The sequence below is a fragment of the Serinus canaria genome, chromosome 10 (genome assembly GCF_022539315.1).
Source record: "Serinus canaria isolate serCan28SL12 chromosome 10, serCan2020, whole genome shotgun sequence".
Lineage (NCBI taxonomy): Eukaryota > Metazoa > Chordata > Aves > Passeriformes > Fringillidae > Serinus > Serinus canaria.
Window position 1 is genome coordinate 1,960,472 of NC_066324.1, and position 70,891 is coordinate 2,031,362.

General features: G+C 51.7%; 1 protein-coding gene across 1 annotated transcript; it reads right to left on the reverse strand.

Moving 5' to 3' along the window:
- Positions 1-3,165: 3,165 nt before the first annotated feature.
- On the reverse strand, positions 3,166-40,930 carry SMAD6 (SMAD family member 6). Its single transcript, XM_018914094.3, has 4 exons — positions 40,049-40,930; positions 37,377-37,433; positions 35,594-35,671; positions 3,166-4,121 (listed from the first exon to the last, which is right to left on the reverse strand). Exons 1-4 carry the CDS (start codon positions 40,803-40,805, stop codon positions 3,580-3,582), a joined length of 1,434 nt encoding a protein of 477 aa, XP_018769639.3. The 5' UTR covers positions 40,806-40,930; the 3' UTR covers positions 3,166-3,579.
- Between the last annotated feature and the right edge of the window lie 29,961 nt (positions 40,931-70,891).

Consider the following 70,891-nt stretch of genomic DNA (forward strand, 5'->3'; position numbering starts at 1 on the left):
AACACCGGGAGAACCCAGCTGTGCCTCCAGCCAAGCTTTGACACCCACAGAAAAACTGCCCAGTGAGTTTCACTGCTCAAACACCAGCTCAGAACATCTCCCTGTCCCATCACCCCTCAGGTGACCCACGAAGAGCCAGGTGAGCCACACCACCGACCCCAGGCCCTGCTGCAGCATCCAGAGCTGCCTGCTCCCTGCCAAGGCCAGGCCCTGGGGCAGCTCCACCCGAGGAGTCACTGCCTTGGAGGGGTGACAGTCACCAGCTGAGGCACCAAACCCACCCAAGAGCCCTGTCCTGCAATAAAACCATCCCCTCTTATCCATAAAGCTCTGGGTCAGTGCCCAGCTGGGCCCTCAGCACCAGGACAAAGCTGCGTTTGCTGAGGGAGCCCTGCCCGGGCCTGAGGGCTCTGAGGGATCCCTGCCCGGGCCCGAGGGCTGCTCTGGGCTCCCAGCCTTGGCACAACAGCAGGGGTGTGAGCTCAGTGTGACCCCTGTGTGTTCCAGCACTGCTACAGGGAAAAAAAAAAAAACCCTAATTTCCCCACTGCACTGCCCAGAATAGGCCCCTGGTGATTTGTAACCACAGGGGTGACCAGCAGCCTCCTCAGGACAAAGCTGAGCCAGCTCCAGCCCAGAAGGAGCCACAGAGACCCCACAGATCAGGCCAAGCACAGGCCAGCACCTCCTGTGAGGTGCTCTTCAATTTCTACCCTTAAAATGCTCTAACACCACACAGACCCAACAACAGAGAATGTTCCACTTACCTCGGGTACTGGGAGAGCACAATTCCTGCAGGAAGGAGGAAAATCCCACTCGGAGAAGCTCAGGAGATGGCTCAGAAAGGAACCAGGCTGTGGCCATCCTGCTTTTATAGGGCTGGGGCAATTGGCAGCAGCTGTGGGTGCTGCACAGCAGGATCCCATCAGCTCCTTAATCAGCCCCAACCGTGCTCAGCTGCTCCCACAAACCTGGCAGGCAGTGCCCTCCACCCACAGCCACCCCAGGTGACAATTCCCAGCCCCAGGTCCAACCCCACTGCGGGGAAGGCTCCCACTGAGTTCTGAGAGGGTCCAGTGTGGACCTCAATGGCTTTGAAGTCTTAAAGCTCCTGTAAAGAGCTTGAAGTTTCAATGATTATAAGGTATTAAAGGGGCAAAATGAGACAGAAAGGGATACTTGATGTCTTATTTTGTTGTCTCACCATAAAATCCTTTTTTATTCCCTTTAAAGCCCCGCTGTCAACTGAAATAAAACTCCAGATTTATTCCCGGGGAAGTGCATGGGTAATGAAAAAAAGAGAGAATTAAGCACCATCAGTGGATTGCACAAGGGAAAGCCCAGAGTTAACCCTCAAATCCATCCTTGGTGCTGTTTTGTCCAAAATTATGGATGAAGTGGGTAGAAAGGGGAAAATGGTGGCACTGCTCCACAAGGAGGAGAAGAGGGAGCAAAGGTGTGAATGTGGTGTGGGAAATGCTGGGAAAAAGAAAAGGAAACAGAGAAAGCAATTTTTGCTGGTGCTTCCCAGGTAAAATGAGGATAGTACGGAAAAAAATCTCTTTTAAAAGCCTCCAAAACATAAAAATGGCCTCTTGATAGACTGTGAAAGTGATACAGCAAGGGAGGTGGGTGGTATGGCAGGACCCACCAAACCTAAGCCAAAGGGACAAAAAAAGCCCTGCAAAGCTCTTGAAAGCTGCTTTAAATGAGAGTGACATGTTTTGACACCGTTCCTTAAGAATGGCTGTAACACAAACAAAAATTAATGATGTCAAGTATTAATACTGATGCTGCAGGAATTCAACCAATGTGGTCCCAATTAAACATCAAATATGGTTACAATTTGAAAAATGACTGCGGGAATGTCATTGCAACATTCACTGCTCAGATCTCTCCAGCACCCACCCAGGTTCCTGTGTTTCCCTGTGGGATGCAGCCCCCACCTTCCTCCATCCCTGGAAGTGTCCAGGGCCAGGCTGGATGGGGCTTGGAGCACCCTGGGATAGAGGGAGGTGTGCATCGAGGTGACATTTCAGGTCTCCTCCAACCCCAACCATTCCAAGATTCCATAATTCTGTGATTCCCCATCCTCACTCGTGGCTGTGGCAGGAACATCAGGGCAAGGTGCTAAAATGCAGGACCCTGACGTGCTCCAGGAGGCTTTGGAGTGGTAAATTCAGGCCCTATTTAACTCTTTAAGGTCTCATTGCATCTTTTTCTCTGCAAATATGAAGGTGACAGAAAGATCTTCTGCAACCTTGAAAGCGTCCCGGTCACTGGGCACCAGAGGCTGGGATTTTATGGAAATCAAAGGCACAGGTTGGAATTGTAGCAGAACTCCAGGACCTGGCAGAGCTACTCCCTGGCAATAAATAACTTCCCTGACCAAGCAAAGCCCGTGTCCAACCTGCCCCTGTCAGGCCCAGCACAAGTCAGAGCAAAGGAGCTGATTTTATCCAAGATTTCCAGGCAGAGTGAATCAGCTGAGACAGGCCCATCTGACCAGGACATTTTTTTGGCTGCAGCAGCTCCTCAGAGTAAATATATTCTTCCCAAACACTCCTGGATCATTTATTGCCTGGATGACAGACTGGGAGATCTACGGGACAAAGCTGCTCATGGCTCCTCCGAGGCACTGGAGGTATTCCCAAAATCCAGGCCATGCTCCAGTAGAGGATCCACCCAACCATGAGTTGTCCAAACCCTCCATTTGTTTCTCAACCATCAAACATGTCTGGGACGTGCAGAGCTCACAGACAACCCCTGGGTAAGGCCAGAAATCCAAACTGGTCCTGCTGGGCAGCTTTGTGGCCGTGCAATATTCTGCTTTTCTGCAAGACCTACTGATTAGCACTGATGAAGATTAATCTGCACAAACATGGATGTGCACCCTTGTCCTCACCATGTTCTGTGTTATCAGAGAGGTCAGACAGCCCTGGGTGAGAAGAGCTACAGATCTTCCTCTCACCTACTCCCGAGTGCTCCCTGGCTCTCCAACTGGCCTCACTCACCCTCCTCCTGGAGCCAGCTGCAGCCTTCCAACTCATTTATTGCTTTTCCAGGGTCCTGGCTGAGATGGGAGACAGCAGCTGCCCCCTGGAACCCCCTGACTGCTGCCAACTTCAGCTGGGGGGGGGAAGAAAAAAGACAAATCCCCCCCCATAATGCGAATACTTTATTATCAATGAGTGACTGGTATTAGCTTTTTGTCTGGGTATTAATAATATTTCAAAAAAACCATACATCAAAATTAGGGCTTTCTCCTATTTTTGCTGTATAATTTTTGTTGTTTTTTTTTCTTTTTTTAAAAATCTGTATTGAAAGAATTATATAAGCCAAAGTGCATTTTCTGTTTTTTGTCCATATACACATTGCACCATACATAAATAATTACATTGTAAAAATGACTCCATAATTACAAGTATAATATATATTTTCATATAATATATAAAACTTTATATTAAATCTAGGTAGATGATATTTGGGATAGTCTGTGTCTTTTTTTTTTTTTGTCTTTTTTTTTCTTTTTGTGTGTGTGTGTTTTGTTGCTGTTGATGTTTTCCTTTCCTCGGAGGGTTACCGGTTGTTGCTGAGTAAGATCTCCAGCCAACACGGACACGACGTGATGAACTGTCTGGAATAACAGGGCCCCCAGCCCTTGGCGAAGCTGATCCGGACGCTGTTGGGGTCGTAGGGCCCGTCTGCATAATCCAGCTCGGCCGTGTGCTGCAGCAGGCAGGACTTCTCGTAGTCAAACACCTTGATGGAGTAGCCCGGCATCACCTTGCGCACGATCAGAGTCCTGCAGTTGGGGATGTCCAGTGTCGGGGAGTTGACGAAGATGGGATGCTCGCTGCGGTTGTAGGCCCACACCCCGTCCGGTTCCTTGCTCAGTAAAATCCCGTAGCCGATTTTACTTCGAGTCCTTCTCACAGTCTCGCTCCTGTTGTCCAGGTTTAGCTGTCCGAGGCAGAAGCCGTTTCCTTGAGGTAGGTCGTAGAAGATACTGACAGACTGTTCGTACACTGTGTAGAGGCGGCCCACGCGCGTCCGGTGCTCCCAGTAGGCCACGTTGCACCAATGGCTCCTCTTCACGGCATCGGGCGACGTGCTGGCGTCTGTGGGGACAGAGAGGGAGTCAGGAGTGCTGGGATCACCTGGGGAACCACAGGGATAGAGCCTGGGAAACAGCTCCTCACACCCATCAGCTCTGCTCAGTGAGAACTTGAACTTGCGCTCAACCCAGCCCCGGCGTTCAACACAAATTTCATGTTCAACCCAAAGATGGTGCTCAACCCAAAACTTGTGTTCAACACAAATTTCACACTCAACTCAAAACTTGTGTTCAAGCCAAAGCTGGAATTTAAGTTCATGCTCAACCTAAAACTTGTGTTCAACACAAATGCCATATTCAACCCAAACTTGTATTTAACCCGAAGCTCATGCTCAGCCCAAAACCTGTGCTTGACTCAAAACTTGTGTTCAACACAAACTTCGTGTTCAACCCCATATTTGTGTTCAACCCAAACTTGTATTTAACCCAAAATTTGGGTTCACCCCAGAAGTTCTGTTTAACTCAAAGTTTGTGCTCAACCCAAAAATGTGTGCTCAACCCAAAGTCCATCTTCAACCCAAAGCTTGTGCTTGACCCAAATCCTGTCTTCAATTACGTCAAATGCCACCAAGACTGGTGGCTCAAGCCCAGGCTGGAGACCCCACAGGACGCCCACCATCTTCCATGAGCTCAGCACATCTCTCTCTCCATTCAATGTCCAAATGTCCAGCCCTGCATCCACAGCTGGGCCTGCATGTTCTCAGGATATTTGCATTCCTCCCACTGGATCTGGTACGGACACTGTCCCGGTATCCTGAGCCTGGTGGCTCCCCAGCACCCCTGCAACCCCACCTTCCAAGCCCAACTTGTGCCGAGCTGACCCCTGGGGATGTCCAGGATGTGCCTGGATGAGTGACCTGCCGGGTGTAATAGTCTCTGACAGCGACGCTGATGTTCCCACGGGGAACATGAAATCTGAGGAAGTGCTTCATGCCAAGGGGGAGTAGCTGCTATGAACTATACATGTCCTTCTAAAACCCACTGGAACTCTCTCCAGACAATGAGAGACGTCTCTTCTTTCTAGGAATTACACTCAGGGAAGACGGGAGAGACGCAGGCTGCCAGAAATCTGTTTAATCTATGATGCCTCCAGAATTTATGATGTCTCCAAAAGGAAGACAGGAAAAGAAGGAGCCCCAAAGAGGGCGAATTAACCACTTGCTGAACATCATTCCTGCTCCTACCGCACCGGTTAAGGGCAAACCGCCGTGGAATTTCCAGCGAGGAGCTCTGCTCCGGGCTGGCTGCTCCGTGGCCGGCATTAAGCTCCCTGACAATCCCTCAGGTGCCCGCGGCCTGCTGACCCCGGTGCCTCTGTGCCATCATGTCCCATTAACTCGCCCGCGGGGTGATGCCATTATTTTGCTCCAGAGCCCCCATTGACACACCGGATTTCAGGCCCAGCCCTCCAGCCCCGCTTCTTTTCAGGCTCAAATTACCCCGGAGGAGAGCGGGCTCCCCTCCCCATTAACCAGCTTTGAATTAAGCGGCTTTGTTGGAGTTTAACTGGAGTTGTAACTATACAAATTTAAGGGGAGGGCCGTGGGGGAGGGGGTGACGGGGCAGGCGGGCAGGCAGCAGGATGCCCTTTGCTGTGGGCAATGCTCATCAGCCTGAAGCAGCCCCTTCACCCACCACAGGTCACATTTTGGGGGAACCACCTCAGTCTCTTCCCCTTCACCCACCACAGGTCACATTTCTGGGGACGCCATCTCAGTCCATCCCTCTGCCATCGACTGGAAGAATTTCCACTAAACCAGGCTGCTAAGAGACCCATCCATCTTCCATAGAATCCAGTTTCCACAGTCATTTTTTCCCCTGGGACATCCTACAGATGCTCCCAATGCCTTCCCAAAGCTCTCCCCAAACACTGAACTTTGCTGTTGTCCCACTCAAGTGTTCTGGGGGCTACCCACCAGCTCAGGGCCTTTCATGTGCCGGGGCTGGAGGCTGGTAGCAATTACTGAGCTCTGCATCTGTTTAACCTCCCAACCTCCTCAAAGCCCTCCATGCCCATTAGCTATGTTGGTTTTGTTATTACATTTTTGAGAAACTACTGCTCAGCCCCTGCATTTCCCTTACAGATTAAGGATGGGACAACTTCAAACCTCCAGTGTCCCCAGCAGCTCCATTAATCAGGGGAACAGTCAGCAATAAACATTTAAATAGGAGTTTCTCATGGTTTAGTGCAAATTAATATACAAGGGGGGGAAAGTAAAGCTGGAGGAAAACAGTGCCTATCCTACAAAAATATTTTGCTGGAGGTGTCAACAGCCCTGGTGCCATCTCTGCTTTCCAGGAACTGGGAACTATCTAAGCAAAATCATCCATGAAAACATGGATGATTTTCACATGCATTTGAAATAGTTTTATTAAAAGCATTTCCATGCAACTTAAGGCAGGAACTTCCCTCCATCCATCCATGAATGCACCTCCCTGCCAGTGAGCTCCTCATCTCTGTCATCCCACAGCCCCTGCCTGGCAGTGCCAGCTCTGCCAGCTCACAGCACTCCTGGAGAAGTCCTGTGCTCCTTCAAGCAGGTGACAACCTGAGTTTCAGGTAACTGCACCTCAAGAAAGGAGAAGTTTCCTTTCAACCCACTTCTTCTGGCCAAGGGAGAGGAAAGTCTTTTAAAATCCAAAAAAAGCAACCCACAGGGAAGTAACCCCTGGAAGGGGACAGCTCAAGGCTCATCTGAGCAGCCCCTGCCCACGGGAAGCTGTTGCAGGGTCCCTCTCCCAGCGCTCCCCGTGCTGCGCTGGGTTCCTCTCCTTCCTTTTATCTCCCAGTGCACTCAACCAATTCCTGCAAAGATGAACTCATCCCGCAGCCCTGACATAAAACAAGCACTTCAGCGAGCCCCCAAATCAGGGGGGCCTGTGCTGTGTCTCATCCCCTGCCAAGTATTAGTTTCGCCTCCAGCTATTAGCCACTACCACTCTGCAGAGAGCAGGGGCGGCCGGCACACCACCACCTCCTCCTCTGCCTTTTAAATAAATATTCCACTTTTCCCTCCTCTTTTTTTCCATGCTGCCCTTTATGCACAGACAAGAAAATCCACTTTTTGTTCTGTTTTCCCCCCCCCCCCACTTCTGCTGGAACAGAGGCGGGCTTGTTAGCGTTCTTTTTGAAGAAAGGAAAATATTTGAGTCCCGCAGTGGTACAGGAGGGGTTTTTAACAACTATCATTGTAGGCAGCTACAACTTGTAGCAGCTCCAGAGGGGCTGGCGTCAGGGCTATCTCCTCCATCAAAGCCACCTTCATCCATCAGATGGAGGGGCTGAAACTCTGCCTCGTGTTTACTCCTTCCTCCACCACTGCTCCTCCACTGAGGCAGCGATGCCTCTCAGCACATCCTGAAGTGAATTCAAACAATTACAGATAAAGGAACAAGATAGGAGAATCCAACCCAGAATTTAAAGGGAAAAGGTTCCTGCGTGGCTCAGGCAAAAGGAATCTGGCTCTGGGAATAAATGCAGAGAGCAAACACTGTAAATCCTCCCGGCATTAGCAGCACTGCTGCTGTCGCTCCCTGCAGTGTGGAGGTAAAGAAAATAACTTGAGGTTTGAGACTAATTGTGATTTGACAGCATTTTATGCCAGTAAAGTTCAAAGGAGTGCTTTAAAAGAGAAAAGAAAGATGCTTTTTTCCAAAACAAAACGCTGCACAGTCCCACTGCTTGATGTTGCACTTGAAAGCAGGATGGAAAACATGGGCAGATCACGAAGCACATGAAACAAACGGCTCTGATTCACTCTTTGGCCTTTCCAAAGCCACCAAGCCTCCTCCCAGCTGGTCAAATGGCCCCTCAATACATGGCTGCAAGGAAGAGCTTCTCTAAACACACTGAAGAGGTGCCCATAGGAGAGACCACGCACATGCAAAATAAATCACTGCACTCTCCAGATGTGATGGGGACTTAATGCACATCTGGGCAACCTGGAAATGAAGCAGGATATTCCAAAGTCCTCCCACCACAGAGCCCACTCCCCATTTCCATGTCCCTCCCTCCTGTACTCCTGTGTCACAGGGCAACCTCACGCTCCACTGGCCATGGAGCTCAGTTACACCCTGCCTCAACACTTTTCCATGCAGTTTTACTCCACTTTTGGACTATCAGACCCATGCTCAGTCTTTTCCTCCCCTCTGCCATAGCACAGATCTATATTTACACTGCCCAACACGCAGGAGCAGGGAAGCAGGAAGGTTACAGCCATACACAGGTCACTGTGAACACAGTCCAGATAAAAAGCCCAGCACAAAGAACACACACATTTCTCCAAAATCTATTAACAGTTCACTGGGGAGCCATCAGTTAAAATAATCCCCCATTGATACCCCTGGAAACAAGCACCAGGGTAAGGAAGGGGTTAAAACTTTCCACAGCAGAAATGGAATTTTTATGGCCCTCAAAAAAAAAAAAAAAAAAAAAAAAAAAAAAAAAAAAAAAAAAAAAAAAAAAAATTAATTGTCAATCTGCCCCAGCAAAGCTCACAACCATTTTCTTTAAGCCCATACACTTAAAATATCTCTGCCTTACAAGTTTCAGCTGGAATGCATCACTGTGCCCCCCCTGCCACCAGCACCAACCCCAGCACGGCCCCTTGGGCTGGGGAGAGGCTGGAGCTGTCCCCAGCACGGGGGGCCCCTCAGGGGACACAAACCAGCCCCTTCTGGCTGCCCATCCTCAGGGGAGCCGTGGGTGGCACCCTGAGGACACCTCGGAGGGGCTGGGGACCCTGTCTCGGTGACACCATGGGAGCACCCCAATGTTGGCCCCACTGTGTGTATTTAGGGAAACATCCTAATCCCAGCAGGGAACAGACACAGGAGGCTGGGCAGGAGCTTCTGCAGGTGAAAATCCTGGTGAGGACAGGACAGTTCAGTCCCCTTCCCTAAGTGCTCCTTGGTTTCTCCAGGGAAGCTGCTGTTAAACCAGGACAACGGGCTCCTGAGGGGAAAAGGCAGGTGGGTAATTTTTGCCCATTACTGCAGCATTTAGAGAATCCCCCTGCAAAACCCCTGAAGAATAACTGGGTGTAAAACCAGAGTTGGATACTTTTCCAGAAACACATTCACAAAGCTCACACAAAGTCCCACTTTGGGTAATTTTTGCCCATTATTGCAGCATTTCAAACTGTTTCTGATGGGGCTGGGGATGATGTGAAAGATTCATCGTCCAACCCCACTCCTACACGGTACAAACAGATATTGGTGTTATAAACTCTGCCAAGCAGCAGGATGGGCAGCCCTGGTTTTTCTCCTGGACGTTTTCCTTAAAGCCCAGCATCAACAGAGGATCCTCTATTGTCCCAGCTTTCACCAAGAGAAGCTTCTCCCTCGTTCACAGAGGCCCTGAGAAGCAGTCAGCAGCTGCCCAGCCGATGGCCAAGGCCATCCCAGGGACAGCCAGCTGCACCTTCCCGTGCTGCACAGCACCAAACTCCCCCCCCAGGGTTTCTGGTTTACTGCACTGAATGTAAGGATTCAGCCCAGCTCCCACCTCAACTGCAAAACAAGAATGTGATTTTATGTTGTCATTAATCTGGTGCCACCACTGTCACTGTGGGGTCCCAACCCCTCCACCCCCACAAGGCACATCCCTCGTGCTGGATGTGGCTGCTGGGCAGCCATGGACTCCAGTTCAGCTCATTTATCCCAAAAAACCATGGGAGGGCAGCTGAGAAGAGCCCTCCCCACCACCATGTCCACCATCCTCTTCCTCCAGGCCTTCCCTTGGAGCAGAGCTCTGCTGCTCCCCAGCCTCCTCCTCCAGCAGATTTAATTTGTTAATCCAGGAGATGATTAACTCCGAGGAACACTTGCGCTGGGTTAATTAATTAAATTAGTTCAAAAAAAAGGGTCTGACGAGCACCAGAGCTGGTGCAAGAGGTGTGTGGAGAGGCCTGGGGGGAAAGGGGGACATTTCCATGGCAGCCCAAGAAACAAAAGCAACACAGGACAAGGAGCCAATGCCAAGAATGAGGATGAAAACAATTTTCTCTGCATAAAAGAAACCACTCTGCAAAATCATCAGCTCATGCTAATTTTTTTTTATATCCTTCAAAGCAGAACACATGCCATGTTTAGTTCTGCCCGGAAATTTGGAAGTCATCATCAGTTAGCTTATTTTTAAGCTAAACTCAAGGAGTTTGCTTCTAATGGACCTTCTCTGGCCATTAAATCCACAGTCCAGAACATGATTTTAAGGTATTTTAGCGCTGTTTTTCTCCCCAGCTCCCCTGTTTTAGAAAGGGCTTTTCAGCCAAGGGTGAAAACTGGAAAAACCCAACTCGGGTATTTTTCCCTGACATTTTTATGTGTTCCTTCTGAACGCCAAAGTTTTCAGAGATTTAGGTGATGTTTTTAAAACGTTTTTGAGTCCAACAGTCTCCATTAACCTCAGCCTGTCTTGCTCAGAGTTTTCAGGCCCATCCATGGCTTTTCCAGCTCCAGGTACCTGCGTTACACCTGGCACGTCCAAGGGAACACAACAATGTAAATACAGCTTCAAAAGGAGCCCCGAACGTCACCGCCCACGCTGGCTGCAACTTCTGAAACATCAGAGCTGTCATCAACCACAGCCTGCCTGGGACTTCTGCCCTCTTGGAAACCAGCCCTGGATAAACCCAAACCCAGCAAAATCCTGGGGTCGTGCTTGGCATCTCCGTGAGCATCCACCCCTGTGCCCCAACCAGCTGGAAAATGGGGAGAAAAATGAGCTGGTGAAAACCACAGGGGAAAGGTTGGGCAAGGGAAGGTCCCCACTGTTTGATTTTCTGTAAAATCCAGAGGTTTGATGAAAATCTTCTGAGTGTCGTCTGGTTGGGATTGGATTTTCCTTCAGCATGCTCCTGGCAAGTCACCAGCTCCACTCACAGGGGAGAAGGGTCATTCCCAAAAGTGCCCTCTGCAGCAGCGTGAGGGAAGCCAGGACAAAAATGGGGGAAAACACCTCTTTTTTTCCACTTTTACATCGAGAACTCGCACATCTTCAGGTCCTCCACCCAACCATGTGTGCAGTCCCTTTTTTATTCCCCCAGAGCCTGAAAAACGCTGAGAATCTGTGAGAAATCACCCCATAAACCATGGGATGGCAGAACTCCCTTCCAGCCACAGCTGTGATGTCCAAGGCTCCTTTCCCCACGCCGCTCCCGCTGCTCATCAATCCGGGGGCTGCAATCCCAGCCACATCCCAGTGGGATGGGCACGGACTGGGATGGCCCAATGGGATCTCCTGGCTCTCAGCTGCCTTTGGAAGCTGTTCTGGCTTGGCAGAGCAGCTGTGGGTGCTGTCAGCCTCCCCTGGGGCAGCAGGATAATCCGCCCAGCGGCCGGAGTCGCGGCGTGTCCCGTGGCGGGACTGGGGCGCTGGGAAATGGGATAAATATAAATAATCGTAGTTTTCGCTCCCAGAGAAGTTTCGGCTGAGTGCTTCAAAGCCTTTTAAAAGCAGCAACTAATTAGTAGGTCCCTCAGAAGAGAAACAGGAATAACACCCCTTCCCGCCTCCATCGCACCGCTCGCGAAGAGCACGTTGGGCGCTGGAGCCCAGCCTGGGAACCTCCTCAGCGGAGGGGGACGGGCCAGAGGCTTTGGCTGCACCAAACCAAACCCTGCTGGTTCACACCAGCACTAATCCTCAATCCTCAACGATGGAAAAGACCTCCAAGGAAGGGGTTTCTCCCATGGTGGAGGGGGCACTGAGTGCTGGAGCTGTGTGTGAAGCCACAGGCCGAGTTGGTGAGGGTGTCATGAGGAGGCTGCAGAGATGCTGCTTGAGCCTCCTGATTTCCCACACTTCCCAGGAACATCAGGGTGTCCCCAGCAGCAGCAGGACCACCAACCCAGCACTGGCTGCTTTTTATATCCAGCTGTTGGATAATCCAAGGGCACTGAGCTCCTCCAAACCAGGAAGGCTGTCCTGCAAAGGCCAGGCAGCCCATCACCACCGCCTTGCACAGCCCACCCCCAAATTACAGCTCAGCTCCCTCCAGGAACAACCCAAATTTGCCATTTCCAGAGGGGAATGCTCAGCTTCCCCTTCATGAGGCCTCCTTCAGATGTCCCAGCTGATCATAGAAAATCCACTTCCCAAAACACCAGGGAAATGGGAACTTTGGGCTTTGCAGCTCACACAGGACACAGGACCCTGAGCAGGCTGTGGCTGCAGCAGATTTTTAGTTTCCTAACCAGAAATGAGTGGAGCTGCTTCCCTGGGAGGAAAGCCAAAGCAATACCAAACAAAACACTGCCACCAGACGTATTTTCAGACCCTGCACCACGCTCCAGTCTCAGCCATTCCCTTTGGAGCAAAAGCCTCTCCCTGCTCTCACACCTCTGTGGGATTTACTCCTGAGAATGAGCTGATGTCTTCCAAAGGTGACGTGAGGAGCAGCAAATGGGCTGAAAACACCCAAGGCCACCCTGATTACTCGGCAGCCACAGCGACACCTTCGAGGGCAGACCAAGCGTCGGCTCCATGTGAGTATCAAGGACTGAGAAACCATCAAGGACTCTGGAAACCATCCCCGACCTGGAAAACAACCTGTGACAGAGGAGGCTCCTTGAAGGGGGCCACAAGCAGCAGCCCTACAATTACTTTTCTCCATACAACCTGGGAATGAGCTGCTTTGCTCTTCCTTGGCTGGCTGGGTGTAGAGTCTGGGCTGGGCAGACATGAGACCTCAGCTTGGGAACTCTGCCTTTCAAGCCAGCCCAGTGCCAGAAGGTTCATCCCAGACCCCAGACCAGCTGTGGGTTCTCTATTCCAACCCAGCCCTCTCTCCAAAAGGGCTCCAGCTGAAGCCTCCCCATATCTGATAATTCTTCCCCGGCAGCCCCAAACCAGGCGCTTTTTCCCAGGATGGTATCAGTGCCCTCACATATATGGGAAGCAGACAGGGGCTGCGAGAGGAATGGGAACTCAGGCTTTGCTCTCCCTGGCCAGAAGCCAAGATCCTGCTCCTGATAAAGCTCTCCCGAGCCTCTCTGTCTGCGCAGGCACCTCGAGAGGGAGCCAGGGCTGCGGGGCTGCCACCGCGTGTCACAACGCCCACGGCTCCTGCAAGTCCCCGCTCGTGGAGGATTTGCTGGGGTTTTACAGGGAATTAAAGGATTTTGGGTGCCAGCCTGGCCTTTGCAAGGAAACAAATCCCTCTGGTGTGCTGGCCAACCTGGTCATGCTGAAAGGCTAAACCCGTACGGGGAGGTCTCGGGCTCCTGCCTGATGGAGGGATTGAAAGGGCTGGGATGGGATTGGGGCGAGCAGGGATGAGAAGGGCCTGGTGCAGGAATTCCACCAGGAGAGGTGGAAGGGAGCACAGGGATGGTTCCTGCCCTCCTACAACATGCTCAGGGCTGCGTGGGCACCCCCACACGCCAGATTTTCTGATAGCTGCTCCATGTATTGTGTGTAAACATCTGCTGGGGCCACCCAGCCCTTGCTCCAAGCAGGCAGCTGGTCCACTCACAACTGCTCGTGGCCAGCATCCACGGGCTCTGACTCCCACTTCAAGCAAAGACTAAACAATGACTTCAGCAACCCTGGGATTTAAGCCCCAGGGTTGGTCCCTCACATGCACAGTGGAGCAGGGAGGATGCTGTGCTGGCATCTCCAGGAGGACCTGCAGCATCGTGAGTGTCACAAACACAGCCCCTGTGCCATCTGTGAGCCATGGAGGGGCCTTCTTCTGCCAAATCCACAAACCAGCAGCCCAGAGTGCATGCACAGAGCACCCATTTCTGCTAACCTGGGACAAGACCATCCCTGAAGATCAAACAAATCTTTTCTAAGAATTGTTACAGCTGTAACTCTAAAATCATTAAGTCCCACTGTCACTTTTATACTCCCTGGAAAGGTGCTGCAAAACCCGTTAAAAGTGCAGATAAACAGCAAAAAAATTGGTGGGGGATGAAAATCAATGTATTTGCATGAAACCCACAACACTGAAGAGCATCACTGCAGCCCAGACCCCTGCAAGTCCCCATCTCCCAGTGTCATCTCCCAAATTCCTCACCCTGTACTTGCCCACAGAGACTGGAGGTGACTCACACCAATTACCCTCCCTGGCCAAGAAGGTCTTGTTTTCATTTCTACAAACCACAGATTCTTAAAAAAAAAAAGGGGGGGGGGGCAGGAATAGGAAAATGCCAAAATACACAGAGAACTCCATGGAATACATCCTGTCCTGCTGCACTAATACGAATCCCAGACAACTCCAGCTTTCCTTGGGATATTCTAGGAGAAAAGGATTAATGAGTTACCACAGAATCCCAGACTGGTTTGGGTTGGAAGGGACCTTTTAGCTCATCCCATTCCACCCTCTGCCATGGCAGGGACACCTTCCACCATTCCCAGGGTGCTCCAAGCCCCAGTGTCCAACCTGGCCTTGGACACTTGCAGGGATCCAGGGGCAACCACAGCTTCTCTGGGCACCCTGTGCCATGGCCTGCCCACCCTCCCAGTGAAGAATTTCTCCCCAGTATCCCATCTAACCCTGCCCTCTGGCAGTGGGAAGCCATCCCCTGTGTCCTGTCCCTCCATGCTGTGAGTTACAGCAAGGACACAGCCAGTGGAACTGCATTTTCAAGTTAAAAAAATAATCTTTTCAGGATTGGTCTATGCAGGGCTTGTGGCTGCAACTCCTCCACGAGCTGTTTTGGGGCTGAAAGCAAAGGCTGAACTCAGAAACTGCAGAAGAGGCACCAAAGAAATGACCTTCCCATGGAGAGGAAAAGGGAAGGAGAGGAAGGGGAGCAGGTCGGGCTCTTTGTACATCAAGGCCAGGGAGATTAGGGGAGCACGTGAAGGCATCCTTAGGGATAATGAGTTCAACACTGCACTCCCTCAGCTCAGCACTGCAGGAGAAAGATCAGACTCCTCCCCTCCCTCCGGGGAAATCCATTCTAAAAAATAAAGTGAGGGATACTGGGGGAAACACCAGGCATTACACATTCAAAAGGCAGCTTGTCACCAGCCTAAACCAGACCCATTTTTTTTCCTCATTCCATATATATCACACATATAAAGAATCCACATGGATTTAGAGAAACCCCCTGCAAAAACCCTGAAGAATAACTGGGTGTAAAACCAGGGCTGGATACTTTTCCAGAAACACATTCACAAAGCTCATACAAATTCCCACTTTGGGTAATTTTTGCCCATTATTGCAGCATTTCACACTGTTTCTAATGGGGCTGGGGATGATGTGGAAGCCTCATCGTCCAACCCCACTCCTACATGGTACAAACAGATATTGGTGTTATAAACTCTGTCAAGTCCTGCACTCGAATCTCTAAATTGTTAAAAATAGGAAAGAAACTGCACAGTTCACATATTTTATAAAGCTGGGTTAAATCAACATCTGCAAAAAATATCCCCGTTAAACGAAATAGCAGGATTTCATTAAGTAAATTGCAAGTTGGCAAAAATTCTGAAAGAAAGGGAAAAAGCCACAGCCAGGCCTGTAATTTAAACCTTATTTTAACTGTGACAGCATGGCTGTGAGAGGCTGCATTTCCAAAGGAAAAAATAAAATGAAGTTTAAAAAAAGTACCTGTTCCCCCTGTACCTCATCCCAGTGTCTGCAGTCGTCACTCAAACGAGTTTTTCCACAGGGGGATGAAGAGGGAGCAGGACGTTCTGCCACCTCTGCATCCTCTGGGTCAGACCTACCAACCCTGAAAAACTCAGCATTTTCCACCACAGCAGCACCTGGATGCTGGTGGGTGATGGTGTCTGTAAATCCCTCAGAGCCAAGAGGGCTCGGGGACACCCCAGGGAGGCTGCAGCCCCCCTTCCACCCCTTTCCCTGGAAGCTGAGCAGCTGAAACCCAGGATGAGATGGCTGCAGAGCTGTGAAACAGCTCAGTCTGGGTGACACTTCATCACTTGGTGTGTTTTAACCACATCCTGCTCCCCTGCACGAGCCTCTGGGGGTGCCACAGGAGTGCCAGGAATTGGGCTCCTGGCTTGGGTACCCCAAAGAAACCCCTGAGGGCACAGTGCTGGCCCTGGGGAGCTCTCCTGGGCTCTCCTCTGGGATGGCTGCTTTAGGGTGGTCGTGGCCCCGTTTGCCCACCTGGAGGCTGCAGCTCTGGGGCAAAGCTGAGCCCTGGGGCAGGCAGGGAGTTTCCAGCTGGTTTTCCCAACCTGCTGAGCCTTTCCCTGCCCGGGGTGACTCAGGCAGGCTGGGCTGGGCTGCGTGGGGAAGCCGAGCTCTTCCCACAGCCCCGGCCAAGGGCCCTGCAGGAGCCATCCCTGCAGGAGCAGGGACAGGGACAGGACACCCTGAGGGCACCGTTCAGGGCCACCTCCTCCAGGCCAACACCCAGCACCCGAGGTCCAGATTTCAGCTCCAGAGGTCCAGATTTCAGCTCCAGAGCTCCAGTAACTCCAATTTCCCACCCAAAAGCTCTGCGTGTCCCAGGGGAATCACCTGGAAGCAGCACTCTGGGATCAGTAAAAGCCATCTGGCACATACTGGATCTGTTTGCTTTGAGAAGAATTGCAAAACCTCAAAACAAAACGTGAAAAGAGCAGCTCTGATCTGCAAACTTGGAGCTGAAGAGGAGCCCTCTCACAAAAAGGCCAATTATTTGCTTACAAGGTTTTGGCTTCGCTGTTTTTCCTGGCACTTACGCCACTGGAGTTATTTTGAAGGGCTGTTTGCTCCAGGAGGAGCCGAGCAAACAGCAATCCCATTTCCTTTCAGATCTAAACATCCGTTTGCCGTGCGAGCGGGAGGAAAAACCCAGCCCCGAGTGCCTCAGGAAGCACAAGGAAGGGGAGGTGGGTGCTGCTGGGGAGGGGAGCACAGCACCCACCCAGCCAAGGGGTCCCCGTCCCCTGCTGGCCTGAAACGAGAGGGAGAGGTCACCCAGGGGGTCTGGGATGCTCTCCTTGGAGCAGAACAAGCAAAGCTCCAGTGGCTGGACCCTCCCACCTTCCTCAACACATCCACAAGGGTTGGACTTGATGATCCTCACAGGTCCCTTCCCACCCAAACCAGTCCAGGATTCCACCCTCACAGTGGGATGGGGCAGCTCCTGAGGGGGGAATTCCAGGCCATTTCACAGCCTGCTGCTGGATGAAGCAAGAAATGAAAGGGGGCTGCACGGGCCCCTGGGAGCTCCCTGGAGATGCAGCATCGCTGGAGCCTTGCAAGAGGAAATTTGGGAGCAGAAGCAAGGTGGTTGTGCAGGGGGAAGTGCAAGGCAAAGGACAGGGAGCTGCTGGGGCAAGTCCAGAGGAAGCCATGGAGATGCTCTGAAGGCTGGAGCCCCTCTGGAGCCAGGCTGGGAGAGCTGGGAATGTTCACCTGGAGAAGAGAAGGCTCCAGGAGACCTCAGAGCCCCTTGCAGGCCCTAAAGGGGTTCCAGGAGAGCTGGAGAGGGACTGGGGACAAGAGATGGAGGGACAGGACACAGGGAATGGCTCCCACTGCCAGAGGGCAGGGACAGGTGGAACACTGGGGAAGAATCCTCCAGCTATGCTTTCCACCCTTCAGCGAGCAAAGGGCTAGCTAGCCGGCATGTTCCTAAATTTCCTGGCTTTTGAGGATACAAGCCAGGTCATTAACATTATTTATAGGTTCCTGTGTATGAGTTTCCATTTGTTTGCCTGCTTAAAACCAGTTAGGTGGAAAAAAAAAGCAATTCCTAGAGGTCAGACAGTTAAAAACCCCTCATGTCCATGGTCTGATGGACCCAAAGGATCAGCAGCTCCTTTAGAGGTATGACTGTTTCCTTAAATGCTTATTGTGTAAATATTTAAGCTACTTTATAAAACTTTTACAATGTACTTAGGAAGCATAAATCTCCCCAGCGGAGCACGGCAGGCCCTGGCCGTGCACGCTCAGGAACACAAACAGGGACATTTCCAACGCTAATGCTGCACCCAAGGGGCCCTGAGGTCACAATCCCAGGAAAATCATTACTAAGCTGATCCCCTGGGCTCACCCCAAAAGGGAGCGTGGTTACGTGCACTGAGTCATTGCTACGGGGTGACTCCAGCGTGGCTGCCCTTGAAAACAATCAGGGATTGATGGCTGCTGGGTGGTGGTGTGCATGGAGCCCTGAGGTTTTTCCTCTTCAAAGCACAGCTCTTACACTCCAGAATTATGTAATTCAAAAACAATCCACTAATGCTCATCCGTTTTAAGAATGAAATGATTTTTTTTTTTTTTTTCAGTGCCTGTGGAAGGTTTGATTCAAGCCCAACTGGTCAGAGCCCACTGCTGCATCCCTCACCAGTCCAAACCAGTGCCACCCACCCACGGCAGCCTCTCTCATGGTGCTTTCTGGGGAGATGAACTTCCCAGGGCTGAATATTCCCTTGCACTGGGAAAAAAGCCCCATGTGCTGACGGCCACATCTGTATGCAGGCTGGTTTCCACAGGGAAACTGCAGCTTTATGGGATTTGCTTGGACACAGCACTCACCAGCTCCAACTCTTCAAAGAAATGAGACCTTATTTAACAGAGGAAATAACATGTTTAGGATTTTTTCCCCAGAACAGCTTCTCTACTGTAATCTAGGTGCGTTTGAGGCAACAACAACAAACGGAATCAGGGGACTGGAAGTTTATTCTCTCTGCAAAGCACAGCTTGCTGTTGTATATGATGAAGTACATAGAAAGTCTGGAAAAAACTTGGATGGGAGTTCAAACACTGATGTTTTAAAGATGAAAGCGTGTTCTGCGATTAAATGTTTAAATAAAGTTTTCTGGTACTAAATCATTTAAACATTTTCACATTCCTCACATTTCTAGAAGCGCCATTGGCTTTTATTTATTGTCATAACCCAGTGCCCTCAGCAAGCCACCAGGGCCACTTGAGGCAACCTGCCTTCCAAAGGGAAAGTTCTTTCCGGATGGTAAAAAGTCAGGAAGAACAAGGGAGCCTGAGCCTGATTCTCCAACCCCCATTTATTCTCCAACCCCTGTCATATTTTCCTCTTTTTTTTTTTTACAAATAAATCCTCTCATGCTGCACATGGGCACAGCCAGGTTCTGCTCCAAATATTGACCAGAAATTCAGAGTAACTCCACTGACTTCACCATGGTTGTATTTAGACAGCTGGAAATCAACAGAAATTGGCCTGGGTGTTCAAATTGTCTTTTTTAGCAGCCCTCAGGCTGCTCCAGGGTGCTGTCAGTGATGAAGTCAGAATTGCCCATGGGAACACAGAGCAAGGCTCCACCACCAGTGCCTCAAACAGCCCCAGGAAGAGGAAAACCTGAAGTCCCTGAGCTTTTTAGGAAGGTACAACTCATGAAACCACCAAGCCCAACGCTCCGGCCCAGCAATGCAAGGAAGCTCTGACCTGGCCTCTCCCAGCCCTGCCACAAAGCTTCGAGCAACTGCAGAGAGATCCAGGAAAAATGGGGATAAACCTGCCCTGAGCCAATTAAAAATGGAAATGCTGGTGAGGCTTTTCCTGCAGGACGACGCAGCAGTAGCAGAGGAAAGAAAATCTGAATTTCTCCTAGGACAGAGCTTGATACACAAAATGTGGTTCCAAAGCCAGAAGATAACTGGGCTCAGTCACCCAGCACGCTGCTGCCGACCCTGATGTCCCTATTTCCTTGTAAATCCATCATTAAGGAATAAAAACAACAGCCCAGGCTCAAGGGGACATTCACGAGTGGCGAGTCCTGCCCGGCACTCCGGGGTCCCTGGCGGTTCCATCCCTGCTGCTCTGCACTGAACCTCTCCCCAGGAGCTCCCAGGGCTGTTTGGCTAACACGGCCCAGGATAAAACTCCCTATTTATTTTGGCTCCCTTCACTCTGAAGGCCCTAAAACCCAAATAAAGTCCGTTCCCCTCTGTGTGTATCTCCAGCTATTGACACTGCTCGGGACCAATTTGCAAATCCAAACAAACGCGCTGTTGTGTAATGGGGCTGGAAAAACAATCAGGAAGGGGCTGGGGGTGTGCTCACAGGTTCCTGCTGAGGGAGGGCTGGAAGGGCCAGCAGCCCAGGCAGAGATTACAAGAAATTCAACTTTTACTCTGATAACAACGGGGCTATTTTCTGCCCATGACATCACGCTCCCAAGCAGCGGAGATGGTGCTGGGGGAAGTCACGGAGGACTTTGCTGGTTGTTCCAGTGGCCAACATCCTGCAGTTCCCTCTTTTAAAAATAGTGGTTCTTTTCTTTCTTTTCCAGTGCCTCACAACCACCCAAATCCTCTCTGCTGGCTCAGCTGATCTGAGGATAAATCACAGCACCCCAAACCCATGTGAACAAGCCCAGACCCTCCAACCTGCACTCTTCAGCAGGGAATGATGGGGGCACAAGTTATCTGACCTGTTTTAGCCCTGCTCTGTAGAGAGAATATGAATTGTGCCCTTCAACTGGCTCTTCCTCCCTGTTGGCTGCAGTTAAGTATCTAAAAAAACCACCTCAGACACGGACTTCTGTATTATTCTGAGATTAAGTGCAAGAATTGCTACCCAAACACCATCAAAATGGTCTAAAACATTATTAGCTCTTTAATCACATGGAAAAGCAACATCTCACTAAGGAAATTCAAATCTAAAGGGCAATGTGTCATTGCCTGGATGACTCTGGATAGGAAATGGAGCTGGAAATGGATTGTGAGAATAAATAGATTGGTGTGTTCTACCTGCAGACACAGAATTGATGGATAAGTGGTGGCATTAAGCTACACCTACATAACTGAAGGATGTCAGGGGCTGGAAAAGCACAATGCTGTGCTGTGAAGGGAAGGGTGAAGTTAAAACTCTTAATTATGAGCCCATTATTTCAGAATCATTGGTTGAAACCAAGAGCAGCCACAAACTTCTCCTGCAGTTTCAAGGACCAACCCAGAACCCCATCCCAGCCACCACAGGGGCTCTGCTCAGCAGAAAAAGGGTCTCCTTTCAATGCAATGGAGAAGGCAGAGCAACAACTCTATTTTAGCCCTGTTGCTATGAAATGTCTACAAAAATAAGTCCTGGTTGTGCCCTCCCTGAGGCACATCCCTGTCCTGCTCCTCCTCGCAGCCCTGTCCCAGCCAGAGCCTGGCCTTGGCCAAACTCACCTGGTTTCAGGTTTCCTGACAAACCCCGAAACATAAATACATCCCTAATTCTGCTGGGGAAGCTGAGCCAAGTTTCTGGCAGGGCTGTGCTTGGGATTGAAACAAGGGGGGGAAAAACCACAGCGGTTTTGACCCAAAACCAAGATTCCCCCCCAAACTTGGCACTTCCCACTGGTTTTTATTTTGACTCAAAACTCAGAGCTCCAACACTCCGCTTGGGGAGGGGGATTTTCAGAGCCCTGCAGGACATCCAGCTCCCTGCCTGACACTGGATATCTTGGTGGAAGTGTGCTGCAGCTCTCCAGTGCCACGATGAGGAAATCCCAGCTTCCACTGCAGCAGGACCCCCGAAACACGGGGGGCTGTTCCTAAGCCCTCCCTGCAAATCCCATCCATGCCCAGAGCCCAGCACTTGGAGGCTGCACACAAACAGAGCTGCAGGCATCTTTCTGAGTTTAAAAGCAGGATGTTTGGCTGAGCTGCTCTTCCCTCAAATAAACACCCAGGACCTCACTCAAACAGAGAGGCACCGCTCTGGGAGCGCTGGAGTGGCTGCATTTCCAAAGAGCCAGCCTTGATTTCCCCCCCTGCTCTGGGAGTGCCACCAGCCTGGGTGGCACCTGGGGAAGGCAGCCGTGGCCACAGCTCTCCAAGGGCCACGCTGGAATTCTGGCATATGTAGGGAAGTGTTGTCTCATCCCCCCTTTCTCACGGACCTGCTGGGTTGAGTTAGTCAGAAAAACTCTGTTCTGGAAGCTGTGAAATGCTGAACTGGTGAGAATTTCTTTCTGCATCACAGTCTGCTGCATCACAGCTCAGGGAATGAATCCAAGGTATCCAAGCTGATGCTCCCAGGCTGGGAGTGGATCTGCATTCAACACTCACTGCTGACTTTGTAGTTTGGAGACCACCAAACCTCCAGTGTGTGCAACTGCACCACTCACAGCAGGAGCCAGAGTCTCACTCCTGTGCCACCACTAATCCAGGATAAAGACACAGCACTTTGGAAAAACATTTCTGCTGCCTGCTCTTCATACACCCTACACACTGCTTCAGCTCATTCATGTGACACAAGCATTAAGCACAACTTCAAAGGAGAAATAAGGAGTAGAAGCTCCAAGACAAGCCTGTGCTGTTTCCCTCAGGTGGCTGCACTCACCCAGGCACTGCAGAAATGCTCCTTCCCTCTGTTAAACCAGCCTGTGCCCACCCTCACCACTGCCCTGTGCCACTGAAGGCTGGATGTGAGGAGTTTGGTACCTACTGCAGCTGGCACATGTGAGTTATTAATGCCTGAACCAATTTCAGTCACTTGCCTGCCTTGGAAGCACCCCCTGAATCCCTAGAACCTTCCTGGATGTTTGAACAGGGTGGAAATCATTACTCCAAATCCCAGGAGATGCTTCCTGTGCTCAACACACACCAAACACTCAGCCCAGGGACGTGCACCGAGGCAGCCTGACCCACAGAAACAAGAGAGAAACAAATAAAGCCAAATTTTAACAACCTCTAATCCCAGCAGGGCTGTGCTGTGATGGCTGGGGGTGGCAGGGCCACGGCACATCCCAAACCTGGGGGCTCCCTGTGCCCCACCCCAGGATGCTCCAAGGTGGGATGGCTCCCAAGGCAGCCCCAGGGGTACCAACCCCACTGAGAGAGGACAGAGGCAGCAGGAACAGCTCTGGGGGCTGGGGGAGAGCCAGGCAGCCACCACCCACCCAGTGCCAGCCCGGCCCCGCTGCGAGGGGAAAGGGCTCTGGGAGGCAGCTGGTTCTCATTGAGAGCCTCTGAGACTGCATGGGGGGAGAGAGCCTGCAGGGAAGGGCACAGCGAGGAGGAGGAGGGGCGACAGGATGGGGATTAAAATAATATTGTGTCGAAATCTCAATGAGAGGGAGCAAAGGGGGAAGAGCAGAGAAAGCAGCGCCAGCGATCCGGCCCGAGGCTGAGCTGGGATCATCTGCTGGCTCCCAGCAATGTCCTGGTGCTGCTTGGTTTGTCCTCATTTAAACCTGCATTGGTCCTATTGCATGCACCCAGCCAGGGCAGCTCCTTCCCTCCAGCCCAAGGCTCCCACAGTGGACAATGCACTCACCAAAACCTTCCACAGCCTGGGCTGGGCAGACAGCCCCTCTCTGGGACAGCCCTTCAGCCCTTCCATTAGCACCTTCCATTTTCTGGGGTTTTTTTCACTGTTCCTGTGTTTTATAGTGATCAGCTCCACAGTGCTGTCCGCTGGGATGTGCATGGATACACCAGGCTGGAGGGGAAAGGGCTCCAGCCCCACTCCAACTAAACCTGTTTGGTGACAGACCTGATCTTCATCTAAACATGCACAAGTCCAGGATGTAAGACAGGTTCTCCCATTTTCCCTTCTGAGATTCAATTTCTTTGGAAAAAAAAAAACACAACCCAGATTTCAAGCCAAGAATCAGGAAATTTCACAATATTATTTTTACTGTTTACCTTTGTTTGAATACTAGCTCTAGTCCAACTCAACCTCTTGTGTTTGGTTCTCACTGCCAAGACCTCAGCTGAATTTTCTGGGCCCAACTATCCCCAGTTCTCCCAACACACACAGGTTTTCCCTCACTCACAGGGAAGGGCCATGGAGAGAACCATTCTTGGGGCTGTAGCAATGACACACACCAGCACATGCAGCTCCAGCACCCATTTCCTACAGGAATAAGCCCAGGGCATCCAGTTTCCTTGAAAGCTTTGAAAAGCCACGCTCAGCTTTTCCTTCCTGCAGGTTTAACATGAGCTGACACTTCCCAGCGAGGCAGCAGAGCTCGGGGGACTGCAGAGCTCAGCACATAAAACACCCAGAGCTGCAGCCTTTGAAGCAGAGCCCTTCAAAGACAGGCACATACCAAATCTACTGAGGTTTTCTACACAAACAAATTCAGCATGGCAAGAGCAAAACTAATTTGCAAAGATCTTTTAATGTTGGAAGTCTCAAATGACCGACCCTTTCAAGCACAGCTGAATTCAATCCTGCTCTGAAGGTCTGCACTGGCGATCCAACATGGAAAAGACACAGAGATTTCAAAATATGTGCCTGTAATTACTGGGGAATAAAGAATGACTCTAATTTTCTTGTTCCAGTGATGAAGAAGCTGCCCAATGTGCTCCTAGTCTGTAACCTGTGAAGTGAGTGACTTTTTATTTTAAAAAATATAATTCTGCTGACATTTCCCTTCCATTCAAATAACTCAGGAATGGGGGAAGAGCGGCTCCATGAACTCACAGGATCATTACCTTAGTTTGCACTCTCCCAGGAATTTCTTCGTTCTGCTGGGGGTGGAAGTCCCCTCAGTCACACACATCCCTTTGTGCAAGCACTGAACAGGCCTGGTGCAAATGGAAGAGCCAGATGAATTCCCATGCTGGGAACCCCTGTGCCATTTAAAGGTGAGCCAAAGCAGAAACGAGTCCATTCTGGGGTTGGGTCCTCCGTACAAGCCAGCTCCTGACTCCTGGGACACCACCCTGGGGCTTGGGGGGCTGGGATGTCCCCACCAGAGACAGGAGCAATCCCAGAAGGGGTAAGGCTGGAAAAGCCCTCTAAGATCAGCAGCTCCAACCATTCCACCTGTCCCCAGGTGCCACAGCCACATGGCTTTTACATCCCCCCAAGGCATGGTGACTCCACAACTGCCCTGAGCAGCTGTGCCAGGGCTGGACAGCCCTTGTGGGCATGAAATTTTCCCAAATACCCATTCTAAACTTCTGCTGGCACAACACCCAACAGCATCCAACACCTCTGAACTGGCACAGCCACACTGACCCAGCTTTTCCCTGCATCAGACCCAGGAACAGATCCAACATCCCACCCATACAACTCCCATCCCACGTCCTCACCTGCACCCTGCAAACCCACAGGAACCCACCTGAGATGGAGCAGAGAGCCCCCAGGCAGGGCTTGCAAACTACAGAGCTGCCACCCAGCTCAGGCCCCAGCCATAAAAAGAGCTCCACAATAGTGTTATTTATTTTTTTGGAGTCACAAATGATTTCCAGCAGCAGGAGGGTGAGGGATGCGGCGCTGGACCCGGCACCCGGCCAGTCTCATAAATGGTTGGCAGCCAGCAGAGCAGCAAACCCATTTCCATTGAAATCAGCTTGTTACTACTAATTTTTACTGGCTTCCTGGTCGATTCATAAAGTTTTGTTGGGTTTTTTTTGTGTTCTGTTGGGGTTTTTTTGCAGATCTCAGAAAGCAACTCCACAACGCTTGAGGGAAACTGAGCCCTGGCCTTGCCACCAAGGACTGCTCTGCACCCAGCCAGCACCCACAGCCTCTCTGGAAGCACTGCTGGGCTTTCAGGGCCTCACAAATCCTCAGCAGAAAGAGTTCTCCAGCACAGGCCAAATCAAAACCTGCTGGATTCAGTTTTACAGTGATCAGAGCTGTGGCAGAGCAGCCTGAGCCCTCAGTGGCAGCTGCAGACACACAATTTATAGGGCAGGATTGGGGCTGGGACATTAAACTGCCCAATTTCACATCTGCCCCTTCTCTCCACAGCTGGATACCCCGAGCTGCTGCACCAGACAAACCCAACCAGATCTGACCTCAGAGCCTGAGCTTTTCCTAAGCACCAGCGACTGTTTGCTGTGAGACTTGGCAAAGCTTTGGATCACAGAACCATGGGATGGTTTGGGTTGGAAGAGACCTTGAAGATCATCCTGTTCCACCCCCCTCCATGGGCAGGGATACCTCCCACCACACCAGGTTGCTCAGAGCTCCATCCAACCTGGCCTTAAACACTTCCAGGCTGACAGCTCCTGCTGGGCTATATCACTACTCCTCTGGATCTTAAGAAGAATGCTGGGAAAAAAACTATAGCTTTTTTGATCCATAGCTTGGATACCTTTTTTGAACTATAGTTCATTTTACCTACAGCTCTCACTGTAGGGTTTACAGAGCAACAAATAACAAAAAAATAAACAGGCAAAAAATCAGGGCCCAATGGCTGCCTTTGCCACAGAGCTGAGGGGAAGATGCAGTGCTTCCAAAGGAGCAACATTTATTCAGGACTAAGGGAAAGCAGAACCCTGGGAGTTCCCACCAGCACAGCCCGTGTTTGCCTTCCCTGTGGAGGACAGGGATGCTCCCAGACCCCACAGCCTCACATGGGGGGGATGAATCAAGTGCCTCATTCTTCCCCGTGGACAAACTTGGCTCTTCCCGGCGCGGGCTCGCACAAACGGGGCCTTGTGTGAGCTCCAGGCTCAGGAACAGCAACAGGCCAGGCTTTGGAGCAGCCAGGAGGGCAAAAGAAAGAGGAAAGGGAAGAAAAGGGATGTGCTCTGCACAGCACGTCCATCCCAGCAGGAACCTCTGCAGACAGGTGGGGTGAGTCTGATCAGATCTCATCAGAGGAACAGAATGGGTTGGGTTGGGTTGGGTGGGCTCATCTCATCCCACCTTCCATGAGACCAGGCTGCTCCAAGCCCAATCCAACACTTCCAGGGATGGGGCAGCCACAGTTTCCCTGGGCAGCCTGTGCCAGGGCCTTACCCAGCACTCCTCACCCAGCACCAGGTGCTGCAGTTCCTGAGGTACCTTTTCCCTGATTAAACAGACAACTTTGCATCACTCTGTGAAAGCACAAAGCAGCTGGCACTTTTTTTTTTCAAGTCTTTAACATTCTTTGGCTTCTCTCATGGAAATATCTTAGCAAATGAGACCTTAATAAATGGAAAGAGCTGAAAAATAGCCTTTCTGCTGGCAAGTTCTGCTTCTGCTCATGGAATACACAGATAAAACCAACACAGTTGTGTCTCCCGCCCTTCCGTGGAGCCACTGTGAGAAATCCTGCCCAAGTATCCCTGGCATCAAGAGATGCCCCTGCAGCAGCTTGAAGACTCCAACTTCTCCAGCCTGGAGGAATGGGCAGCCTGATCCTTCTGCCATAAGCACTCAGGAGGAGGAACATCTCCAAAGCCATAAACCAAACACAGGCACAGGAAGGGGAGGTCAGCTCTTCCAAGCCCAGGTGGGGACGTGGCCAAGCTGCAGTGGGGCCAGCAGAGCAGCAGTGTCCAGCTGGGACAGCAAATGTGACACCAGGGCACTTCCATGAATTGCTGTTGGGAAGGGAGGGATGGCTTTGCTCCAGCTTTTGCTCTGGGAATGCACTTGGGGGATGCTGCAGGGCAGGAGCACGTGGGCTCCTTGAACCCTCAGCAAAGACCTCCTGCATCCCCCCCCAGGAACACAGAACTGCTGTGAAGGGCAAAACAAACTCTCCACACATCCCTCTCTCTTGCACTGTTGGGGATTTGACTTTTTTTTGGCAGGTTTCATACATGGGCTTGTATAACCTGAAAGGCAAAATGCTGAGGGCAGGGAGCAGCACCCCAGCCTGAGCCTGTTCCCTGCCAGGGACTGCATCCCTGTGGGCAGGCAGGGACAGGCTGGATTTTGTGAGGGTTTTCAGGTCTGGACATCAGAGGCAATTCTCAGCCATTTAAAGAATTAAACTAGGAAAATACAAAAAGAAAAAAGAGGAGGAAACCTGGGGTGTGGGTCTGATCAAGGAGGTGCTGGGGCAGGAGAGGAGCTTTGGGTTTAATTCTGCTTATATCCTGATGCTGGTGGCTTTTCCCCCCACGTATTTTCCCATATCCAAAGCCTGGGATGAGGAACCAGCCTGTCCCTGAAGGAGAAGCTTCTCTGGGAGAGGGGTGGTGGGACAGCAGCACAGTCCAGCACTTCCATGCCAGAGCTGTTTGATCCCTGCTCCAGCTCCAGGAGCTGCAAAGGCCATTACCAGTCAGCATTAGCAGCCCTGCCAGAGGTCAGCCAAGACAGGCATTTCCATGTGAAATGTTTTTGTTCTTACACAAAAAACACACCCAAACAGGAATCCAAGAGTCCTGAGCAGCCCAAGCCCAGACCCCAGTGCTGCACGTCTTCCCCTCTCCATTCTCCCAGCACTGCCCTGGGGTGATGCTTTTTTCCAGCTAAACACCCATTTTCTGGGGCTACAAGAAACCTGCAGAAGGACTTTTTGACAAGGTGGGCAGCTGGCACAGGGTGCCCAGAGCAGCTGTGGCTGCCCCTGGATCCCTGGAAGTGTCCAAGGAGCACCCTGGGATGGTGGGAGGTGTCCCTGCCCAAGGCAGGGGTGAGCAGGATGAGCTTTAAGCTCCCTCCCAACCCAAACCAGGATGTGATGAATCAACCAAGTGAAAGGCACAGAGCAGGGGCAGAGCAAGAGCTGGGACAAACCCAAACCCCCAGGAGCCAGGTGGGACCTCAGTGAGCCAATGTCCCCCCTCCTGCACCACCAGCCAAGAGCAGGACCCTGGGGCAGAGCTGGGAATCACAGCCCCAGGCTCTTGGGAAGCACAAAGAGCTGAGTCTCCTTTGCCAGTAAACTGAACCTGGGCTTCCAGGGGCTCGGGACACTTCAAAGCCCTCAGCAGCACTGAAGGGATGGACTTTTCAGCTGTGGAGCAGAGAAGTAAAATCCACACAAACAAGCAGTGTTCCAGAAAACCAGGTTTAACCATCAGCAGCTCCCAATGACAGGGGGGATGTTTTTCCTGAGGGTTTTTTTCCCCCTCCTCCTTCCAGTTTGCCTTTTTAAAATTTCTTTTTTTTTTTAAGTTTCTTACCCAAAGCCAGCTCGAGCTCCCACACCACACAGCCCTTTTGGGTCTGAGCATCCTCCAGAGGTAAAATGCTGAGTTAGACCTTGGAGGCCAGGGAAGGAGGTGCCTTTGATGAAGAGCAAATCTCCAGACTTCAATGGCTCCGGTGAGCGCCACACATTTAATAAGTTATTTCCGTGGAAAACCTTGGTAACTCAGTTATGAATCAAGCCTATAAACACCTCTCACTCATCAAAGTGCCACAAAAAAATCTATTACTGGGACTGTGAACACAAGCCTCTCTCTACAGGTCCCCTGTAAGAAGCCAAAATTCCTCCTTCAAAACATTCACCGTTTTCAAAGGTCATAAATACACTGTGTCCAGTATTCAGCAAATCCCTTTAAAAAGCAAAACACAGGCACAGGGAAAAAGGAAAGTTCAAACAAAGCTGGATCCACAGGATCCATGCTGCTTAAAGGACACAACCAGGGCTACATCAAAGGAACTTTTACTACCTAGAAAGTCGTATCCAACCCCTAATAGGGTCCAAGAATGTAACGTTTAGGCTACAAAGATTAAACTAATTTACTTTTAAGTAACTTCCTTACTTCCTGATGTTTCTTTTTTTAAAGAGTGATGCCTAGGTGCTCAGAGAAGTGAGGGATGTGATTATTCTGTGATTCAAGGCCATAACTACTCAATGAACCACAGACAAAAACATATTTTATCTGGGTCTTGTACTTTCTCCAAGAACTTCTAGGTTGAAAACATCCAGGCTAGCTGTGAAAATCCATCCCAGTTCTAGGTAACAGAGGGAGAAAAAGCAACTTTCTCCTTCTCTGTTGGAATATACTCAGGACTTCAAGGTTCTGCCTCCAGGGGAACCATGCTTCCCAAATACTGCCCATGGAACCTTCCCTTCAGGGCATCATCCTGCCTGGATCCCTGATGGAAAATTCTCCTTTGGGGCTCTGGATCTGTGAGTACACACAACAGAGGCATCATCTGCAGAGCAGCTTTCATCTCTGCATCAGGCACAGGGTTTTACCAATATTGGTAAGACCAACCTTCTCCCACCCTTGTGCAGCCTGTGCCACTCCAGGCAGATGATCCCCAGGCTCTGGCAGCCAGTTTGGATTTTCCCCTTCCTTCCTCTGAACAAGGCCCAACTCCAGCTGCCCAGAATTTTTAGGGACAGTTCTGACTGTCCTCATTTCTAAAGTGAAGCTGTTGGGTGGTTTTAGCAACAAAGGGACATTTTCCACCTCCCAGTCCAGGAGACACCTGCCCTCCTGTCAGGCTGTTTTGGGAGGCTGCTGCTCCTTGCAAAACCTCAGAGGAACCTTGATGCCCCTCCTCAGGAGACCTTCAGCACAAACCACCCCTTCCCACCTCCAGCAAATTCCTCAGTGATTCCTCAGCCTGTATGAGATTAACTTCCCCTCTCCACACCACTGTCCTGGCTGAGCCCTGCACTACAAGCCCATAACCCATGGGGTATTTTATACAAACAGCTGTCACTGGCTTTAGGAACACCTCTACAGCTGCACAGGCATTGCCAGAGCTCCATGCTCTGCACGGATGGAGCCACCTCTGCACACAAGACATGAGGTACAGGTGGCACCACAAAGGTCCACTGCCACCAAGGCATGGCCACCCACCAGCTCTGGGACAGCTCAGTGCCCCAGCTCTTGGTTTGGTGGCCCAACTTGAGTTATCCCACAGGGTTTTAATGGAAAAACAACAACATGCAGGTAATATCTCCCTCCAGCCTTGATCTAGGATGCTTCTCTTCCATTGGCAAGTCATCTAACTTCTCAAAAAAAGTTTCTTAAATTGCTGCTTGCTCAATGCTCTGAACAGCTTCTTCATCTGCTCATGATTTTCTCAGGTGGAACTCTCTGCTATCACCAGGATCTGGACACAAGGAGAAGCCCAGCTGGCCCCAGAATCAATGATCCCTCCACCTTCTGCTCCAAAGGAAGGGCAGAACTCCAGGAGCTGCCACCTGAGCCCCCCACCACGGCAAGCACAAATGGGATCTGGAAAACCCCCTGCCCTCCCATAAACTCCCTGGCTCCAGGGGGTTTATCACCACCCCAGACAGACATCTTTCTATAAAGGAAAGGAGCACACCTGCACCTCTGTGAAAGGGACAGCCCTGAAAGCCCAGGGAGCAGCTCCCAGAGCCTCCCCACCTTCCCCTTCAGGGATTAATCCATGATTCACCCCACAGCTGCAGAAGCTGCCTTTGATGCCAGCCCCAGGCAGGGCCAGAAGCTGCACATGAGCAAAGGCCCAGGGAGGGCAGGTTGCTGCTCTGAGGCTCTCCCATGGGGGTTCCAACATCCATGGCCATCCACAGCCAAGTGGGAAAGGCCTCCACAGCGAGCAGAGAATTCCTCTCTGAAGCACACTGGAAAATAGATGCACTTTATTTCCCGTTGGCAAAGTGAAACTATGGAGGAAAGCTGTTTAATATAAAAACATCTGACAAAGCACCTCCAGGATGTATTTTTTTGCATCAAAGAAGTAGCTCTTGGCTACGGGCTCGTTCCTCCGACCAGGAGAGGTTTTTAGCCAAACCCTGATTGTTCTAGACTGCACAGGGAAAGACAAGCCAGCAAATCTACAGTTAAATAAGAAAGAAAAAAAGAAACCAAAACCATTACTGGCCCAAACAAACATCTGTCTGTGATTACACTGGATGCACAGCTACGTTGTGTCTTTTTAAAAGGATTTGTTTCTGCAGGAAGGGAGGGGAGAAGGGGATGAAAAGGCTCCAGGGTGGTGCTGGGTCAGACCCAGCCCCCAGCCCAGAGCTGTCACTGAGTCTGTCCTCAAAACCCAGCATTTCCCCCCAGAAGAAACTGCTGTCCCATTACTGACAAAAATACCCTTTTTTCTATGAACAGGTAATTCCAGAGCCTCTCCCCCAGCCCGGAAAGGGCAATGTTTGCCCAGTTGCCACACACATCCGCCTGACAGATTTAATGGGCTTCTTTTTTTTTTTTTTTTTCCTACTCCTAACACACAGGATCTTCATAAATTTCCTTGTTAGCATAAATCCTGCAGCCTGTTATTTCTGGGGGGGAGAGGAAGGGAGACGTTCACTTTCTCCATTCAGTGGGTTTTAAAATATGCTTCCTTAAGTTCATCCTAAATATTGCTGGAAGCAGAAAAAACCCTCTGGCTCTCGCCTGGAGCTGTGGCATCACCTCAGCAGGGCTGAGTCACCAGCTGGGATGGATGCTCCTGCCTTCTTCCTCCCTTTGGTGCTACAGGGACCCTGCTCCCCAAATCCAATGCTCCCAGCCCCACCACTGCCCTGCAAAAACTGCCCCATCTTAAAAAGAAAAAACAATCAGAAATAATTTAAATAAGCTCCTGCCCATTCAGCCTCTGGGTTTTTTTCTCTCTGTTAATTCTCAGCTTTTCTGCACCATCATCAGTCACCAAGCACAGCTCATCTCCACGTGGAGCTCAGCACCTTCTGGACATCAGCAGAGCTGCTGGGAATAAATTCATGCCTGTGCTTCCACTTCCAGGTGGAAAACACCTTGCTGCTGCTTTGGAGCAAAGACAGAATTCATCCCTCCTCCAACAAACCACCAATTCAACATTTCTTCTCTAGGATGCCCATTTTCAGCTACACACGGGTTCACCAGAGCTGAAACTCCTGGAGAGTTTTAGCATGTGGGGAGTGATTTCAAAGTTTTTTAAAAAACCAAAACAACTATTTTTGGAGAAAACAAACAAGCACCTTTCCTGGGGACGGTCAAGTCAGCACAGAGACCTACAGATGCAAGGCCACCTTTTGCTCTCCCACCTGCCCTCCCCTATTTAAAGCCACCACTGACAAGAACTTGGCCCAAGGCTCATCACGGGGCTTTTTCAACAGGAATGGGGCTATTCCATGGGTTTTCAGAAATGGTCCCTCCCAGGGCCACTGAGGGAGAGCCCTGTGGGATTCAGAGGAAGGCAGGCAATCCCAAAGCCCAGGGCAGCTGCTCCATCCCACCCCATCCCTGCAGAGAGGCTCAGCCCTCCACACGCCTGGCAAGTCTAACGGGTACAGCAGCTTCTTGGCATGTGCTGGAGGAGCCAAGTCTGAGGGGAAGGGAAAAAAAAATTACTACAAATGTTCCACCAATTATGAGTCACGAGGCTGAGCTTTTGTTCCTGCCTTGCTGGATTTTGCCCTTTCCCTGGTATTTCCCCAGCCCCGCCGGGAGCCGCGGGGACGCCAGGACTGGCCAAGGCTCTGCTGGCTCCCGGGGGACAGACAGGCTCAACCCAGGCCAGGGAACCACCTGGGCTTCAAATAGAAACCCCAAACAGCAGGTTCTGCTCAGCTCTGCTCCCCAGGCAGAAAGGAATCTAAGGAGGAGAAGATGGAGCTCTCTTTGTGCTGAATGTGGCACTGCCTGAGCTCAGGAGGAGGAAACTGTGGGGTCAGACACTTCCAAGTGCCTTTTCCCACCAACCCAGATCTTCCCAGGCCAATGCACCTCACTGGGAAAAGAGGAGCATCCCCATTCCAAGGGAGAAGCTGTGGCTGGACACTGACCCTTGCACAAACAACTCTGTTCCTTTGAACAGGAGATGAAGAGGGCTCTGGGGTATCATCCAGGGATCCAGGTCACATCCAACCAACCACCCACAGCTTGTGCTTCTGTTAGCACTGACTGCTCCTCTGAACTTTACAGTCAGCCTGGCATTTCTCTGAACACTTTCCCTCTTTTTAAGGGCAATATTATAGCCATGGAAGGTTTTACTTCAAAAAGAGATTTGTTTTTTGTTTTTTTTTTTTAAATTAACACATATGACAGAGATCATCTTTTGCCTTCACTCTAAAACCTCCTGTTTAGAAGTTCATCAAGTAAAGGAGAAACAGGAGAAGAATGGTTCTCTTTGTTACACAACATTGAATTTTGTGGCTTTAGTAGGAAAAGCCTTTTTGATGATCAAAGCTGGGCCAATAAATAGCAGTGGCTTGATGCTAGATCCAAAATGTACTTATTTTTGGAGGACAAGTTAAATGCACACTGAGTACACAAGAGGAAGCAGGGAAGACCATGTGCTTTGTGTATCACTCCCACAGACCTACACTTCAAGCAGAGCTTTTAAATGAGTTGAAATGGAGAATAAACAAACTGAAATATGGCAGGTAGACTGGAGCCTAAGTGGGTTTTTCCCTTGTACTTCCCCGTGATGACATGTATGGGTTAACTTCAGCAGGGCTCTTATCCTCTTTCAGCAATCGTGAGCACTGGGGAAAAATAAATCACCCAGCCCCAGACTCTTATTAAAAGTTACACCATTGGAAACAGCACAGGGGGAGAGGAGGGATCTGGTTTCAGCACAATCTTGGTCACATGTTATCATTATATTGTTCAAGGAAAAGTTAAAATCTCTCTTCTTTCCAGCAAACCCACCAGATGTCCCATAAAGACTGAGCCATGAGGGAAGCTAAACCATTACATCTCCAGGAACCCCAATCTTCCAACTTGGCTGCTGTAATTAATGCCAATTATCAAGTTACAACAAAAGCCACGGGCACGGGGAGCTTTAGGGATGTGCATCCAGTCCTAGGAATGTTTGTGAGGAACTGCAAACACATATTTATTAGAGCACGAGGCTGAACGATCCCAGTCCTGCTATCAACTGTTCCCTGCACTTGGCAATGCAACAAAAGCCGTGGGTCCAACCCCAGGGACACCTGAAAGGAGAAGGGGCAGGGAAAATGCCCAGAGGGCAACGTGCCACCCTGCCATGATACCGACCCTGTGCTGTTTGAACACCCTTTGGGGTTGGCATCAGCCTAAACACCCCCAGCAATGTCCAAACCTCTCACCAAACTGACCACGAACTCTTGCAAGGGAAGAAAATGAAGAGAAACGCCCCAGCCAAGGGACCAGTACCCCAAAGGTCCCCTCCAGCACCTCCCCTGACTCACAGCATCCCCAGGTGAGCAGCACACCCCATCCACATGCTCGGCAACCCAGCCAGGAGCCTCAGAGGTGCCCAAGCCCCACCCCAGCTGCTGAAGGAGGCACGTGGAGCTCCACCAAACCCATCAAACATTAGTCTGCCTTCATCCCAGCTCTCAGACCATGAACCAGGCAAAGAAATGAAGCCTGGTCCTACAGCCAGGCCCCTCCTGTCACACACAGTCAGCCCCCAGCCCGGGGTGAGACACCAGGGACAGAGGTGTGGGATGTGCTGAGCCAAGGACAGCCCCAACTCTACCTGCTGTCAGGGAAAACCACCCCAGGCCTTGCAGAGCCCCATTAAGTGAATGAAAGGTTGCAGGGTGGGGCAGAGCAAAAACCAGGACCTAATTAAGCCAAGCTTTGTTCGGGATCTTCAATGGCTCCGTAGCTGGGAGCCTGCTCATGGAGGCAGGGAGTGCAGCCCGGGGCCAGGGCCCAACAGGTAACACCAGCCCGACGGTCCCAGCAAGAACCTGCCCACAGCAGCAGCTCTGGAAGGGCCCCACTGCCCTGCCATGGAAGTGGGGAGGGCCCACAGCCCAGCCCCACAGCCCAGGATCCATCCTGGTGGCCTCCACACGGGACACACGTGGTCCTGTGGCCACCTCCAAAGGTCCCCGCTCACCCCACAAACAGCATCTTATCACAGCATGCAGAGCAGACTTCTTTGGAAAACCAACTCAAATAACTGCTTTTTGTGTCCTTCTCTTCACACCCAGAGCACAAGCCAAGAGCAGGGCCAGGACCCCCGTCCCCTCCTGCTGTCCTGCCCCACCACCAGCCCCCACGGAGGGGGAAAGCACCAAGAGCTGCCAACCTGAGAAATCTCCGGGCGTGACGTTGGGAGAGTTTGTAGCCTCTGTTTCAGTGTAAGACAACGTGGAATCTGATAGATCTGGGGGGAAAAAAAAAGCAAAAAAAAAAAGCATTTTTAGTCCTGCTGTGTTTGCCAGTGCTACGTGAGCACCCGTGGCTGCTGGGCTTCCCACCACCTCCCCAAGAGAGAAACTCTGCAGAGCCAGAAAGCAGCCATTAACTTGGTAGCTCCACCAGGCAAATGCAAAGTTTGAATTGCCTCGACCACAAAAATAACTCCAGTTAAGTTGATCAAACAAGTAGGAACTTGGTGCTTACTGGATAAAGTTACATTAAGCCTCTAAACAAGTCAGAGTTACTATACTTAATTATCACCATTAAAATTCTTGAAGCTGTTTATTCTTGCTTCCTTCCTTCCTCTTTGCTGAAGCGAAGGAAACTTTGTTTTAACAAGTTAAGAGTCTTTGTTATTCTCTCTTGCTTACACCCCTCTAATTAAGTGCTCAACTGTTTGCTCACAGATTAACTATTATTTTTCCAATCAAACAAGCCAGTGAAGCAAATTTCAACCCCTGGCTGTTGTTTTAATAAAGTCACGTGTCGCCCACTATCATCTCTCCCTGCAGCACAAGCAGTTTCTAAAAGGAATTAATTTGGAAGGGGGAGTGCAGGGAGGGACAACTCCTTTTTTTTTTTTTTGCCTCCACACCTAACAAAAAAAAAAGAAAAAAGCCACCAGCAGCCTAGCTGGCCTTGCAGGCTGCTCTGGTCACAGCCCTGTGGCGATGAAGGAGCCGGGCACGGGGTGCACACATGGCTGAGCTGCTCCCGGGCCTGGCCGGGCAGGGACTCACCTTGGCAGGGGCAGCTCCTGCCTTCCCCCGGGGCTGGGTGGGACAGGCAGGCACTGCTGTCCCCTCCTATCCCTGCCAAACCCCGTTTGTCTCCTCCCTGTCCCTGCCCCATGGCAGCAAAAGCAGCTCCCCCCGGGCATAAACCCCAGTAAATCACTGACCACGGATAAAGGCAGAAAGGCCCCAGCTGCATCGATCCCAGCAAGAAATCCAAGAGGGATGTGGGATTCCTGCCTTCCCTCCCATGCTCCTGTATCTTTGCTTCCCACTTAATTGCATAATAAAGAAGCAGGGCTGAGAAAGGATGGTGAGGATGCAGTGATGCCAGCTCTAAACATCTCCAGGCCCGTGTGCAGCACACAGGACCAGGATCCAAGGCTGCCAGCACCCGGCATCCTGCACTCCACACCCAGCCGAGCCACCCCAAAGCTGCTCTCACCAGCTCTGCTTGGAAAACCTTTTATAATTCCCCAGGAGAAGTGACACCTCGCTCAGAAATGACACAGCACCGAGTTTCAAAGACTTTCCATCTCTTTGTAAGGAGCAGAGGAAGGGTAATAGCTGGTTCCTCCATGGAGCAGCACAGCCAGGCCTTTATGGAAATGGCACCCAGGAGCTCCTACTCCCGCAGATTACACACGCAGACAAAACATGACGTCTGGTAACCTTTCATTACGCCTTCATTAAAAATAGAGCTTCATATTATTTTGGAAAATATGCATGTGTCTACACGGTAATTTGGTAGGATAAACTGGCATCCATTTACTTCTTAAAACTTGTCAGCTGATGCTTGCTCAGAAATAATGAGCAGCCATAAAACCCCGACTTGTTGGCTTTTGCCTGGCGTGCCAGGTAGGGCTGTCTCAGAACCAGCACCGGGGCTGCACCATGAAAGAGTTCCCCGGGGATCAAAAGAGACAAAACACGTACCCAGTGGCTTTTGCTCATCATTAGGAGACAGCCGAGAGTAGGGAGGTGGTGGAGACTCTGGAAAAACAAAACTTCAGGTTAGTGCTGTGTTCGGTTTATCAACAAGCCCTCTGCTTTCTCTTTTGGGATAGGAGGAACTCTTCCAAGGTTATAAACACCCAGTGGAAAACAAAACACTTGGAAGCAACTGGAGACCAGGGTTTCCCTAATTTTTGAACAATGGGAAACAATGGGAGTTCCACCTTGACCTTTCAAAGTGGGCTTTGCTGTTGAAAGTGCTGCACCCTCTGCCCCGTATCTGTGCCTGGACACCAACAGAATGAGTCACACAAAACATCAAATTGCTCCCCAGGAATCCCATTTCCATCATCTGCACTGGGAGACAATCCTCCACGGGTGACTCCAACACACAGAGCTTGACAAGTGCTCCCCAAACACTTCACAAGCACTGAAAAGAAGGACTGGGTGGTGAGAAGGCTCCTCTTGGCACACAGGGCTGGCACCAGAGCCAGGCTGGCTTCAGCCACCAAGCCATTCCAAGAGGCTTTGGCACTAAAGTGGCTCAGGAGCAGAGACCACCATGATCCCCCTCACCCTGAATCCATCCCACAGAGCTCCCGAGCTCGGCTGCTCCCGAGCAGCAGCACTGAGCAGCCATGTGCTCCAAGGCCAGCAAGTCCTCAGAGGTGCCTTGGTGAACCAGGTCATTCAACCATTCTCGCTGTTCTCAGAAGGGTCAAGACCACGGGGAAACTCCAGGCCTTGATTACAGGGTTTCTTTTCCCCTTCCATAGTATGGCAGTGATGTTTCTTGAACAGTAACTTGCCAAAACTGAGTGTGCAGCCAGCTGGGCTGTATCAGCATTGAGCAGGCACCGAGTCCAGTGAGAAATTGCTCTGTGAAGTCCATCAGTGGCACCACACAGACCCCAGAGCAGGGAAACACGGGAGGGCTCCTCGGCCCCCACCTGGACCTGAGAGCACCCAGCCAGCAACTGCAGCTCAGCCCAGCTGGGCTCCCCACCTCAGCATCCCCCGTGTGATGCTCTGGGGTCATCTACTGCTTCTCAGGAAAGCTTCCCCATTCCTCCTAAGGGAGCAGGGTGCTCTTCTCATAGGGTAATTATAAATCCCAAAATACAAAAAATAAAGGTGCTGATGTCCCCATGTGGAGGTAACAGCCAGACCTGGCTGTGCTGGTCCCACTCCAGACCTGCTGTCACCAGGGACTCGTTGGAAGCACCCCAGAACTTTCACACCCCACAGCAAACTGGGTGGGAAACACCAACAGGATGATCCCTGTAGGGAGCCACTTGTGCAAAAAGGGCATCAAGGCCTTCTCCTGGCTCCGGTTACCAGCGCCCAGCCGGCGCGGGTGGGGTCCTGGCACAGTCACCCGTTATCAAGGTGATAAGGAGCCACTTGATAACAGCTCTACTTTCTACTACTCCCAGCACAGGGCTGGCAGCCGCTCACCGCTGGGAAAACCAGCACGGCTGCAGGAAAGACACGGGGAAATTTCTCCCGTTTCTACAAGAAATGCCCTGTTCCTAAAAACGCAGCTCAACTCCAGCTGGAGTAAAAAAGCTGCCTCCAGCCTCTAGCGACCTTCGGGAGAAGAACGCCCAGAAGAGAAGTTTCTTTGAAAGAAGGGATGCAAAGTGAGGCAGGAGCCCAGATTGCAACAGAAATAATAACATCAAAGTTCTTGCCAAAAAAAGGACAGTCAGCATAGAATCATTGGATGGTTTGGGTAGGAAGGGACCTTAAAAATCATCTCGTTCCACCTCTGCCATGGGGAGGGGACACCTTCAACTATCCCAGGGTGCACCAAGCCCCAATGTCCAACCTGGCCTTGGGCACTTCCAGGGATCCAGGGGCAGCCCCAGCTACTCTGGGCACCCTGTGCCAGGGCCTGCCTACCCTCCCAGGGAAGAATTTCTTCCCAATATCGCATCTATTCCTGCCCTCTGGAACTGGGAATCCAGCTGTCCATTTTCATTACAGTTTTTGTACAGCCTATTAAATATTATTTCCATTTCTGCACCTCAAACACCAACATGTCTCTGCTCCATGTAACCATTCCCTGCTGACATGGATCGAGTATTACTGAAAAAAAACGAAAAACCCTCAACAAGCCCAAACCCACACCTTGAAAACGCTCATCTCTGCCCACGGTGGAAAAAAAAAAAAAAAAAAAAAAAAAAAGAGAAACCTTCGAGAATTGCAGGAGCCCCCGATATCCCCGCGGGTCCGAGGATCTCCGCGGCGGGGACATCCCCGCAGCCCCCCCGAAGCGCCTGCGGCTTTAAGCCGGCGGCGGTGACCGCCCGGCTCCGATACGAGCGAGCCAGGCTGGCGCCAGCGGGATGGAGCCGCCGATTATCGCCCGTCCGGCTCCCGGAGAGCGGGGAAACTCCGAGGGAAGGGGAAAAAACCAATAAAGAGAAAGGGCTTTTTACGCACAACTGGAACCGCTGGTTCCCAGAGAGGGGGAATGCCCGGCGGGGACCCCGGGGCAGGCGCGTCCCCCCGGGCATCCCCGCAACACCGCGGGGCCGGGGCAGCGCTGCCCACGAGGGCTCGGATAAACCCAGAAAGGAGTCAGAAACCCCGAACCCCCAAATCGCTGCGTGTTTGTGCCGGGGGGGACCCAACTCGCCGCTGCTCACCTGGCCCACAGAGGCGGCTGAAGTGGTAGGGGTTGCAGCAGACCGTGGGTCCGTCGGCGACGCCGAAGCTCTGGCACTCGCAGAGGGGCTTCAGCTCGGCGGGGTGCTGCAGGTCGGGCCAGCGGAACAGCTTGCCCAGGAGGAGATGCGGGGGCGCCGCCAGGCCCCCCAGGCGCACCTCGGTGCGGGCCACCAGGACGCAGCCGCCGGGCATCCCCCCGCGGGACTCCACCGCCTCCAGCAGGCTGTCCAGCGAGCGCTCCTTCAGCCGCTTCAGCAGCGAGTAGGTGACGGCCTTCAGCTCCTGCTCCAGCAGCAGCAGCCGCGCCCGCGCCTCCCGGCCCCGCCGCTCCGGGGAGCCGCCGTCGGCCGCGCCGTCGGGGCCGGGGGCGGCGGTGGGGGGAGGTTGGGGGCCGCCCGGCTCCCGCTCCGAGAAGAGGCAGCAGGTCACGGTCCGGCCGTCGCTCTCCGGCGCGGAGCCGGGGGCGCGGAGCCGAGCCCCGCGCCGCTCCGCCATGGGGTCCCCGCGCGGCGCCGCCTCGCCCGCCGCCCCGCGCCGCTCCTCCGCCTCCCGCAGCAGCAGGCTGCGCGCTACCGCGCGGAGCTCCACCGAGGGGCTTTTCTCCGCGATCTTGCAGCTGCCGGTGGCTCCGAGGTCGTGGCCGCTCCTGGCGCTCCCATCTCCGCCGTCCCTGTCCGGAATGACGCGGCTCCTCCAAAGTCGCCGCACCAGCCCTGAGCGTTTGGACCTGAACATACGACCCGCGGGCGGCCGGGGGTCGCGTCGCTCTCCGCCGCCCCCCGCCCTCCTCCGCGGGGCTCCTCGCTCCGCCGCCGGCTCTATCTCATCGCAGCCCCGGAGCAGCCCGGACTCCCCGCGGCGCTGCTGCCCAGCGGATCTCCGACGGCCCGCGGCGGGGCCGCACCATGGGGGGGGCGGCGGGGCGGCGCGGGCATAGACGGCGCCGCGGGGGCCGCTCCCGTGGCGGCGCTGGGGCTCGGGCGCGCCGCGCCGTGCCCTACATCGGCTGCCAACGCGGGGCCGGGCGGGGAGCGGCGGGGGCGAGGGCCGGGGGGAGCCCGGGGCAGCGCACGGCTGCGCCCCGCGGCCGCTCCACCATACAAGGTGGGGAGGACCGGGGAAGCGCGCTCGGCGCGGGGGTGCCGCCCGGCGGGGAACCGGCGCCGGGGGCCGCTCCTCGGAGGCGTCGGATCCCTTCAGCCAAAAATAGTATTAAAAAAAAAAAAAATTATTAAAAAAAAAAAAAGGGAAAAAAATTAAATCAGAAAGGCGAAGAAGCAGCAGCAGCAGCAGAGCCCGCAGCACAGGCCGGTTGTCAGCGCGTCCCTTGTCCGCATCGCAGGGCGCGGCCCCGGTCCGGCGGGTCCCCGCGCTCCGTGCGCGGCTCCCGGGGCCGCCGCCGCCGCCCGCTCGCGCCCGCCCGCCCCTCGCCGGCTTTTGTGTGGCCGGGGCGCGCGCGCGGGGCCCCTCGCGAGCGGCGCCGCCATTGGCTGCCGCCCATCATGTGCCAGTCTAGACACTCCGGCGGCTCCGCGCGGCACCGGCCCTTGCGCAAACACCGGCTCGGGTTTCCGACCGCTTAAAGCGCCCCGCGCCCCGCGCCGCCACGCTCCCGCCCGCCGCCGGCCCCGCGCGGCCCCGCGCTGCCGGCGGGAGGGATGAGGCGGGGGTCGCCCCGCGGGGAGCGGCGGAGCGGGGCGGGGGGGGTGGGCGAACGCGGCGCGGTGAAAGTAGGTCACGGCAGCGCGGGGGTTAACGCGCCCCCCCGCGGGCCGCGCGCCGGACACACCCCCGCGATGTATCAACTTGTCCGCCGTGGCAAAAGTTCAGGCCCGGCGCGCTCCCATTGGCCCGCGGCCGCGTGACGCGCGGCGCCGCTGCCTCCCATTGGCCGGCGCGCGGCTCGGGCCCCGCCCCGCTCCCAGCCCGGCGCGGCCGTGAATGAACGGCGGCCCCGGGGCCGCGCGGTCCCCGCGTCCGCCGCCGCCACCGCGGGGCCGGGGCTGTGGCCGTGGAACGAACGGGGAAATGAACGGGGGAACGAGGGGACCTGAACCGGCCCGGGCCACCAGCAGCTCTGCTGGGACCGAGGGGAGCCGCGGCCTCATGTCCCTGCCCACGGCGACACAGTGCCCGTGGGGAGCGGCACCGCGGGGAGGGGACCCATCCCAAAAAACCTTTCCCCGAATACAGAATAAATAAATCAATCCCTATAAAACTGCCGTTCCCGCACGCCCAGGGAAGCGAGTCCCGGGGTTCGGAGCAGGACGGCTTTGCCCATCCATGCTCCATCCCAGGGATGCGGGAAAGTTTCCCCCACCCTGGCATGGGTCGGTGGGAACCTGCTGGAGGAAAAGCTTGGGGCCAGCCTGAAGGCTTCACTAATAAGCAAAAATTAATCCGGGCAATTAATCCCCCAGCAGTTGATCAGTTAAGGGAAAAACACCCAAAACCAAATAAATGAAATTATTTCTACCAACAGAACCTAGGCAACCTGAATGTTCATAGTTTTTCTCTTGGACTCTTTTGGTGGCTTTTTCCATACCCGAAGGCTTCTGTCCAAATTTCTGTCCACATTTCCCCAAACCTGCCTTAATCCACCCAAGAACATAATTTTAATCTACTGGATGAAGATTACCTTTTTTTTTTTTTTACAGCAAGCCTAGTCAGTGCAACATCAAATACTCCATTTAAAATCCATAGCTGTGTGCCACCAATGTTTGCCCCAATATAAACACAGAATGTAAATAGGTCTTTTGATTGTGGGGTCACTTCTGCCCCTTCTGACCTGTAGGACCAGGGACAAAGCTCCTTTTCCCCTGCCATTTTAGGGGGAAATGTGCAGCTTGCCTGGCTAAGGATATAAAAACTCCTACAAAACCTGTGAGGGACTTACTGCCCCTGACACTGCAGCCAGGTTTCACACCTGAACCACGGTTTGGGCTGAAGTCACCCAACACCCTGCTGTGGGAGGGAAATGCCTTTTTTCACAGTGAAAAGGCACAAAAGGGGTACCAAAAAAAAAAAAAAAAAAACCAAAAAACCAATCAGCTTCAGACGTGGAAGTAGAAATTGGGATTTCCTGGATCTCGGAGAATCATGGTTTGGGTTGGAAGGCACCTTTAAGTCCATTTGGTTTCACCCCTTGCCATGGGCAGGGACACCTTCCACTGTTCCAGGTTGCTCCAAGCCCTGTCCAACCTGGTTTTGGACACTTCCAGGGATGGATCTCCAAACCTGGTGGGATCCCTGCCCATCCTGAGGCTGCTCCAGAGAGGTCCCAACCCTTGTTTGAAATCCCCACGGATCACCCTGCCCTGCGTGACCCCAGGATTCACCTCCCTAAATGCAGCTGATGCTTTTCTTCCCACCACTGTCTTTCCAAGCTGTCACCCAAATTACAATATGTCCCAAATGTGCAATTACCAGCATTTAAATATATATAAATCTTAAATATAGCACTGCTAGAGCTAAGAATAGGTTATTATTGCAAGCAGCGACGTCTCAGCGCTCATCCGAGGCTCTGTAATCATGGAGTGTGCAACATGGCAGCAAGAACAATGGGGCTTTCATGGGCCCTGGAGCAGCCCAGCATCTCCACGGGCACAGGTATGCAGGAGCAGCCCCATTCCACCGGAATGCCATCCATCCCAGCCCCTGCAAAAGCAGCACATTGTTCCTGCTCCTGCCCCAACGTGGGCAGCCAGAACACAGCCCTCGATTGTGCCCGCCACAATGCACGTACCATTTATAGTAATGGTGGTGATTAAAGGATTGCTGTGATTAACTGCAATGTCCTCTTTCACTGCCTTTTTTTTTTTTTTTGAAACCCCCTCCTTTTTTTTTTTTTGCCTGTCATAATAACAAACATTCCTGGGAGATGCTCTGGAACACATCCTATAGGTCTTGGCAGGGAAGCTGGAGAGAAGCTTTTGAAAGCCTGCCAGTGTTATCTGACATGGATCTCCCAGGTATGACAGACAGCCAAATCCTCCTGGGCCCAAGAGGACCGTGGGTGGCCAGGAGGGCACCAACCTCTTCCCAAAGCCAAACTGCAGCTGGGATGGGGGAAAAAGGGGGACAGGGACCATCCCTGCCATTGCCAGCCCCCTCAAAAGCATCAGCAGAGCCCAAACCCTGACTGTGGAACTCCAGGTGTTCCATAAGGAAAATTAATATCATCACTTTCTGCTTCTTTCTTTTATTAATCTCTAGTATTTTATGCATCCCTGATCAAAAAAGAAGAACACAGGGGTTAAAACACAAAATGAAGTATTGACACTTAAATAATGTTGTAGGAGTTTGACTTGTAGGTTATTTAAATGCCTTGAAAATGGGGGGCAGATAGGGACCCCCAAGGGGTGGGGAGGGCTAGGGGACAGATTGCACCCCCTTTTCCCCCCAGGAATGGGGGCTCAGAGTGTCTGAGCCTGACCAGAGAAAGCACCACAAACTTGCTGTGCCAGAGCCAGGGGCTCTGCCAAAAACTAAAATGCCTCATAAAATCCTGCTGGTTTTGCTGGAAGCTGATTTTGAAAGGAACCAGAGAAAAAAGGTTTTGACAACATCATAATGTCCCGTTTCCTTTGTTTTCATGACACTGCCATGATTTTCCAGTTCAAACTGACTTTTCATTTTGCTCTTGCAAATGTTATACCCTGTGTGGTAACACACTGTGATAGGACCTTGGCCCCTCTTCAAAATGGAAAAAGCTAAAATCAGAACGAGGCATTTTGATAAATCCAAAGTATTAAAAAAATTATGTTTGAAGAGTTTTCCTCCATGGAGAATTTCCCAACTGCTGGACTCCACACTCCCAGACCTCCTTGGCATCTTGAAACCCTTTGTGCAGAGATGTGATCTCACCTCAGCACCTCAGGCTGTGCCCCCAACCTGGAGGAGCAGCAGCCTTGGCAAAACCCTTCCCCCATGGGATGTAACCACACTTTCCCAACCCTCCTGGGGCATAAAATCCTGCAATGGTTTGGTTTAGAAGGGACATTAAAGCCCATCCAGTGCCACCCCTGCCATGGCAGGGACATTTTCCACTGTCCCAGGTGCTCCCAGCCCCAGTGTCCAACCTGCCCTTGGGCATTGCCAGAGATCCAGGGGCAGCCACAGCTGCTCTGGGCACCCTGTGCCAGGTCCTGCCCACCCTGCCAGGGAACAATTCCTTCCCACTATCCCATCCATTCCAGCCCTCTGGCAGTGGAAGCCATTCCCTGTGTCCTGTCCCTCCATCCCTTGTCCCCAGTCCCTCTCCAGCTCTCCTAGAGCCCCTTCAGGCCCTGGAAGGGTCTCTAAGATTTTCCTGGAGCCTTCCCTTTTCCAGGTGAACATTCCCAGCTCTCCCAGCCTGGCTCTGCAGCATCACCCCCAGCCCTGTCCTGATGTGCGGGGGCATCAGTGCAGGAGCCTCTGCCTGGCCGGGAATGCCCAGGTGGGTGCACTGACATCCCAGCCCAGCGGCCAGCTCTGCTCTGACACCTTTCCTCCAAGTGGAATCCAAGTTTCCCCATCCATCCATCCATCCATCCATCCATCCATCCATCCATCCATCCATCCATCCATCCATCCATCATCCATCCATCCATCCATCCATCCAGCCCGCCATCCAGCCAGCCATCCCTCCATCCAGCAGCCAGCCATCCAGCATCCAGCCATCCATCCAGTCAGCCATCCGGCCAGCCATCCATCCAGCCATCCATCCATCCATCCAGCCATCCAGCCCGCCAGCCAGCAGCCATCCATCCAGCCAGCAGCCAGCCAGCCATCCAGCCAGCCAGCCAGCCCAGCCAGCCAGCCAGCCATCCAGCCAGCCATCCAGCCAGCCCGCCATCCAGCCAGCCCGCCAGCCAGCCATCCAGCCAGCCCGCCAGCCAGCAGCCATCCAGCCAGCCATCAGCCAGCCATCCAGCCCGCCAGCCATCACGCAGCCAGCCAGCAGCCAGCCAGCCAGCCCGCCAGCCAGCCAGCCAGCCAGCCATCCAGCCAGCCAGCCAGCCAGCCAGCCAGCAGCCAGCCAGCCAGCCAGCCAGCCATCCATCCAGCATCCAGCCAGCCATCCATCCGTTCAGCCATCCATCCATCCATCCCTCCAGCCATCATCCAGCCATCCATCATCCAGCCAGCCATCCATCCATCCATCCATCCATCCCTCCAGCCAGCCTCCAGCCATCCATCCATCCATCCATCCATCCATCCATCCATCCATCCATCCATCCATCCATCCTTCCATCCATCCTTCCATCCATCCATCCATCCATCCATCCATCCATCCATCCATCCATCCATCCATCCATCCATCCATCCATCCATCCGTCCTTCCATCCATCCCATCCAAATCCCACCATGGCCCCGTGCTGGGGCTGCATCTGCTGCATCTGCTGCCCGTGGGGGTGAATTGGGGCCAAAACAGCCAAATTTCTTAGGGATGGACTGAAATTAAAGATCCTCCAAAATTCATCACCATCAGGAGGGAGAAAAAAGAGGCAAAATCCATCAGGACTTGGCCAAAGGCTGTGTTTCAGCGGGGATTCATGTGAACGGGTTAATGGGAGCTGCAGGAGGCAGGAGCTGCTGAGTTTCCAGGCTTTTCAAGGCCCTTCCCACGAGTATCTGCTGTGGGTGGGGACAAGCTGACTCACAGTTTCCAGGGCTGTAGTAACATTTCAACACCCCGGCGCTCCAGCCTTGGGGACTGATGGCAAAGAGCACATTCCCAGCAGAGTGGTTGGGAAGCTTTTTGACAAAATGTTTTCTTGGGTCAGAAAATGTCGCTTTGGCAAAACCAGAATTTTTTTCTTTTTCCTTTTTGGTAGCAAAGTACCAGTTTCCACGAAATGTTGCTTGGAAGGGTTTTCTGGGAGCAAGCCTGGATTTCTAGTGAAACCCACAGAGGTAAAATCATCTCCCCAGAGGTCCTCGGGGTGGGTGGTGGCATCCATCCGTGGTGGTCCCTATCCCAGGAAAAGTCCCTTGCTTGGAGCAGGGACGTGGATTCTTTATATCCCTTCTAGGTGGAGCTGGCCAAATTGTAAAAACTAATTAAGCAGTTACTGAGGGAGAAAGAGTCTGACTTTAGCACTGGAGATGAGAGCCCTGATCTGAGATAGGAGTATTGGGTTCAGTTCCCTGGTTTGGCTCATGACAAACAAGGATTGAACCACAAGTCAGGCCAGTGCCACGAGTACAGGATTATCCCCTGTGCTGCTGCTTTCATTTTTAGGAAAACAAACTCAAGGCATCCCAGAAAATCCCTGCTGCAGTCCAAGGAAAGCATTGGTGTCTCCGGTTTGTAGCACAGGAAGAGTGAGTGCCTCCATCCAAACACAATGCCAGCCTCCACAGAGAGAAAAGGGAGGCTTTTCTCCTGAAAAAAAGACTCATTTCCATTTTTCCCATGGCAGAAGGAGCCAGAGGCACCCCGTGGCTCTTGGTCAGTCACAGGATGAAAAAGGAAGCAGGAGAAGCATCTCCTGTCATTCCCAGAGGTGCTGAAAATCCCCTCTGGGAAGTGCAATCCTCCCTGGGCAGCCTTGGATACTTTCAGAAAATGCAGAGTCAGCTCAGCCAAGCAGAGAAGGATGAGGGGCTCCTGAAGTGTGCCCAGGCTTCCCTTTGGCAGTGCCATGGGAAGGTGACCCGTGAGCACAGGGCTGCCATCAGTGCCCCTCCTGCTGCCACTGACTGGGATGCTCCGTGGCCTTTACACTGATGAGCTGAGAAAATGAGGCAGGTGGGAGGAGAGGGTGAAGGCACTGAGTGCTGAGCCTCCATCTGGGCTTCATCCAGGAGCACTTCCCACCTGGAGGTGCACTGGGAGCTGCACTGGGTCCCACAGTGGTGGGAGCACGAGGAGGGGACAGTGCAAGGTCCTGCCAGGACTGAAGGGAGCCTACAGGAAAGAGGGAGAGGGACATTTACTGGAGCCTGGAGTGACAGGACAGTGGGGAACCGATTAAAACTGATGCAGAGAAGTGTTGGGGTGGATATTAGGAGGAAATTCTTCCCTGGGAGGGTGGGCAGGCCCTGGCACAGGGTGCCCAGAGCAGCTGTGGCTGCCCCTGGATCCTTGGAAGTGTCCAAGGCCAGGCTGGATGGGGCTGGGAGCACCTGGGATAGGGGAAGTTGTCCCTGCCCAGACAAGATAAGATTTAAGATCCCTTCCAACACAAACCATTCTGGGATTCTGTCAGATGAAGAAGGGGACGGGGAGGAAAAGTCACCTTCAGCACCTCCAAAAATGGTGCAGCCTCCGAGGAGGACAGAGAGGCACATGCTGAGTGCAGCCCCTGCCTGCATGGCAGTTTGGGAATTTGGCCCATCTGCCTCAGCCTCAATCCTTCCTTCCCCAGCCTCAGGAGGACCAGCAGCCCCTAAACCCCTCCTGTCCTGCTCTGGCTGCAGGAGCCCAGCTCTGTCACATGAACCAGCTGCTCTGCTCGGATGGGAAGGGAATTACAACCAGAGGACATCCAGAAATCACACCCCCTAACAAACACCAGCAGTTTGTCCTTCTATCAGCTCTTATTCAGCAGCTTGTGGAGACAGTCTGCCTTTCTGGAGCCCTTTCCAGGCAGATAACACCCAGTTCTGAAACTGCCCTTGACGTTCTTGTTGGCTTGGCTTTGGTGAATTGTCATTTTTGAGCTGGAAAGGGACTATCTGAGTAAGAAAAACAGCTCTGTGTGCTGCCACCATGCTGATCCAGCAACAAACTGTGTAACATGCCAAGCCCAGTGTCCTTAAAAAAAATAAATCTACCCCTCTCCATGTTTACCCATACAATTTGCAAACACAAAACTGGAAGTTCCCCAGGGGGATAGGATTAATAAAAGGATTATTCTATTTGGAGCTGGTCCAGAAAGCAAAGGGAGTATATATAAATGTATATGTTTATGTCCAAAATGAACTTTAATTGAGGTTTGCTGTGTCCAGTGGTGCTCTGCTAGAAGCAGGAGCTAAGAACACGACGGGGCTGGAGGAATAGGAAGGTTGAGGAGGGCACCAAAGCAGATCTGAGAAAGGTCAGCCCTAAATGGCAACCTGTCCATTTCTGCAGTAGTTTGCTCTCCTATTTATGATGGCATTTTCTGGGAAGAGCTGGCCAGAGCCAACTAGGGCAGGCTTGTAAAAAGATAATTTTTCTCCCTTAGAAAACACAAAGACAGACAGACTGGGCTGCTGGCTTTTCTCCCTGCCCAAGATCTGCTGCCCTGGGCAATTTGTTCTGTTGCAGCAGCTCTTTGCTGGAGTGAGTGGCGTCTGGGCAGCCTCAGAGCAGACGCCAGTCACTCCAGCAGAGCTGCTTAGCACAGCTTTGTAAATATTTTCTGCAGTGCTGCAGCAGCATCTCACAGAGCAGCACTGTTATTTCACAGGCATCTCCAATAATAACTCCGAGAGGAGAGGCCACAAGACATTAGCAAAAGCTGCTGCCACTGACCAAACTTTGGAGAAGCAGGAACAGAAGTGGGAAGAGAATAGAAATAGGGACTGAGTCACTGGCTGGAGAGGCAGCAAGGGAAAATGGAAAAGGCAGGCTTCTGAAGCTGGTCCTGGGACATGGCTGCAGGAACAGCACACACCAGGCTGATGCTTCCCCAGATCTCACAACCTCTAAATGAGGACATGAAAATCCTTATGGGAAAAGGAGAATATTGGCTCCCCTGTTTTGAGTCCAGACCAAAGGTAGCCAGAGGCACTCATTGCTGAAGTACCACAGCTCCATCTCCTTTTGTGCTGAAACTGCGTTTTGAGTGTCCCTGCTGGCAGCAGGACCTCCAGGGCTGCTTTTCCAACAGAAAGCAGGATTAGGGAGGAGAGGAGCTGACCCCAGAGTCATTGGCACTGCTGGGTGTTACTGAGAGCAAATCACCCTTAAATAGACACCAGGACACGCTTTGGTCCAGCAAACACCCAGCTCCCACACCCAGCACAGGAGCAGGATCTGCTGAGAGGGCAGATGGGGGTTGGAGACAGTCAGGTCTCCAGGGGATCCTCTCCATTCCATTGCCACACCATGGAATGAGAAAACCCCTCTCCGAGCTGGCACCCTGGGCTTGGCCCTTCTGTTCCTCAAACTGCTGAGAGCCCATGTCTGTCCAGGAAAACGCTGGCTCTGACATTCCAGGTGCTGGGAGAGGGTCAGGAGCAGCAGCTCCTTCCCCAGGGGGTGCCAGCAGCACCCTCTCCCTGCTGCACAGGGATCCTGGCTGCCAGCTCGGCCACCCCGGGCATGCCAGGCAGCTCTGGGGTGCAGGTGCCCTCTGCACACCCCTTTCCATCCTCTTGGAGCCAGGACTGGGGTTTTCCTTAGTTGGACATGCATTTCTGACACTAAACCCTGGTGTTTTGGTGAGCCAAGCCCTGGTGTAGCACCTGTCACCTCCTCCAGACAGGTCCCAGCTGAATTCTGACCTTGATTTCCCTCCTGAGGTGGCCATGGCCTGGAACAGCTCCCTGCCCAGCCTCACCTGGCACGCTGGCCCTTGCCCACCCTTCCCAAAGCCCAGCCTGGCTCAGGATGCACAGCTGGGTGCAAACAGCTTCCCAGGGCCCACCAGGCCAGGCTGGGTGACACTGAGGGCATGGAGCCCTGGCTGGAGCAGGCACAAATAGAAAACTAATTCTATAGAAATGAGGGGGGGTTAGCTCCTGTCTCTTTGCATTCAGCTGCTAAATGTCTGATGCACAGGGCCCATGTGCTGAACCCAGAGCAAACCAGCAAGGACAGAGGAGGAGTGTGGAGAGCTCAGCTGAGAGATTGCAGGAATTCCCCAGCAATTCTTGTCCCACTTTTCATGGGACCCTCCCTCTCTTCACTGAGCTCCACCAGCCCTGTGGCAGGGACAGCAGCTGGTCAGCACAGCTCAGGACAAGGGAAATAAATTAATAAATCCCCAAAGCCAGGTTAGGACAAAGTTTTTGGCTGCAAGTCCTGCCAACTCCTACCAGCCAGGGCAGTGCCCATGGCAGTGCCAGTGACCCAGCCCCCAGTGCCACCCTGTCCCTGTGCTCTCCAGACAGGTGGGACATGTGCAAGGGGACAGAGGGACACTGGCCATCCCAATAGGAGCTGTTCCCATCATCATTAGCCAAGCAACAAACGCTCCTTGTGCAGCCATAAAGACAGGGTGGCATTTTTATTAGCTGAGGTTTCCTCCTTTCTTTTTTTTTTTTTTTCCCCTCCCTTTTTTATGGCCTTATCCACAAATGCTGAGAGCCAGAGGGAATTATTTGTTGCTTACATTAAAGCAAGAAGCCCTCAGACCACAGTGCTACAACCACTCCCCATATCATTATTTTCTTCTTTTTGGATTTATATGAAGCTCATTATTAAACCTGAGCTAACACAGACATCCTAACAAGGCACCCAGTGCTAATAACTGCTAAACAGCATTATTAATTATTGTAATTACAGCGTTTAATTGATGATATTAAAGAGAATACTTGCCTACTTTTCCAACAAAAAAAAATTCCACAAATGTAGCTTATTAACATGAATTCTATTCTTATTGGTTAAACTATTGTTAGATTTCAAAGACAGCAAGTTAGGTCCATAAACGGCACCAAAAAACACAGCATAAAAAAATGGCTCATGCTGGGATGGTGGGGCACGTTCCCAAACTCTGGTGTGGCTGAGCTGGGATGGGGATGGAGAGAGCTGGGCAAAATGGGGAATTCTGTTCCTGAAACCTGACAGCAGCAGCACTGGTGGCTTTTAGGAGGGGCATAAATCCATATATTCCCTAAAAACAGTGCAGGCAGCTCCGTGCAGGCTAGGGGAGCCAGGATCACCTCTCCACAGAGTGGTTCTGTGGAGCAGAAGGGAATGGGAATGGCAGGAAGCATCTCCAGGCTCCCTTGTGGCAGCCCCAGTCCGGTTTGGGGCTGGGATCCTGGGACAGCCCCATCCCCACTGCCCCTGTGTGTCCAGTGGAATTATTCATGCTGAGCCCAGACACCCAAACGGCCGCATAAACACCGAGCTGTGCTTTTAATTAAAGATGAGCCGAGATAAAAAGCTGCACAAACCAATTTTGAACAATTAAAAGTAATATTGGAGGCGTTTGTCTCCCCAGTGTGCATGTGTCCCGAGCAGCTGGGGAGTCATGGCTTTTATCGCTCTCAGGGCTTTTCTCTGCCATTCCCTGGGCAGGATGAGCCCGGCCAGACGTCTCTTTGCTCCAAAGAGTTAAGATTTCACTTGTCAGGCTGTTTTTGTTTCTATTCACATGTCAGTGCCTGTCATTTATTTAGTCAATGGGACATGTCCAAGGGATGGAGACAGACTGGGTTAGTCATTCTGACCGTGGGTCGCCAGTCACTGCAAACTGCCTGAGGTCATTTCCAAAAGCGCCAGGAACAATGAGAGGGAAGCTGGGCCCGGGAGACCTGCAGGAAACGCCGTGGAGATTAAAGACAGAGATAGTCCTTTGCAAAAGTACACTGGAGGAATGTTCCCTATGTTCTGTCAACAGAGTTTCTTCCTCGCTCAAGACTGTCTATTTTAAGGCTGAGCTCGCACCAAAAATGGAAATCCTCGCTCAATGGCTATCAGTGGATCTTGGGTTTCTGGGGCTGCCTCAGCCGAGGAAATGAACCCTCCGGCTCGGCTGGAGCAGCTTCAAACGATCCCTCCTTGCAGCAGCCCTGGGCCTGCCTGAAGGATGGAGCTGGAGCCATGGCACTGCCCTATTGCCCCTGAGCATTGTCCCCACGGGGTCCCCACAGAGCCCAGAGTCACGGAATGGCTCAGCTTGGAAGGGACAGCGCTGGGGACATTGGCTCCCCTCAAGCAGGGTCATCCCAGAGCACCTGGCCCAGGCTGCATCCAGAGCTGGGCACTGGAATGGCATCCCAAGCCCTGGTGGCAGCGCAGAGCCAGGCAGGGCTGCCAGGCCCTTCCAGGACCCTCTCCTGCTTTGGGGAAGGGACTGCAAAGGGAGCAGAAACACAACCATAAATATTTGCTGCAGCATCTTGGGCCGAGCTCAAGGCCCGTGACTGCAGATTTGGGGGAATGGGAAATTCCTCTGGCAGCCAGCTGGGCCTCAGTGCAGGGCTGAAACACAAGAGCAGTGTGAGGTGCAGAGATGCACTTTTTGCTTTTGGAGCAGAACAGGCCAGGCCGCCCTCACTTCACACATAAGGTACCTCTGGGTGTTTTGGAAAACACTAATAACAACCACATGATTGGTGTAAAATGCTGCCTTTTCCATCCAGACACACTATTGTTTTCAGATAAATACATTCCATCAAGCTGGTTTTTTTCTATCCTGACTTTCTGCATGTGGCTTCTGCCTCTCAGGAAGATGGGGATGGGGGTTTGACCTCGGTGGTGGCCCAGGAGGAGCCACTGGAGCCCTCTGGTTTGGGAATCAGGGATGGGGGCTAAACCCTGCCCTGGGTGAGGGTAAAAGAGCCAGAGCTATGGGACAGGGATGGAAGGGTGAGGAAAAGGAGCTGCACAGTAGATCTGCAGTAGTTTTTCCAGAGGAAAGCAGAAAATGCAGTTTTTAGAACACAACATCCCTCATGGACACACACACAGAGGAGAAAACCCAAATTCCCGGATTCCTCAGCGTGGTATTTATGAAGCCACTCGCAGACGTGATGCAGGCCAGCTCCAGCTCCGGGAGATTTCTCCTGGTGTTGTTAAAGATTCAAATTACAGAGCGATTTGGAGCCTTTGAAGAGGCTGGAGCGGGCACTGTGAGCCCGGGGCTGCTGGGCCAGGGGCTGGCTGGAGATAAGGCAGAGCCAGCAGTGACGGAGGCACTGGGGGAATTGGCTCTGCCTGCAGATAAGGGAAGCATCCTGCTTTGAGCACGGGGTAAACAACTTTTAATACACAAGTGACTTATCTGGAGAGTCCCACGGGAGGAAGTGGCGCTGGCCGAGGCTCCGTCTGAGCGCGGTGACACGGCGGGGACGCGACAGCGCCACGGCACCCGGGGGTCTGGGGAGCCCAGGGGGAGTCTGGGGAGCCCAGGGGGGTTTGGGGAGCCCAGGGGGGTTTGGGGAGCCCAGGGGGGTTTGGGGAGCCCAGGGGGAGTCTGGGGAGCCCAGGGGGGTTTGGGGAGCCCAGGGGAATTGGGGAGCTCAGGGGAATTGGCTTTGGGTTTGGGGAGCCTGGCTGCTCATGGGTGCTGGGGGTAAGGCTCATCCAGCTTGCAAAAGGGGATGGAGAAAGATGGATTTGTCTCTGGCAGAGGGACCAGGGCTGCTGGTCCACAGGTGGCCTCATGGTTTCGCAGGTAAGGATTGAGCCAGCCAAAGGAAAAATCACAGAATAGCTGGGCAAAATCAGAAAGACTCCAAAAAGAGCCTTAAACTCTCTTTTAAAACAAAAAACTGCCAACACCAATGATTTTCCCCACTGACACAGAATACTGGGTAAAATTCAGGTGTGTGTTCATTGATAAGGCCAGGAAGCACTCCCAAGCTGGAGACTACAAGTCCCAGTTGTTTCATCCCAGCTGGAGAAGGCTGGTTGTGTCATCATGGCAGATAAGATTTGGAGAAATCAGGAGACCCCAGGCACTCCCTCGTGCTCCCTGTGTGGCTGCAGGGCTCATCTCTGAGCGGAGCATCACTCCCAGGTGGGGACACGGGCAAAGCCTCGTCCCTTTGTGGTGTTTTGGGGAGAGGAGATGGAGTCAGGAGGCAGCAGGAAGAGCTGCTCTCCAGTTGAGAGCGTGATTTATGGCCGAGGCCTCAGGCAAATCCCTCACTGGCTTTGTGGTTTCATTTCCCCATCTCTACAATCTCTTTCACGGGTCATGTGTGAGGGGGAATTAACAGTCAAACTTTGTTTTTAATAAATATTTAAAGATTTGTCTCGTGTTTTATGGCTATTTCTGAATGATCTTCCTGCCCTTGCATAAGGGTCTCTCCCTGCCAGCTCTTTAATCCCAGCTCCTCTGCCTGGCGTGGAGCGATGCCTCTGCTGCAGATTTGGGCTTTCATTGAGTAACAATTAAGCTGCCTCACTTAAATGCAAAGGCATGTGAAGAAAGTTTTCTACTGTCAGATCAGTGCTGGGTGCCAGCAGCACCCTAAACTGAAGGGTTCCTCTGCAAAAACGCACCCAAAGCAGCACCCAGCACCCAGCAAGGAGCTCTGAGTGACCCCCAGCACTCCAAAATTCCCCAATTTTGTGTGAAGCATGAGTAAAAACTCTGCTTTCAGCAGCCCAGCGTGATTTGGAAGTGAAAGCATGGGCTTGAAGCTCCTCTGAGCTGAGGCCAGTGGAAATTCAGTGTGGGTTTGACCCCAGCACTGTGCATGCTTTGCTCTCTGCCTGTTTATTGTTAAACTCATTAAAACCATCGGGGTTTTTGCATCTTAGAAGTGTTTTCTGACTTCATAAAATATGTGAATGCTTAAGAAACAATCTGTGTGCATCTGTATAAATAGGGACTCAGGAGGAGGAGTTCTGTGGTGTTCAAAGGCAGGGAAAGGAGCTGAGGAGCCTGTGGAATAATGAGTTCATCTGTCTCCAGCCTACCTGGTGCCCAGCTCACCCTCCCTCAGACGTGGCTGCTGATGGGGCCTGTGCTCCTCCACCCAGATGAGTGATTTTGATTTTAAACTAAAGATTCAAAATTAGCTGTCTCAGACGTGCCCCAGCACAAGGTTGGTCCCTTCCTTACAAGATGGATGTGAGATTTCAATGAGAAGAAATTCAAAGAATTTCAGAATGAAGCGTTTTGACTCTTTGAGTTGAAATCATCTCTATTTCTAACTGACACTTCATTCTAATTTGAAAATGTTCTAAAGTTTGGAGACCAAATCCATGCATGCATTCAATCAACATTCTTGTTCAAGCCCTCATTTCCCAGAAAATAATTTGGTTTATTCAGAACTAGAACAAAAATTTGCAACTGCCAATGATCCGTTTTCATCCCAGATTTAATGTAATAAACTTTCTGGAACTGCTGGAAGTTGAAGATATCATTAAGTGGATACCTTGTACTGTCACCAAGACTCATGGAATTTCCCAAGCTCATCCCAGGCTTCAGGGGATGTTTACAGCTTATTCTCCCCTCGTAGGAGAATGAGCCCAAGCTCTAAGCCTGGTGGGAGGCACTTGGCTGTCTGTCACAGGGGCACCTGATGAAATATGGCAGTGAGAAAAGCCAGCAATGCTCGAGGCTCTGCAGAATCCCAGCAGAACGAGGCCTGGGAGGAATATTTTATATTTAGGCAGGAGCTGGATGATACTGGGTTTTTCATGATAAAGAACATTTCTCCCTGCCAGGGAAAAAGTTCCATGTTTTATTTTCCCGAGGAACAACTGTCTCCTGTGTTTCCCACCAGGTTGCTTATGATACAGAGCTGGAGCAATCCTACTTCCCCCCTCCATGTCCTTTTCAGCCCACGTGGCTTTATTTGCCAGGATGGGAAGAAGATTTGGAAAGCATAAACAAAACCCACAACATCAATTGCAAAAAGAAACAACTGTCTTAATGTCTGTGCTTGATGAATGGACTTTATATTGGATCTTGGGAAGGAATTCCTGCCTGTGAGGGTGGGCAGGCCCTGGCACAGGGTGCCCAAAGAAGCTGGGGCTGCCCCTGGATCCCTGGAAGAATCCAAGGCCAGGCTGGAGCAGCCTGGGATGGTGGAAGGTGTCCCTGCCATGGCAGAGGTGGAATGGGATGAGCTAAAAGGTCCCTGTCAACCCAAACCAGTCTGGGATTCTGTGATCATAAAGGTCTTTTCCAACCAAAACAATTCTAAGATTCCAGCCTCATCCTCCCAGGCTGTCCTGAGCTGAGAGGTCTCCTTTAATCTTCACAGTCTCTGGAGAAGAGCCTGTTCCTGCCTGCCTGTTCCTGGGTGTTGTTTTCCCCTGGATCTTCTGTCCCTCCTGTGCCCCTGCTCCACCTTCTCCCCGTGCCCTGGGTGAGTGAGGAACCAGCAGCACCAATCAAACCAACAGCAGGGGGGTGAAAAGGACCCAAAATGAGGATCCCACAAAAGCTCAGGCTGAAGAGACAGGGAAATGTTCCACAGCACTGCTGCACCTGGGACAAGTGCCAGTGCCCAGCACAGAGCTGGCAGTGATGAGGGGAATTCACAGATCCCTCTGCCTGCCAGGGAAATGAGCACTGGGATCCCACCAGTGGCACTCTGTGCTGCTGCCTGCAAGCTCCCCTTGGGTTCCCTCTGAGTGCCCTGGCCAGGAACAGACTCATTTTCAGCAGCTGCTCACATTTCGTCCCCAAATGCTCTCGCTGTCCCTAGGCCTGACCTCAGCACCCTGCTCCTGCCAGGGCTGCTCTGTCCTGGGTCTCCTCTGCTCCATGGGTGAAGGTGGAACAATGCAGCTCTCTGAGCACCCCTCCAGCACGGAGGAGTTGGACATTGTTTTCTTTTCCTGTTTTGTTTTGTGTGGATAACTCCCCTCTATGGAGTCACTTCGGCTCCAGAGCAGACTATTAATAAACTTAACTGCTTTGGGGAGCCTGAGCCAAACGCTGCCCTTAGAGGGGAAAAAATAAAATCTACAATTGCACAGAGCCTTTTCATCCCTGTGAACCTTCTGAGGGACATGTGGTGATTATCCACCACGTCACCAGGTCACTGCTGGCTCTGGGAGCCACCACAGCCCAGCCTGCCCGTGCTGGCTCTGGGTTGAATGAGCTCTGCAGGCTCAGCAGGGGCTTTCTCTAAGCTGGGGCTCTTTGGTGGCTTCCACCAGCTTTGTTCTTGAATAAGTGGTCCTGTGAAGGGGACAAGGGGTGGCACTGTGGTTAAGGCACAGAGCTGAAGTCAGGGAGCTCAGCAGGAGGATGAGACAGTGCTTTGGTATCAAGGTTTTCTCTGCTGGCCCCACCAGGTTCTGCAGAACATGAATTTTAGGTTTAAAAAGAAAAAACAGCTCCATTATTTGGGAGTCCAAGGTCCAATTCAAGCAGCCAATGAGAACAAAAACAGTTGAAGTCTGTGCTCCCCATTCAATGTTAAATCTTACTCCAGGCACAGGATCAGACTCTCAGGCTGAAACCACTTTGGATAAAACCAAGGGTGTCCAGCAGCAGGAACAGTCAGGGATCACAGGAAGAGGCTGAGTTACTTTGGTAGGGGATGAGATGATATTTAAAATATATGAGTACAACATCCAACCTAGAGATGGGACCAGAGGTCCCATGGAAGCACAAAAGGAGGAAGACCATGTGCCAGATCTTTCCCCAAGTGATACTTTAAGCCAATGGAGTTGCTCTGGATCTGTGAGAAGCCAAAACCAGATTTTAGTACCATTTCTGGAATGGGATGCATGCAAAACTGACACATGGTTTTAAGACTGACAGAGAAGGTTGAGCACTGAGTCCAGGTGCCATACTGGTATGGATCTCCCAGAGAACAGAGGGGTTCTATTATTTTCCTTTTTAAAATGTATAAAATTAATAGAGCTCTGAAACAAGAAACAGCACAAGCCAAGTGTTCCATTTGCACTCACAAACCACAAACCAGCACCTGACCCCCACCCAACTCCCAAAATAAACTTGAGCCTAAAATTCAGTAATTTTTAAAACAGCAGGTCTTTCACTCAAAATCCCCAAAGAACCACGGGTTTCACTTTCTTCCATTATCTCCAGCACCAAGAAAGCCTGGCAGCTTCCCTTCCATCCAACAACTGCCTCTCCTTGGCATTAACCTGCCCCCTAACAGCACTGGGGTGGGTCACCTCTATTTTCCTGCCTGTCCTGGAATGAAATCACTGTTTGCCCAGGATGAGGGCTGGTGCCTTCCCCTTCCCCATGATCACCTGTGCTTGCTCCTGGTCCTCAGAACTCCCTGTCCATGTGCTTCCCCTGGCAGACTGGAGTGTGTTCCCTTCTCCCTGTGGATGAGGCTTTGCCTGATGTGCAGGGACTTGCTTTGGCACCATCTGATTAGCTGCTGTTAACATCACTTATCCTGCTGGATTTTCCTCCCAGTGAGCAATGAAACATTCCTAATCCAGGCAGATTAAAGAGAAACATGTTTCATCATCCACCTCCCAGCTTCCAGCACTCCATTAGAAGGCTGAAGGCCTTTGGGTTTGGGAATTGCTCACAGCTCCATCGGAGTGGAGCAGCCCTGATGGAGACACAGCCTGACAGCTCGCGGCTCCACGGGGAGCTTTGGCTGTGAAAACGATTTTCATGGTGCTTTACCTCAACCTGCTGCAGATGTTCTGTACCCTGGGGGAGCCCTGCCTGAGGTGCTGCTGCTTCCAGACACTTGCCAAGGCTTTCCATGCCGGGCCAGCTGCAGCCACTGCTGCTGTCCAGCCTCCTCCCTGGGCTCAGTCTGGGAAACCAGGAGATCATACCCAACATGGCCTTATCCAGAACACACTTCCCATGTTTTAACCTGCTCTTCTAATCTTGTGGAGCTGCTCTCAGTGGATGTGAGAACATGCACACATTCCCCAGCCATGGCAGGGGCTTTTAAAGTTATGGGTCAGTCACCACCTGATTGAGCTGTGCCACAGGTGAGAGGCTCCATGAACATTCCAGCTGGGAGGAGAGCAGCCTCTGAGCACCACTGCTGGGAAAGGACCAACCTGCAGCCCAGAAGATGTGACACCAAAGAATTTACTGGCAGGATGGAAATACTGTGTCAGAAAGAGCTGGAACTGGAAGCTGCGTTTTTATTGTCACCCAGAAATCCCAGCACAAGGTAAAAATAGAGAGGGAACCAGAGCTTCACTATTTCCGCTGCTCATGGGGCAAGTTATTTTTATTATCACAATAAAAAAAGATTCTACTTTGAGAGGTTTGGGGAGGTACCACTGGCCTTCTAAAAGCTCTCTCTGGAAAGGGTGGTGACCACTAACCCCAGGTAAAACATCACAGTCTCCCTCCAGCCTTGATCTCTCCCCAGACTTTCCCATATCCCTTGTTTTGCCTGATCCCCTGACGTTGTGCTCTTGGAGCAGGGGCTCTCATGTGCCTGCCTGGGGCACTGCAGCTCCTGAGCTCCAGCAGGACTCTGCTATAAACCAGAAAAGTTCCCACATTCCTGGGACATGGCTGGACACAACAAAGCAAGAACAGAGGCAGCAGCATGGAGGAGCCTGGCCGTGCTGGTCCTCTCTGCCACGACACTGAGAACCAATTTAGATTCAAACCAAGCTTTTCACTTGCCACCAAAATAAGCAAGTTATGGAATTGCTATCCTCCCCAAACCACAGGGTTGTTTTAATGACCTTCCATTTAAGCATTAAGGAGTGAAATGTCTAATCCTGTCGAGTGTGTAAGAACGTGACTCATTCCCTCAGCACTGTAAGCTGCCTCCCTTTTGGCAGCTGCTCTGTACAGCAACGAGAGCAGCTTTCAAAATGGCAGGGCTTGGATCTGCTCACCTGGGATGAGAAACAAACCCTAACTGCAGGGAAGACCTCATTTCATGTGTGTGTGCAATAATATTATTCCAGTTGCCAAGCAGCAACCAGGAGGTGCAGTAAAGGACAGAGATAAACCCATGCGAACAGGGGTGTGCTCTCAGGGTCATTGGATCCTGGAAGGGATCTTAAAGCTCATCTTGTCCCCATGGGCAGGGCACCTTCCACTATCTCAGTTTGCTCCAAGCCCCATCCAACCTGGCCTTGGACACTTCCAGGGATCCAGGGGCAGCCACGGCTTCATTCCTCCATATGGGTGGGTTTATCTGATTGTGCTGGGTTTATCTGATCCTGCCCAGTGGTTAAGAACAAGATCTGCTCTGGCTGAATAAAAAGGGAAAGGTGATGGTTTGAAGTAAATATGGATTCAAACCTCATAGAGATCCCTGTCTGTCCTCCTACTGGCAGATCCCTGTCTGTCCTCCTACTGGCAGCCCTGAGCTCCACACTGGGCAGAAAAGGGACAAAGTGATGGGGGGAAATGTGGCCACGATCATCCCCTACGTGGGTGGGTTCTGCTGATGGAAAAGGTGATGGTCTTCAAGTCAGCTCCTTAAATTGACCTGTGATATAAACAGTGAACAAACAAGCAGGAACAACCCATGGCTGTGTGTCCAACTGCTCCTGTTGTTCATGTAACCACTTGTTTGTCCGTGCTGCTACTGGGGCAATTAATGGGGTGAGCTTGCCCCTAATGGGTTTTTTCATCAGCAGAACCCAAACCACTGAGCCCTCCCTTGCAATTCTCCAAGCAACACAGTTGCTGCCTTAGTCTTCCAGTTGAAAAGGGATAATTGCAGTATCAAGGAGAGCTCTCAAGATCTCCCAGGAGATGTTCTGGAGCTCGCAGGATCAGGTCCTAAGCATGCATGATTCACTGAAATAAGCAGTGGTCTGCATGTTTAAACTTGGCTTTTAAATTGGCTCCCAGAAATGAAGGGCCCACACTCCCTGCAGCAGCAGCATCCAACAGGATGTCCCTAATAGAGGTGGTTGGAACCTCCTTCAGAATGAAAGCTGAAATTCTAAACTTGCTTCTAAAGCCTGGTTTAGCACACACAAAAATGCAGCTCTCAGCAGGCATGCAAAAAAAGCATTTGTATCTCTTTTTCCTTTCCCTTTTGGCTCTTTGGCTGGAGGAGGTGATGCCCAGACCCAGCCGGCCATGCATGGGATGTCAGAGCTAGTGCCACCCACCAGATCCCCAAAATCATGCTCCTTTCCTTTTTATGTTAAGCAATGCATTGCCCCTGAGCTGTACCCACTCAAACACCTCCAGCTTCACATACCTTGTTAAACAGGCAGCTCAAAGAAATCAGGAACCACCTTAATGTGAAATCTGAGAGTCACCTCTGCAAAATTACTGGTGCAGTTACTCCATGGAAAAGACATGAAAACCAAAGCAGTTTTAAAAAGAGACAGAGAAAGCGCAAAGGAAGAGAAGAACAAAACAATCCTCAAGTAAATGCACTGCAATGAGCCCAGAGATGTTATTTTCTGAGTGCAGTAAAATGTCATCCCTATTTTTTCTTTCTGTTTGAAGATCAGCTCAGTTAAACTGAATTTCACACCTACTCCATGCAACATCTGGCTTTGTGTCTTGTCCAACCCTCCAGCTGCCAGCCAGGAGACTGCTGGCATCCCTGCCCCAGCTGCCAAGAAAGGGCTGGCACCTGGATTTAGGGATTTCAGGCGAAGGATTTTCTGTAGGAGGCTCCTCTGCGCCGACAGTTATGAATCTCCAGGGCTGTGTAGACATTTCTATCAGTGCTGGCCATCACTCAAATCCTTGCAAACAATGACTAACAGGAGCCCACACATGGCTCTGAGGGAGCTGTGCTCTGCAGCCTGCCTGTGTCACACGTGTGGGGTCGAGAGACCATTGGGACCAACAGGAGGTTCCTTCAAAGCCAGAGAGGTCCCATTGTGGTGTCACCCAGTGCTTGGCACACATGTGGGAATCCACTCTGCCATGGGAACACCGTTTGGGGCACCCAAGGTGAAAAGCCCAGAGGAAACTTGGGTCAACATCCCCACGGTCTGGTCACGCCTCCAATGGCAGCTCTGACAGCCTGTGAGTCACCCAGAAAAGCTTAGAGGAAAGTTCCCCTCTGTTTTAATGAATGAATAAGCTCCAAGGTTTTTCTAGGGTGTGGAAAAAGATAAGGCTTAAGGAGGAAATGCAATTGTCTGTGGAGCCTTCAGGTCTACCAAGTGCTTCCAGCATGTTCCTAGAAACAGCTGGCATTTGATCCTCTAAATGATGGGTGCCTTTGCACCATGTTCTGGGCTAACTGGAACCAGTGTACCTGAGATTCTGCCTGCAGTGCACTTCACTGGGGTGGTTTATAGGTTTTCTGAAGGACATCATCCACTGCCAAGTGCTAAAAGACTTTAGAAGGATCATTGACTTGAGCTACAGCATGCAGGGAAGCTAATGGTGGGAAAAACTCTGCTGAGCCTAGCTGGACATCTGCAGAGACAGCTGTAGCACCAGGAGCATCTCCCACATGCCCCAAATAAAGAGCAGGGAAAGGCTGAGACTCTATTCCAGCTCCCCAGCAGCAGCAGAAACCAGTGGTGGCCACACAGGGTGAGGCCCCTGATTTTGCTGGCTTACCCCTCCGAGGTGTGGGTGTTATGTGGGTGGGAGGCCCCTGGAAGAGCATCTCCTTGGGTCTGTGCAAGAGCTTTGTGGGCCAAACCCTAGCAGCACCACAGGTAAGCAAGAACCTGCTCCACTCCCACCACAGAGCTCAGGGCTCAAACTGGAGCAGCCTGGAGCTCCATCGTGTCCATGCTGAGCCCACCTTCACTGGGCCTTGCAGAGACCCTGGAGGGCTCAGCCCACCAGTGCTGGGGGCTGCTGACCTGCCAGGGCACTGATCTCCACAGGGACCCTTCACTGAGTGGATCCTTCACTGCAGGTCACTGCCATCTCTTTTTATCTCTCCCGTGAGCACGGGTTTGAGGTGGGTTATCCCACAGTGTGTGCTGTGGCCAGGCAGGATCCCACCTTGAGGAGCCTGGAACACCAGCACCATCCAAGGTCTTCTGCTGCCATGGTGTCTGGAACTGCTCAGGAGAAGGTTCCAGCCTGGGCAGGCACTGGGAGCCGTGTGTGGCTGCCACAGGATCCCTCTCCCTGAACTTTTGGACTCCTTGCAGTATGAAACTATAAATTATCCCCGTTCTGGCCCCTCAAGATGCCTGTGAAAGATGCAGCCAGGAATGCTCAAGTTCACCCACTGGGGAACCGTCGTGTTACGTGAAGATTGCAGCCTCCCCCCTTATCTGGGAGGCAGCTGATGAAGGGGCTGGCGTCAGTCTGGCAAGGCTGATGGCTCCCATTTAGCACCAGGGGAGAGCTGCCTATCAGCAGGACGCTGGGGCAGATAGCAGCCAGGACTATCTAATCACATACCTTTTGCATTAGTGCTGCCATATATTCCTTCCATTTACAATCCCGAGGCTGGGCCCGCACTGAATTTTCACAGGAATGAACTGTCAACAACCCCATCCTTCCCAAGGCCTAAAAATGGGAGCTTTATCACAGAGGCCAGTAGACTTCTTTTCTTAGACTTCCAGGCAATGGCAGAGCAGACTTGGAGCCCCCACGAGCAGACATTAAGGAGACCTTTTTGAGATAACAGCAGTTCACTTGGCTCTCTCAAGAATGCCTCATGGCTGTTCCTTTTCAAAGCAGAAGTAAGGAAACCAGCTCAATTAGAGCATATCAAGAAACTTTGTGTCTCCTGGTTTGTTTACCTTTTATCAGTGCTCTTAATATGCTTTCCTGCTTTTCCAAGGGGAGTAGGAGGACTTTGCTTTGTAAGATCCCACTAGAAAAATCAAGTAAGAGGCAGTTTTTTAAAGTAACAAATCAGAGTTAATAACAGCAGGGCAAACTTGCTGCTAACTCGATGTTTCGCTGCTTTTGGGCGTGTGATTAAGTTTCATTTTGCAGGAGATGGTTGTGCTCAGCACACGTTGCCAACCTATAATCTCTGGGGTCATGTTTAAATAGTCTGTGCAACCATTAGTTCTTCTGCTGCCAAATGCACATTAGGACTTGTCCTAAATGAAGTGCCCATGAAACATCCTCTCCAAGAATGGCATCTCACAACATTTTTCCAAGCCAAGCCCTGACTCGGCAGCAGACTCGAGTTCAGCAGCTCTCGGAGCCTACATGATGCCATTAATTGAGGGCATAATTAACCATGGCCAAATCTCACAAAAGTGCCAAATTAGATTTTACTTGAGACAAGCAGATGTATTTGGGATGAGTGGAGCAGGCCAAACCCTGCCTGCCACTGAAGCCTGGAAGTCTGGTCACAGGCGGAGAATCAGATTTGCAGCCTTCAAATGACTCAGCTCTCCAAGCTGGAATCAGAAGCTCAAATCCCAGAGATCTGGACACACAGTTCCCTGCAGTGCTCCTGAAAATAAAGATTTTCTTTTGGAGGTCAATTGGTTCATCCTACATTTGTATAAAAGCGTTTGTTCCTCTTGCACCCTCACCCTCTGCAGGTGAGCTAGAACCCTGCCAGTGCCCTGCACTGCCACACAGATCCTCTTGTGCTGAGAAGGGAAAATAATGACAGGAAAAGGAGAAAAATCCTTCATTAAAATCTGGTTTTAATCCACTGAAAACTATGGATAAATGTTCAGAGGATTTTTTATATTGCAGTGACTTAGTTCCCACCTGCTGCATCCCAGCACTGCCCTGAGCTGTGCAAACCTTGCATTGTGACCTCTGCTTATCTCCATCGTGTTTGGAACTTCACTGATTCCCTTTGGGATGGTTCAGGACAGGGGAAACAAAAAATCTGGCCAGTAAAGTCCAGCTTCCAGCTGTCTCCATGTGCAACTTAAGGGTTGGGCTACTAAACATCCAGTCTCACCCTGTCCCTCCAGAAAACTAATTTTACTCATTTCCCACAGGGAGATAAAATGCAGGTCTGCTCCCATTCCAGCGTTCCTTGGCTGGGACACAAATAGCTTTGGAAACACTCTTATCTGTGCTCAAACATCCTTTCAGAAAATGTATCAGCCTGCAAAGGGCTGTCCTGGTACCACAAAGCCTCTTCATATGAAAAATGGAAGCTCAGCCCACAACCAGATCTTGTCAAGGAGATTTGCTTTCCTCTTAACACCAACATCCCACAAACCCAGAGGGAGGAACATCCCCATGCAGGAGAAGCCTTTCACAAACCATCCACCCTGGGAGGAACCTGCCCACACATTTTGGGGGCTCTTTAGCAGGATGTCCCTGAGGGTTTTGTCCTGCCCGTGGTCACGGCGAGGTGATGCTGCACCCCCAGCACAGCCCCAGTCCATCTCCTGCTTGGAGAGCTCCTGTTACCCAAGACAGCTTCCCTGAGACCCCCTGTTTTTCACAGGCTTGACATTTTTTATGGTTCCTCTAAGCCAGGCACAGGCTCAGCTGAAAACAAGCCAGGCTTGTATCCATGGCTGAAAGCAGAGTGGATCAGAAACGTGGGCAAATTGAAACCTGGGCTGGAGCAGCTCAGGGCTGGCTGGAACCCCCTGGGGCTGAGCCCCCATTCTCTGGTACCTTCCTGAGCCTGATTCCCTCTCATGGCACTGGCACTGGCTCACAGGGGTTTGGATGGCACCACCACAGCTCTGGCACTGCTGCTGCCACGGTGCCAGAGAGGAACCAGCCCTAACTCCTGACACATCTGCTGCCCCAGGACACTCACACCCCGGGTGCCTAAAGCATTATATATATTTCTGAAGGAAAATAAAGAGTTTGGCTTTGCACAGCAGTAACAGTGAAATCCCAGCACACCTCTCTGCTCCTGCCCTCCGTGCCAGCCAAAGCTGCTCCTCACACCTCTGCAAAGGGGCTCTGGGACCTGGCAGGGACTGCTGCCAGCTGGGTGTGGGTGACTGTCTCACCAGGCCAGGCTTGGTGTGAGCTGCTGACTTGGGCTGTGGAGCCTGTCTTGGCTCCTGTCTCTGTGGACCCCAGGGTCTCATCTCCTCAGAGGGAGCAATGGGAGGGACTGCCAGTGGCTTGGTGAGCCCCCATCCCCACCTGCTCATCCCTAGCCTGTCCCAGGCTCATTCTCATGGCAAAGGAGCAAGCAGGGCCACCCCAGTGCAAAAGGGATGCCTGCAGGGTGGATAAGGGGATAGAGGAGGGGCAGAGGCTCCTCATGTCCCTTGCCCAGTCTTGCACCTGGACTGTTCATGGCACAGGTGCTGCCACCCAAGGCAACATCTCATTCCTGATGGCTCCCAGTTCCTCGGTCTCATGGCTTGCCTGATGGCTCCCAAATCTCCTGTGCTGTGGAGCATCAGGAGGCCTTTGCAGACATCTCCAGATGAGCTGCAGGCTCCTTCCCATGGCCTCAGGGTCAGCGGCGCTGCCGTTTGGGACCCACGGCTCTGGAGTTGTGGGGATGGATTTCCATTGCCCTGCACTCCACACTGGTGTCTTTAAAGGCTGACACGTTGCAAAATAGGAACAAAATGTTTGCAGCACACTATCAAACCTCAGTGGCTTCATTTATCCCCCCAGGACTGATGCAAATGGTCAAACAGATAGCGAGGAGCCAGGCCCACTGCCCTTGGCCTGGAGCCCAGAGAGCATTTTCCATCAGCTCTGGTTAGCAGTTGTCTCCTTCCAACACTCCATCTACCTTTGTCCTTTGACAAAAAGCCCCTCTCCCAGTGTTCCTGGGGTTAATCACTCCAGTGATGGCATCTTCTGGTGGGACAGTTGTTGCTGTCACCTTGCTCTGATCCGCAGGAATGCAGTGGAGCTGCAGCATGGTGGCTGCAGGTTGCAGCCCCAAATAATCCCTTAAAATTGACAGGATTTCATACAGAAAGAGCAGATTTTGTTTTCTTCTTTCATTTAATAACACGGACAAACTTGCCTGGATCACCCACTGCTCTATTTACAGAAGTTCTATTTATTGACAGGTAAATAAATAGAACACACACCCTCACTGCACACCCCCCATGTGTCTTCACGTGTTTATGTCCCCCAAAACTAGAAAGGGATAGAAAACCCCCTGCATTACCTGAAACCCATCATTTCACTCACTTAATGGAACACATTTTCACATGCTCTGAAGCTGGAGGCTGCTTTTGCTTGGCCATGTTTTCCATGCACTTCGTTTCCTTATCACACCATATAATTTTCAGATGAATGAAAATCTGGGCTTTCACTTGCACAAACACTTGGACATGAAAAGCTGCTCATTGCCAACTCTTACAAACACGTCCTCATAGCTGATGGGGTTTGTAAGGCCTGGGTCCTGGGAGACCTGTGAATGTACCAGAATCTCAACTTTCCTCTTTTCTTCAGGAGTCATTTCTTGATGGCTCCAGAGAACCCCAGGAACCCAAATAATGCCAAAGGTAGAAGGCAGAGGAAAGAACTCCCTTGTTACAATTTAAAAGAATATGCATTTGCTGGAGTTTTAAGGGAATCTTGTGGGTTGGGGTTGGCAGAGGTTTGGGAGCACAGCACAGGACCCTGCTCCAGCAGCTCCTTTGGAAATGGGGTGCAGAGCCACACCCTGCTGGGGGCTCTCAGCCTGGGCAGCCCTTCACCAGGGACTCAGCATCACCCTTTCCAGGCTGCCTCTCAACTGCTTACAAAAACTAAAGATGCATTGTATGTACAGGCTGCCTCTGCCAAGAAAAATAAACTCAAGAGATGCCTTTTTTTTCCAGGCACTCGCAGGCAAACCAACCCAAATATTAACAATCACTGTGTTAGACCCCAGCTCCTGTGAAATAATAAAAGAAGGTGACACTGTAACCCTGGCCTTAAATCATGTGTGTAATGCACTCCTGTCCATCTGCTGCTTTCCATCCCAAAGCAATTAATAGATAAGTGTTAAGACAGAAGGTAATAATTCCAGGAAGTAGGACAATTAATTTTTATGAAAGACTGAGGTACTGTTTGCTTTTCTCTGGTGGCAAAAAAATCACTGCTGGTGGTGGCAGGGGGAATTAAAGGTCAGTGGGAATTAAAGGTCAGTGGTGCCTCTGTTGCAGACCTGTTGCAGCCCACGGGAACAGGGCTGTGGAGGGTGCAGGCTGCAGAGCTCAGGGTATCTGCCCCTCCATCAGTGCATCTCCATCTATGTTTGACAGAGCAGCATCACACAGTGGGGGCCTCTAAAATAAAGAACACACCCCTGGGACCTTGTAATTAAATGCTGTAGGACAAAAAAGTGGAGAGGAGATTCACAGATGTGCTGGTCTCGAGGATCTGTCCCCAGCTTTACAACTTTGCTCAGCTTTTCCTCAAAGGAAAAGCAGAACCAAGGAGATCAGAACATCAGGGGCTCAGCACATCCATGTTCCAGCCTGGGTTTCCACACACAAGAGCCCCAGAAAGTCCCTTCCTGCTACCACACAACTCGATGGGAGCACAATCTGCTTGCTCAACTCCTGGAGAGTAATTGCAGGCTAATAACATGCACTGGCATGTGGGCTGGGATGTGAAGTAGGTGTGGAGGTGCCTCTGGAAATATGTCACTTGGAAAACACTCCTTTAGCCCACAGAAACACTGCTCAACAACAGGAATTCCTGCAGATCCATATCCATTCAAACTCTGAAGCCACTTGTTGTTGCTCTGCCAGGCAATAAAGCGGCGATAAATGAAGGAATTTACACATCAGACATCTCAGATTTCCCTCCCTCCTTTCCCAGGAGCAGGATGAGGGGACAGTTAATGATCCTGGTTTATGGTATAAATATTTGGACAGAATATATTTTGATACCATAAATTTTAACAGCTCTGTCTGTTTTTAAAGTCTGCTTATTCCTCACCAAGAATCTGTGTAAAGTAATAATATCTGAAGTGTTTTTTAAGGAGCATAACCTGTCCCTAGGAAAACATTCTCCTTCCTTTAAAATAATATGGCTTTGCCTGACAAAGGAAGTCCAAATGTCTGGAATCACAGAGCATTCAGGACCCAGAGCTCTGCTTTTCCATCTTTGGGTGAGGTCTCTGTATCTGTGCAGGATCCTTTGCTCACACAACATTCTTGGTGGGCTCCTGTTACCTTGTACCTCTGAATCCCACTAATCCCAGCCAAGAACTCTCAGATCAGCCCAGAGGGAGGAGGAAAAGCTGTTCCCACACAGCCCATGGACAACTGGAAATATCTAACCAGGTTTCACCTCTCCTGCCAGAGACACCATCACCCTGCTGGGCCACTTGCAAGGCTCTTGGTCCCTCTTCCTCCTCACCTGCTGAGCCAAATTTCCAACACTGAGAGAAACAGAGACCTTGAGACCCCAAATGTCTCAGCAGCTGCCCTGGGGTGGGACAAGACAGGGATTTGTTCTCCCAGAAGGGTGACCAGGGTCCTCAGGCAGCCACAGCACCTTCCACTGCCTGTCCCATGGGAGCAGCAGGGGCTGTGATGGGCAAGCCATGGGAAATCACCAGATGGGATTATTAGAGGGCCAGAGACTACAAATCCCAATAAACCCAAGCGTTGTTAGCGCCACTTCTTAATGAACAACCGGTTTAATTACACAGTCTGGGAGGAACCAGCTTGGAACAACTTTCCAATATGCTTCCTGGATGTCATTACACACAAATAGCTGCTAATGGGATGAATTTCAAGCAGAAGTTTAGCTGGATTTTGGGGTTTAGATTGTGCTGGGACAGGCTTCCCACAGCAGAGCTGAAATTCTCTACAAACATACAATTAAAATTCTCAGATTGCTCTAAAAACTGCTCCAGCTTCATCTTCTGCAGCAGTTTCTGATGGCCACAATTTTCTCTTTCCTAGGGAAAAAAACCTTAACATCTACAAATAACAGGGCCTGTGTCAATCTCCAGACATGCCAGCTCAGGGCTGAGAACGAGATAGGCAGAAAAATGTTGCTGGGAGAAGGCTCTGGCCGTATCTGCTTCGGAACTTTCCCAGGAACAGAAATGAAATGTGGACCCCGGCACCTCGGTGTCTGGCTCCAGCTCTAAAGTGGTTTCCACTGGTTATAGAACATGCTGACAGCCTCTTCAGATAAGTAGGGCAAGGCAAGGGCACTCGGGCACTTGGCAGCCAGAGGTTCCCCAGCCCTGCCTGTGTGGCTTTGGGAGCAGCTCCTGAACCCCAGGCCTGTGAGCAATTCCTGCACCAAAGGCACCTGACCCATAAATCCCTTCGGTAATTTAAAGCTCATTAAAATCTCCAATCAATAGTGCAGGACACTTGGAAGCCCTCAAACCCATTACTGTAAGTGGAAGAGGAATGGGAAGGCAGTCACTGCTGGATGTGAGCTGACTTGCAGGGCTGATCCCAAATGTAAAAGAGTTCTGAGCTGTCTGCCCATCTTCGGTTTTTACAGTGTGCCCAAATCCCTTCCCCATATCAGCGAGTTCCCAAACCTTTCATGACATTCATG

Excerpts from the sequence above, each read along its gene's own strand:
- SMAD6 (XM_018914094.3), bottom strand. The coding sequence starts at position 40,805 with ATGTTCAGGTCCAAACGCTCAGGGCTGGTGCGGCGACTTTGGAGGAGC. Across the intron at positions 37,434-40,048 it reads CAGCCGCCTCTGTGGGCCAG|AGTCTCCACCACCTCCCTAC; the intron begins GTGAGCAGCGGC and ends TTGTTTTTCCAG. Across the intron at positions 35,672-37,376 it reads TGATGAGCAAAAGCCACTGG|ATCTATCAGATTCCACGTTG; the intron begins GTACGTGTTTTG and ends TTTTCCCCCCAG.